Raw genomic sequence first — 72089 nt, forward strand, 5'->3', positions numbered from 1 at the left:
CACACACGGGGTCATATGTCATAGGTGCATGTCTAGGGCAACTAGCTGACCTTGTACAGCCATGTTGCACAGCTGACACGTGGACCACATAGTCTGTGATGCTGACAGGTACTGATCACTAGTAACTGCAGTGTGTGACATCTGCAACTGATGTGTTTGGGGCCCTTTGGCTGTGTGCTCAGTGGGACAGGCATGGCTGGCTCTTTGTCATGGTCACCCTCTTCCATGCATCTATATCCATCTACCTTTGGCGTATTGTGGTGTGTTGTCCCTACATATATGTCTGTATTCCTATCCACTGTGTGTGCAAGGCATGAGTGGTGCATACTGACATGTGTCTGCAGTAACTATTGCAACTGCTGGATATGTCTGGTCCACCAGTATTTACATACATGGCCTTCATGTGTTTAAGTGTGTGAGCATGCCTAGTATGACCTTTCAGTATGTTGATGACTGACATTGCCTTTATTACTCTAAGTGTGTGACCATGCCTAGTAAGGCCATCTGTTATGTATATGGGGAACATGCCTGGTGGTTTGTACTGCACAGCTGGCCTTTGTGTTGTACACTGAAAGGTAGCATGCTGTGTCTGCAGGGTATCCACCGATCATTTGGCATTGACTGTTGCAACATGTCTGCATAGCAGGGAGTACACCTGACTATCTCTATGTTTCTACACAGGAGTGGGGGGTACACCTGACTGTTACTGTATTTCTATGTGAGTTGGGGGGCACACCTGACAGTTGTACACATTTGCTAGGACTGTACTGGTATGTCCTGTAGTCTGATTCTGTCAGTGGTCTTACCCATCATGCTTGCTACACCATACCGGTGTACTTCCATTCTTATTTTTTGATTGCATACACATTCGTTTCTGACTTCCTAGCTGTCACAACTGACATCCCACTACCTGGCCTGCTGTGGTCTGTCCATGTAGGCCTGGGTGAGGGTCAGCTATACCCCTCATTCAGAGGCCATAGTACGGCATTTGTTTGTGTTTGTCTACAGCTGTCCTGCTGGCTGTGACTGTTGTTGGGTATGTGACACCCCCCCTGACTGCCATGTGTGAGTCACTTATCCTGTGGGTGTCCCAGTATTGCGGGTGGTGCTGCACGTCAGATGCACATAGTACACTGCCTTCTCATGGTTAGGCACAGGTAGTGTAATATTTGGCATCCCTTTTACTGTATGTGAGAGTCAGAGAGAGGTGCTATTCCCTGGGTCCCTCCTGTGTTAGTGTATGTGCTATGCGTTGCCTCTTTGCCAGGGCCAGGGCATACTGGGCACACCTCCTTCTTCCTACTGGGGTTGGTTCAGATTGTTCCTTCTCCGAGTCACTCTGAGCCTATGAAGGCCTTGCCATTGGTGGGGGGATATATGGCCCTGCCCCTTGCTGCTCCTGCTGCAGCTGTTTCCACAGGATCATATTGTGTAGCATGGCACATACAAGGATGATTTGGGTACATGTAGTCGGTGAGTACTGCAAGGCTCCACCGGATGTGTCCAGGCACCAGAACCATGACTTGAGCATCCCAAACACATGCTCTATTATGATTCTTGTTTGTGCGTGTGCCTTATTATGGAGTTCTTGTTCATTTGTGTGTGCGTTTCTAGTGGGTGTCATCAGCCACGGCTCTAATGCATATCCGGCATATTCCACTAGGTGACCATGTGGGATGTCCCCATTAGCAAATTTCTGGTACAGCTGCGTCAGATGCCAGATGTGGGAATTGTGATAACTTCAAGGGTAGCCAGCACACACATTCAGTATTATGCCCTGGGCATCGCACATGACCTGGCAGTTGATGGAGGGGAAGCCCTTGCATTTGATGTAGACCCTACCCTGCTCACTGGGTGGTGCTTTGATGCATATGTGTGTGCAGTCTATTGCACTCACTGACTCAGGGTATTCAGCAATTTGGTGGAAGAGATGCATACTGCTAGCCAACACCTCAGAGGTGAGGGGGAAATATACATGCTGACCGACATGTGCTGCCATGGCATCCAGGAACTGGTGGAGTACCCTGGATGCTGATGCCTGTGAGATCCCCATCATATCCCCAGTTGGCCTTTAGAAGGTACTTGTAGCTAGTATTCTTAGGCCTACACATACCTTTGTTTCCACTGCGATGGGTTCCCCTCTGTTAGTTTTGTGTGTCAGGCGTGGCCGGCACAGCTCAACAATCTGCTGTAGGAGGTCCCTGTCCACCCTATAGCGCTCCACTATCTCCAGCTCATGTAGCCCTTGGTAGGTTACCCTGGGTCTGTACACTCTTCTCCATCTCCTCACTGTGGGTTGATCAGCAACAATTCCATCCTCGCCACCCTCAGCCTCTTCCACAAGTTGTATGATAGCTATTGCAGCCCCTAACATTTTGCTGTTGTGAGTGTTAAAATTTCACCGCTTGTTTACACCGGTGGTGTAGGGTGTGGGAAAAACCAGACGGGTAGTTGTTTGCATAGTTTATAGTGGCGTTCTGGGCTGGTCTGCTGCCTGTGTAATTGGCTGGTTCCATTCCGTTTCACCTGGCAGCAAACCTAGTACCCCTTGATTAACTTCCTACTACTGCTTTCCCTTTCCATTGTCCTTCTGATTCATCCCTGGGGTGCACCGCACAATCAGTGTACTGCAATGTGCACACTGCTACTATTTCCTCGGTTCACTTCCTTTATCTTCCTGTAGATCCCATTGCGCGGCACACACACCCGCTTACATTGTGTCGTATGTGCTGGGCAGGTTTAGACACACCTTCTGGCTTTGCTGTGTTAAGCTGAATGCAACCCCGAGACACAGGGCTCCAATCTGCCTGACACTCCCACACATGATGTCTCCTACCTCCTAGTCTTGCACTCAGCTATTCATACTCATACACTGTTGGAACCTGCCTCACATGCTGGGGAAAACTGGGATTCACTGGCCTTCCCCTCATTTGCATAGAATTGCCTGCTAATGCATAGTTACATGTGTCACACTGTGCTTCCCCCCTTAGCAACCACTACTCACTGGCCAGGTTGCTTTTGCCTGCCATTGACTTGCATAGCGGAATACTGATTTTAGTTAGACTGTTGTTTTTAGGTTTATTTTCTTATTTCACCACCAGTCCCGTTTGTGCGCTGCTGCCCTATGCTTCAACTGATGTGATCAGCAGACATATCATAAAAGTTGTATTTTGTACATTTGGCATTGTTTGCAATCCCAATGGCCTTCTACTTGGACATTGGCATGCTTCCTCAATGCTATGCAGCCTTTATTTGGAGCTGTCATAACTGTTTTGCAGTTTGCAGTAGCGTACTTGGTTACTAACCAAGTACATTTTTGCATATTACACTAGTCCTGCACGCCCTGATTCCTGCTTCCTGAATGGCAGATTTACCTCATTTGCATGGGGACGTGCAGCACTAGTGCTACAGCGCTTGCGCATCTCAGACGTGCATGTACGTGCATCGCTCGGCTGCCATACTGGCAAAATTTCATCTAACACTAATCATGCATACCATGCAAGCTTTTGTAAATCCGGGGGTATGTCTTGTCAAGTACAGTATTGTCAATGTGGCATTTCATTTAAAACTGATTCAGAATGGATTTGCAACAATTTCATGCATGTATGTAGGTGAAATTGTATATCCTGATAAAACTATTAAAAAGCAATACAGAATTTCATAAGAAGCTGTCACTATGATAGCAGGTTGAATATTTGATTGTTAGATGCAAAAAAATTTTATGAGGAAACACTTGTCAAATTATCCACAGTAATATCGCTTTGGCAATTTTCACTGACTAGAACAAAGAATTTCAAGAATTGCCATCTGTGGGTCACATTTAATGTATTATTATATTGTCTGTATACAGCTTCATCCTGAATAGTAATATCACAAATATTGTTTAAACCATTGTTTATGTCTGAATTCTTCACAGCCATGAACATAGTACATGAGATGGGGACCCGTTAATAATGTAAATGAAATTTAGTCAGGACAGTCAAAAATAGTTAACCTATAGTTAATTTTTGAAAATAGAATAAAGGAAATGTATTTGCTTATTTATCTCAATGTGTACTTTCATAATATTGGGAAAAGAATATATGTATACAGCTTTGATTCAGTAAAACTGGATTAGCTTTGGACTGAAGAGTAGAGTAAGTGTGTATCATGTAAATATATGAAATGAAAAGAAAGAAAAATGGTATGTCTGTTTTTTTTTTTGCCATCATTATATTTTATAAATGAAGAACTTACACTGAGCAGGAGTGAAAGTGAGAAAATAACAAAAATTGATAAATCCAAGATATAAAATCCACGTATTTATTGCAGACAGAAACAAACGGATAAGCGCTTTCACTGTATTAGCTTCTTCAGATCCATGAAACAAACACCTAATGCAGACTTATATATTGAAAGCACACAGATACAATTAAACAATTAACCTATCAAAAAATGGATTCAATACAGGATTCTATTTAAAGGCATAGCAGATTGCAAAAAACTAAAAATACACACTACAGAAGTATAAATACATAAAATACCTAAAACATATCATACAATATATGTAGAAAATATATATATAAAAAATAATGAATAGTACATGGAGAAAATTCCACATATTAAAAACATAAAAACTCTGAGGCATGAGGGCATAAACATAGGCATACTCATATTAAAAATAAACTACATAGAATCACTTGACATGCCGACGCTGCCTCAGCCTAGGTTTAATGGATGCCCTTTCATTTAAACCTAATCCCCTATCAGCCCTCAATAATGTTATCTAATCACTCTCTTTCCCTTCAGTGTAAGTCCTGATATCACCACCCCTCTGAGTTGGCCCATAAATGTATTGTAAGAACAGAGTGTTTTTTACATTGAGTTTTTTATATTGTCATACAATTATATTTTTATATATTTCTTATATTTTTTGGTTTTATAACCATATAGTTGGTAGAATTCTATAATATTTATTTTGAATGAGTTTTTAAGTATGTAGAAACATGTGATATGACCTGTTTCTGTGATGTCATTTCCTCAGTGGTGGTTATTTATACAGAGCGTGTTTTAAAATGGATGTTTGTCTTATAAACTTTTTCTCTGAAGAAGCCACATCATTTTAGTGGCGAAAACGCTTCACAAAATAATAAAACTGCGTTAAGATTTTACCATCGTTGTCTGCTGTTGTCTGCTGGTGCAAGGAGTCCGGTTGCTTGTTTTATTTGTTCAGTATATTGTATGATATGTTTTAGGTATTTTATGTATTTATACTTCTGTAGTGTGTATTTTTAGTTTTTTGCAATCTGCTATGCCTTTAAATAGAATCCTGTATTGAATCAATTTTTTGATAGGTTAATTGTTTAATTGTATCTGTGTGCTTTCAATATATAAGTCTGCATTAGGTGTTTGTTTCATGGATCTGAAGAAGCTAATACAGTGAAAGCGCTTATCCGTTTGTTTCTGTCTGCAATAAATACGTGGATTTTATATCTTGAATTTATCAATTTTTGTTATTTTCTCACTTTCACTCCTGCTCAGTATAAGTTCTTCGTTTATACTTCTCTTTATTTTTTCTGAGCAGGGGTGTTTACCTGTGAAGCAGCATCTTATATGACTTTTTCATTATTTGTATTTTTGATTTGCTGCTGTCAGGAGTGAGTTTACTGCTGGACTATGGCAAATATCGAGCTGGATTATGTTCCTAGAGGTGAAGACCATAGGATAGAGGCACTTCAGTCGAGATTTCAACAATATTTAAAAGGTACTGTGAATGCTACCTGGTATTTTGAGAGTGTTGCTGTATCTGATGATGTCACAGAGGCGACGGTGAACACTGAGAAGCTGCATAGGCTTCTAGACATTATGGAGAAAGATTTTATGAAACTAAAGCATCTTCAGATGCAAAGATTAAATTTTCAGTTCTGTCTGGACAGGAATATTACTCCTAGAGGGCTTTGTGTGTTCACGATGCCTAGCCAGGGGAGAGAGTATCCAGACCTGCTTGCGCAGTGGCAACGCTTGAACATCGAGGTAAGCAGGAAATATCTGCAGCTCCTCGTTGACTTTTTTCGTCCAGAGGAAGCTAAATTAACTGAAAGTATTAATATGATGCAACAAGTGCTTCTTGGAGAGTTTCCTAGCGAAGTAGTACAACCACTCTTTGAGAATGTTTTGGACAGTGTGTTAGCGTTTGAACGCAAATTGCTTCAACAAAAGCGGCATAAGGCTACTAGAGACATTACCGATTTTAAACTGGGCCATGTGTTCATGTGGCCCAGAAATCCTAACAATACTACTTCTTCTTCTACTGTTTATACAAATAGGAGGCTTGGCTCTGATAGGCTTGAGCATGACCCTGCTATTAATGACAATTATAACGTGAATAGAGATGTTAATACTAGGACCTTGGTTACTAAAGTTGCTGGCACTGTGACTAAATGTGATAATGTTGGTGCTGTAACTATTTGTGATAATGTTGTTAATACAGAGCTTCATAGGTCTGAAACTTGTATAGATAACACGACAGGAATAGATATGGGTGGTCCTCCAATCAGTGGACAGTTACTTGTCAATGAAGCTTTTGTGCATAATTTCAATGATTCCAATGATGTTATACATATCATGCACCCTAGCATGCAGCCAGGCACTAATTTATATCCTGAAGTGCGCATTAACAGGGACAAACCCATATCTGTGGCTAGCAAGTCTGAGGTTGTGGTTAGACCAAAGATTAGGACTGAGCAAGTGGACTTAAGTAGTAATATTAGCCCTGATTTGTCTTTTCCTCTGTCTACACGCCTGGAGAAGGGCCCACGGAGGTCACGCTCCATGAGTCGAGGCAGACAGAAAAGGAAGTTGTCAGGGGAACCTTTGTCTCGTCAGACTTTGAAAAAGATGTGGACCAACAAACATTAGTTCACAATATATCTCAAGTCGTACTTAGCATTGACGATATTAGACTGCTGAGTAAAGGGTTGAATTTTATTCCGAAGACACAGAGTAGGTTGACGGATACTGTCACAGATCTTAAATTGTTCTGTAGAAATGTTATGTTAAAATATTTATTTAAGGGTCCCAGTAATGTACCAGTAGATAATAGGGAGTTTATTTTTAAGAATCTGAGTGAGTTTGTGCCCACCAATCACCCTATGGTAGAAGCTTTCTTAAAGTTAACGGAAGATGAACTATATAGCTTTTATAACAGTAGGACAGATAGGAGATCCATGAGGTCTGATAACCTTACCTATAAGGAGAGGTTGAGCTTAAAGAAATTGCAAGATGATTCCACCATCATTATAAGGCCAGCAGATAAGGGAGGAAGGATCGTTGTCATGGATATTTTGCATAATAATACTACCATGGAAATGATGCTGCGTGATAAGTTTTATGAAGTGATTACAGTAGATGAGGTCAATGATACTATTAGGTATGTTGGCTCTACACTCTTGGATATTTTTAAGAGCAACTTAATAGGGAAGGAACTATATGAGTATCTTTGTATCCGGGTGCCTGTTATCCCCGTGATACATGGGCTACCCAAGATACATAAAGACCCTAAAGATCCACCCATGAGACCAATTGTCTCTGGCCATGGGTGGGTAACAGAGCATCTATCTGTCTTCATAGAGAAGCATTTGAGGCAGGTTCTGAACAACAATATCTTTGTCTTACGAGACTCTAAGCAGTTCTTAATTGACCTCTATGAATGTATTAAACAACAAGGAACGATTGCTGACTGTATATTTGTAACTTTCGATGTGCAGTCACTTTTCACAGTTATACCAAATGGAATAGGACTTACCTATGTTTCAGAACATTTAAGGGAACATAGTGGCTACTTAGATGTTAAGATTGACTTGATAACACATTTTTTAGAATTAGTCCTTGAAAATAATTTATTCTTGTTCAAAGATGTTATTTACAGGCAGTGTGATGGCGTAGCTATGGGCACACCTTGTGCGAACAGCTATGCCAATATATTTTTAGCCCATTGGGAGGAACATGTGTTGTTTAGTAAAACATTGTTTATGGAGCATGTAGTTTTTTATCGGCGATTTGTGGATGACCTCTTTGTTTTATGGAAAGGGACATTAGCACAATTACAATCTATGTTCACAATGATGAACAGTTTAACTACTTTCCTCAAGTTCACAATGCATTTCTCTGAGCATAAAATTGAGTTTTTGGATTTGTTTATTGAAAGGTTACCTAATGACATCATTAATACAGGGGTATTTCGCAAGGCCTGTCACTGTAATTCGTTATTCATGAGAACAAGTATACATTCATATTTAGGAATATTATGAGAGGACAAGCAATTAGGGCCTCCAGGTTAAACCCTATGGATACAGGGTTCGTTGATGAATTAGACAGCTTGACTAGGAGGTTGATAGATAGGGGGTATAATGTGAACGAGGTCAATCAACACCTAGATGAAGTACACAATCTACGTTTAACTGTAGCCAGCCCTTACTTTGGACCTACTTATCCCAGTGCCACTGGGGATAAAAAGATTGATCACTGTGGTAAGTTTTCTACTACTTTTTCGTCTGATCAATTTGAAATTAAGGAGATAGTTAATAAGTTCTGGGGAGTCCTGCAGGTCGATGATGACCTTAGGCAGATTGTAGGTGAAGCTCCACGTTTCCTTTTTAGGAATAAGAACAATTTGAAAAGGATGTTGTGCTATCCCAGACTGGATAAACATCTTATGAAGGCAGGATGTACTAGACCTTGTGGTCACTGCAATTTTTGTTCTTTTATAGACAGCAATGTGGAGTTCTTTCATCCTGATTTGCGAAGAGTTTTCTATACTAAAGTGGAGGCGGATTGTATGACCGTACATGTTGTTTACCTAGCAGTGTGTCAGTTGTGTTCCTCCTTCTACGTTGGTAAGACCAACCGCCCACTTAGAGATAGGATGAGGGAGCACAACTATCACATCAGGAAAGGCACGCTACATAATGCTTTAGCTAAACATGTGGCCGTGCATGGCCATGACCATAAGTTTCTGTTTAGAGTGTTAGAAGTTATCACCCCAACTCAGAGGGGTGGTGATATCAGGACTTACACTGAAGGGAAAGAGAGTGATTGGATAACATTATTGAGGGCTGATAGGGGATTAGGTTTAAATGAAAGGGCATCCATTAAACCTAGGCTGAGGCAGCGTCGGCATGTCAAGTGATTCTATGTAGTTTATTTTTAATATGAGTATGCCTATGTTTATGCCCTCATGCCTCAGAGTTTTTATGTTTTTAGTATGTGGAATTTTCTCCATGTACTTTTCATTATTTTTTATATATATATATTTTCTACATATATTGTATGATATGTTTTAGGTATTTTATGTATTTATACTTCTGTAGTGTGTATTTTTAGTTTTTTGCAATCTGCTATGCCTTTAAATAGAATCCTGTATTGATCAATTTTTTGATAGGTTAATTGTTTAATTGTATCTGTGTGCTTTCAATATATAAGTCTGCATTAGGTGTTTGTTTCATGGATCTGAAGAAGCTAATACAGTGAAAGCGCTTATCCGTTTGTTTCTGTCTGCAATAAATACGTGGATTTTATATCTTGGATTTATCAATTTTTGTTATTTTCTCACTTTCACTCCTGCTCAGTATAAGTTCTTCATTTATACTTCTCTTTATTTTTTCTGAGCAGGGGTGTTTACCTGTGAAGCAGCATCTTATATGACTTTTTCATCTTTATATTTCAGTTGCATAAGGAAATTTGCTACACAATGCTTTTTTCATTTACTGTCTTGTTGATCTATTTAAAATGTTAACTGTTTGTAAATAAATATTTAATGTAAACTAGAAGAATTGATAATTTGAATTGTTAGTGCTGTCATGGACAGGTATCAGATGAAATATCAGAGAAGGGAAGTTAAAACAAGACAAGGTTACTGTTTGAAAACAGATATTCTGATAAACAGGGACGTAATTCATTTTCAAAGAACTTGGATTAGAAAGTATTTATCTAGTAGGCTTGAAGTAAGATATAAATATTGCAATTGCATTATAAAATATAAAACCAGAAAGTGAATAACTTAAATAGCTTGCCATATATGCTTGGTGCTTGGTCCACTCCTTTTTTAGCATTTACTTCTTTGAAGCCCAGGCTACCATCAAGGGCGTTGGACTGATCAAGTTTGTAGATGATTACAAAGAATCTCTGAAAAACAAAAATACACTTCAAGAAGGTCTGACCTAAATTAATGACTGATGCTAGAGACTTGGTCTAAAACTCAATGCAAAGAAATGCATAATAGTATCCTTTGAAAGATGGATGCCACTTTGAAACTGCCATGTTGACAATACACCTTTAAGAGCAGACCCATTGGTCATAGATTTGGGAGCACATGCAGACAGTAATCTGGCTTTTAACCATCATGTGTTGACAGTGGTAACAAAATCATTGTATGTTGCACAACTTATACACAAGGGTATGGCATCTAAGTCCAAGGATGTCATTGTTCTGCTGTACTCAGCCCTTATCAGACCAATCATTGAGTACAATGCCCCTTCAGTATGTACCTGACCAAGCATATGCAGCAAATGGAGCATCTACAGAAGTCCCTTGCAAAAATAATACATACTGTAAACAACATGTCCTATGCAGACTGTCTCAAAGCTCTATCCCCATACCTGGTCTCCTACAAAGCTTCATCTGACCCCATGTTGATGCATCTGCTGCACATATGCAAAACAAGTAGTATAATTACCTGATGCAAGGACCTAATCCTTGTCCCCAATATAAGTAGGCCACATTGGAGGGACTGGTATGTGTCTCAGTGACTACTTCTTCTCTGGAAGAGGTTTTCCATACTTGTGATACAGAGTTCTTCCATAACCCAGTTGAAGTGTAACTTGGAACAGTGGGTGGAGAACCAGAAATGTATCCCTGTTCTGGCAGCTATGTCAATAGAAGGTAGACTCAGCTTGTAAATGCTTGACAGCCCATGCCCAAGCCTATATATACCCTTTAAAATAACTCTAGGATATCTAAATGTGTCAGCTGTATTTGGAAAGTATGGCTAGGCTGAAAAAGATCCCCTGATATCATTATCCCAGTAATCACCTATGAACCTACAAACATACACAACACAAAAATATGTGATACACAGGAACACATTTTAATTTAGCTATTAGCATGTCCATGTGATTTAAGATATATAGAATATTTAGGAGACAAACTCCAAAGTATAGAAAAGCATAATTTAAGTTTTGAAAAGATTCTGTTGTAGAACATCACTGAGAGTTAATACAAGTAAGTAACTGAGCCATGATCCAAACGGTATGAACTGATTTGGTATTTTTAAGGCAAAAAGTTAAACCAAGTCCAATAACTAAAAATGAAATTATGTTAGATGATTGGGACATATGTAGACTTATTTTTTATGTGCAACAGCTGGTTGACTGAATTATAGACATGATTACAAATGAGGTAAGGGTTTATACTGTTACTATTTAGAGAAGATTGTGACTAGAGCAGCCAGAGCACTTCATTGTCTCTCTAATATATTTACTTTGAAAAGGAAGAAATAGAAGTAGTCTCTGATTAGTGAATTTAATATGAGAACATGTAGCCCTAACCTCTGTTGAGTACTTCACACACATTTTGAAAAAAAAAAAAAACTTCTTCATTCATTATTTTACATGGATTTATACAAAAATGGTGACAGACAGTTCACAAATCAACACTGCAAACATATTCATTGAGTAAGAACTTAAATGGTTTCCAGACCATAATAAACATATTAACAGTAGGCCAAAATAGAAAAAAATGGAGTGAACAAGGCATTTGATTTGTATGATAGGATGATAAATTTTTAATTTATAAAAAATAAACTTTATTTATTTAACATTTTGTTGACCGGGAAAGTCTGACTAGGTTCCACAGAGCCTATTGTCAGCGGAGGCCCAGGGAGAAATGCTCCAGATGCATGTCTTTAGAATGCAGGGGAAAACTGGAGTACCCAGACGAAACCCACGTGAACGCAGGGAGAACATGCAAACTCTACACAGAAGGCACCCCAGCCGAGAATCGAACCGGAAAACCTCTTGCTGTGAGGTGACAACGTTACTCGCTGCACCACTGCACTGCCCCATTAACTTATTTCATAACATTTTATCAGTTGAGAATATACTCCAATGAATTTGTTCTACATGATTTTAATAATCAATATACACCTGCAGTTTATAAATGAGATCACAAACTGTAAAAAAATAGATGGCACAAACTTGAAATTGCACGATTTAATACAAAGGACTACTTTGGGAATTAAATAATTTGTGAATATTACATGATTATTAAAAATACAAGGACAATCAGAAAAAAACTAAAAATTTTCTTTATTCTAAAACAGGGAGCATTTAAACAACAAAAGAAAAAGAAAAAAGAAAAGTAAACGGAAACAAAATAAAATCAGCACTAAAATTCACCAGGCGCATGTAAAAATTATTTTAACAACTGGAATACCCTTTTGTATGAGTAAGAACAAGCAGAAATTTCTAAGCTAGAAGAACATTTCACTAAAATCAACAGAAATCACACTTGATAACCCCCAGATTAGGGATTGGCATAATAGTTAAGGTGTTTACACTGTAGGTACAAGGTATGGGTTAGGTTCTCACCTTTGACAGAACTTGGCTAGGCTTAAAATGGCCTAGAAGGGTAGCAAGCCTAGTACTTACCTAAGGACCTATGATAAAATCATATTTGTCATTAAAGTTGGTATGCCAAGCTAAAGGAAGATTGAAAGCAATTCAAAATGATGAGAGATGTTACATTAAGAAAAGTGAGACAGCAAAAACAAAAGAGATGGGGAAGATATAAACACAGATTAAATTAAAATTGTACAGTACAACTTCAAATGAACAATTATATTGATATGTGTTTAAAGTTTATGCATATTAATTTCTCTTTTCATTAAGAGGTTAAATTGATCATTCTGTTAGTAGCTTAAACTGGTTATAGTTTACCTTCTAAACTTTTCAAAGAATTTACAGAAAGTCATCCCATATTTGCAAAATAAAATGAATTCTGGTAAACAAATCCTACATGACCTAGAAAATTGTTGTATGCAGCTGTTGTTGAACTATTCAATGAACAACAATAAAATATATTACTACATCTAGGTGTTATTATTGACAGCAAACTTAACTTTGACCCTATATTCAACAAAACATCAAGAAGGCACATAAAAAAACTAGCACTCCTCTACAGTAACAGAAAATTCCTTACCACTCCAACCAAGACCACCCTGTCTAAAACCTTTCAACTCCTCTCACTGTTCTATGGTTCCTGTATACTAAACAATTACCAAAACTCCACCAGGACTAAAATGAAACATTGCTACAACAAAATAGCAAAGTTTGCAACAAACTTCAAGAACAGTCCACATCACTGTATACCACTAAAGGAGCTAAAGTGGTTGGAATTACCAAACCTAACTACAACTCACAAACTATTCTATAGGCCCTCTGACTGTCCCACCCCAGCTAACCTAATCTAATGCTAAAATCCAAACAGACCACTTAAATCCAAAGGCAAGAACTTACTCAAAACCTACAAACCTTCTAGGAAACCAGGAAAGTCACTATACTCACACTCAGTCACCAGGTTATGGAACACCTTGTCACCCTGCATAAGAAAATTCCCAACCTACCAGTCTTTAAAACATCCCTAAAAGAACACCTAAACAAATCATGGTTATGTTTATGCCTAACTCCAGAATAATCCATTTTCCGATATACCTCCTCTCATTACACTAAACTCCTCCCTCTAAACTAATCTACTAACAAATTCCAGAAAGTTAATGTAACTTTGTACCTCTCTATCTCTTGAATACTGCTCACTCACCACAGGTCCAACACCATAACTGACCCACACGTAACTGTATCATGACTACCAAGCACTCTGTTTCTGGTAATACTTTTACCAGGCCTATATTATATTGTCGAAACGGCATTACAGCGAATGCCATTTTGATGACACATAAAGAGCAAAATTGAAAAACAGCGAAACCCCAGGTCACCGATTTTTTTCCTAGGGAAACAAAATTGGTAGATCAACAATACACAACATACCAGTTAAAACATTTCAAAGTGATATTTCACTCTTTATGTGTCATTGAAACAGCATTCACTGTAATGCTGTTTCGACAATATAATATAGACCCCTTTTACCCTAAAGAATTTGTTTGAAATCTGTTTGTGAATGTAATCTTTAAATGTCTCTACTATAGTACTAAACAAACAACTGCATATGCCTGCCTAGTAACATTACATCTGTGTGTTCTCCTATAAGTAATCTAATGTATAACACTTGTAAGCTATTGTATAAAATGTGTACAGTGTGTAAATGTGGAGCTTTTCTCCCTGGGCCTCAACTCAAAATGGGTTATGTAACCCAGGCGGACTATCCTGGTAAACAAATGTCAAATAAATAAATAAATACATGCAGACAAAATAAATTACTTAACATGAGATGAAATTAAACATTCCATATTAATTTTGATCTGCCAGTATATGCTAACACTAATATTCCATTTAACTAAATACTATGAATGATTTACACCCAGATTCAGTAATTTTCCATGCAGGACTAGTGTAGTCCTGCACGGAAGTGCCCATGTAAGAGGAGGATGGCAACACGCCATGCATATTAATGAAGGCACACTGCCTGACCTCCCAGGCTTACACGGAGCATGTACGAGTGCAGGGGGTGTATCTGAGAGCAGAGCTCTCAGAATAAACATGCCCCTACAATGTTGAACAGCAGAAAGTGGAACTAAATGAGTGAGACCACTCAAAGGTGCCCACATATCCCCACCAACAGTCCTCCATGTGTACAACAGCAACAGGACATAAAAATCAAAAGAAGAAACCCCTATATTGTTTTTTAAAACTCCAAGTACAGCTAACCGTAGGTGTATGGGTGTGCCCACTGCTTAGCTATGGCTAAAGCTGCTTAAAAGGCTGAAAAGTATAACAAGGAAGATATATGCCAGTGAAGCAGCCCAGCAATAGTGTAGTGGGCAGAGCATTTGCCTAATGAGCAGACATTCCCAGTTCGAATCCCACTGCAGCACAGTCGATTTTACATGGCAAAGCATGGTATAACCGATATTTGTATTACAGAAAATCCACCCAAGGATGGTCAATCAACGAAATCCACAAGTGTTCCAATTAAAATGTAGTCCTTTAATACGAATAAAACTTCGACTTGAAAATAAAATGAAAAATAAAAATATATATTTGTATTGCAAAACTCACTAAATAACATACAGTTATGAACTGGAGTACTGCAGGAAATGCACATGTGAAGAGTCAGTATCATAATGAATAAGGCAGTAGTAAGCATATGTAAGCACTAGTAAGCGTGTTTAAGTGCGTTTGCACAGGGGTAAGCACTGCCTACACAGGTTAGGCAAAGGAGACCTAACTGGGTATGAGAAACTGTGACCGGAAGTTAGCAGTGCTTACCTCCATGCAAACCCACTTACAACTGCTTTAAAGTGCCTTAATCACTCTGTATCCAATGGCCGATGTTCTGCCCAGCAACAAAATAAACAGCCTTTGTAAGGCTCAAACGCAGGACCATGCACACCATACACAAGATGATTTACCACTAAGCCATGCCAGATATGGATCAACCGTATGTTTTCAGAAACATAACATCCATCCTAGTCATGCAACAGTACAGAGAATGTATACCTACATCCAGATGTATGTGTGTGTGTAAATATATTACTATCTAAATGGATAGAACACATCTATATATGTAGTTACATATATACATATATATAATATATATAATATATATATATATATATATATATATATATATATATATATATATATATAAATATGCAGAAATATATACATATATATACAAATATATGAACATATATACATGCAAATGCCATCTACACATATATATGTCAACACCTATATGTCCACATATACAGAGCAAGTTACATATATGTACGCAGATGGTTCTAGGTTACTACATCGACAACGTAGAACATCGACATCCACTTCTTCGACACGAAAACACCGACACAGAAATGATCGAAACTGCAAATCACGGACATTTAACAGGTAAGGGGTTTAAATTTCGCTAATCATGCCTACCATGTTTTAGTAAGTGTGGCAGTGTAATGCATGTGTTATGATCATTGTATTACTTAGTCCTTATGGTAGGCATGATTAGCGAAATTTAAACCCCTTACCTGTTAAATGTCCGTGATTTGCAGTTTCGATCATTTCTGTGTTGGTGTTTTCGTGTCGAAGAAGTGGATGTCGGTGTTCTATGTTGTCGATGTAGTAACCTAGAACCACGCAGATATATATCTCCATAGGTATATATGGACATAGTTATAAATATGTAAGCAAATATATATTCCCATATAGGTATATATGGTCAGACATCTGTAGATAGCAATGGTAGATAAACAGAAACATATATGTCCACATGCACCGTTAATGGTGTTGAGAGGCCCCAAACAATATTCATCTTGTACGAATTGGCATACCCCCCCCCAGGCAAACATGTCCACCCTGCAATACACTACCAAGTTCATTTTATTGTATGTGTGTCATTTAAATCAGTATTTAAATTAATCCCCTTTTATGTTTCACATGTTTATATCACATTCCCCTCTCTCCCACCTACTAGGCGGGCCGACCAGTACAGGCCCATCCAACCCAGGCTATCCACGACCTATACATTCATTACCCACAGTTCTGCCCCCCCCGCTGCACACACTCAGCCACCATCCCTTCCCTGGTTACCAGCCCTTAGCTACCATACCACCACCCATTGCCCACCCTCCACTCCCCTCCCAGGACTCATCCTGTACATTATCCCGACTCAAGTATCCTAGGTCTGCCACACGCTGTAGTCCATGCACATAGCCATATGTACCTTTGCAGCCATGGTTTTAGAGGAAAGCATAATACCCAATTTTTGGGTTGTCTCACATGGGATGAATGTTTCCATGGTAATAACAATAGACTTCATGTGTGACTTTGTTTACACCAATGGTTTTATTTGTAGGTATTGCAAAGCATACGTGGCACACAAGGTTGCCCGGTATGCACACAAAACCTAATAGGAACGTCTAAGTCAGGTATACGGGAAACACACATGGGTTTAAGCCTGTTTGCATATGGGTAAGCACTGCCTACACAGGTTAAGCAATTTGGAAGCTGAGTGTAAGTCACTGTAACTGGAATTTAGCAGTGCTTACCTCCAAGCAAAACTGCGCAAACCCACTTACAACTGCTTTAAACTGCCTTAAGCACTCTGTATCCAATGGCTGGTGTTCTGCCCAGCAAAAAAAAAAAAACCCCTGCAAGGCTCAAACCCAAGACCCTGCATACCATAGTCAATGTGATTAGCTACTAAGCCACTGTAGATATACATAACCCAGATGTTTCCACAAACATAGTATCCAGTAATACCAGTCAACATTACAGGACATGTAGCTACATATGTAGATGTATGTGTATGTGTATATATATATCCAGAACTAAATAGATATATACCTCTCCACGTATACATATATAGACATACATATATATATAAATATCCACATATAGATATATACATATGTAGACAACCATACATCCACATGTCGTTAGATATATATACAGCAAAATATATATATATATATATGTATATATATATATATATATATATATATATATATATATATATATATACAGCAAAATATATATATATATATATATATATATATATATATATATATATATATATATATTTATACATATATATATATATATATATATATATATATATATATATATATATACATGTATACATTGTGTGTGTTTATATACACAGATATATATCTATGATATGATACAGCACATAAGAATGACATATGATCACAGGCACCGCCAATGGGGTGAGGGGCCCAATCAACATACGTGTAACACGTACCATTACCCTCCCCAGCCAAACAGGAGAAACATACAAATAAACACACAAAGAATGTAAACAATCCACTGCTCCCCAAATCACAGGCAGGATACAACCAATGGGGGAAACACCGTGGACCCGCTAAGTCTAATCTAGAAACATAGACAGGAATGTCCCTTGCGGGACAACCCAAAAATTACTGGGTGATTGGAGTCCCATCCATACAATGACTTATCAAGGCAGGGTGCATATGTACTCCGATTACAAGGTTGGGAAAGCCAGATGAACCATGGGTTGAGACAACGTACAAGATGGGTCCTGAGAAGTGGAGAGTGGGCAGTGTGTAGTGGTGTGGTTAGACCCGACCTGCACTCAGAGTAAGGATGAGTGCTGTAGAGGAGGGGCGGGGGGGGGACTATGGGTATGCAATTATTGGACGAGGCGTGCAGGTGTTGGCTGGAGTGGTTCTAATCGAACTGCCTAGTGGATGTAAGCAATAGTGTGAATTGGGCAGAGCTGTTGCCTAACGAGCAGCCATTCCCGGTACGAGTCCCACTGCAGCAGTCTATTTTACATGGCAAAGTATGGTATAACCAGATGTGTTGTTGCAAAACCCACTAAATAACACCAAAGAACATGGTCGCAACATCCCACTGTAGGCATGTAAGCCGATCTAATTGGCATCACAATTTATTATTGTTGTCCTCACCCCCACCCAGGGGTGTGAGTATCCAAATCTACCTCCATATTCAGTGTATATGCACAGTTGTTGCTGTAGAAGAAATGGCCAGCTGTGGACCTCACCTTCAGCCTTCCTGCACATCCCTGTTTTTTCCCCTACTATCTTTCCCTCTTTGTGCCCCTTTAACACCACTTACCTATGAACCCCTTTTTCATTTCTATTAATGTTTAAAGTTACACCCTCTTCCCCAACTATTTTGGCAGAATCTGGAACTCCCTACCCACATGTATTACCTCAGCTGTCCCAAAGGACACATGTAAATAACACTTGAAGGAACACCTCAAGCACACTTGGATCAGCACATGCTCACCACCTGGCTAAATCCCCCCACCACCTTACACTCTGTACCCCTACATCAACTAGTGAAACCGACACCTCATGTCCTGCCTTGCATACAAATCCCAACATCCTTCAAACCTTCCGTATTGCTCCCCTACCACTTATTCCAACAGCCTACTATACAGTTTCAATGTCTCCCCCTCTACCTACCTACCTACTCCTTCACTATTCCCTTCTACTCTACCACACAGGTATGTAATAACTAAACCTAACCTGAATACATGAGTGTAACCTATCCAGAGCTGTTAAACTGGAATCTAACTTCACCTTAAACTGACCTTTGTCAACAGTCATACCTGACATGTAAACCTGACCTAAGCAGGAATAATACCGACATGTTAACGTAAACTAAGCATGAAGAATATGTTACATAGCTATGTTAAGTCTGTTACTCTCTATGAATGTGAACACCTCTGTATTATGTGTAATGAGTAGCTGGGGTTTACTGTGGAGCTCTACTCCCTGGGCCACGCTGAAAATGGACAAGCATCCAGTTGAATTGTCCCGGGCAACAAATGTAAAATAAATACAAAAAGTAGTGTGGGGCTAAGCGGGAGTAAGCAGGTTTAAGCCTGTTTGGGTGGCGGTAAGCAATGCCCACACTGGTTAAGCAATGTAGAAGCTAACTCAGTGTAAGATGCCATAACCAGAGGTCAGCAATACTGACCCTCATGCAAACCAGTACATACTCTCTTACATTTGTTCAAAAGTGCCTTAGTTACTCTGTAGCCAACAGCTCTCATCATTCCCAGTAACAAAATAATCTACACTCCCAGGTTGCAACCACCCGACCCTGCACACTATAGCAAAAGTGAGTTACCACTAAGCCATGGCAGATACACATACAGCTGCTGTTATCACAAACATATCATCCAGCACAGTCATTCAACAGTATAGGAAATGTATGCAAGTATGTAGATTAATACCAGCAAACATGTGTACATTGCTCAATCACAGTATTTAGAGCAGTATATGTGTATCAAAGAACAGTGTCTGTCCAATCATACTGTGAGGACAGTAGTCTTGCATAATACTGAAGAGAATAATAAAAAAGGGTGCACGCTGTGGGGGTGTGTGGGCGTGCTTCATGCACAGAATGTCACACCTGGGGCGTCGGTTCTGCAGAACCAGGAGATGAGGCTGGCCAGGTGTGTGAGCAGACCGCTGCTTCTCAAACCCCAGGCAGGATGCTACCAGTGGGAGAAACAGTGTAGACCAGCTAAGTCTAATCTTGACACAACAACAGGTCCGTCCGTGGTGGGACGAACCACAAATTGTGAGTAAAACCAATATCTGCACCAGTATCAGAGTACTGTCACGGCAAGGCTCATACGTACATGGACTAAATGGATTAAGAGCCTGCAGAAGCTTGGGTGAAGACAGTATACTGGAAGAGTACTGAGACGTGTAGAGAGGGCAATGTGTGGAGGTGTGGTATGGCTCGGCTAGCAACTGGAGAATGGATGGATGCTGTGTAAGTGGAGCTTGGGGGCTGGGGGAAGGAACCATGGGTATGACATTATGGTAGAAATATGCAAATGAAGCAGAACAGTAATAGTGTAGTGGGCAGAGCATCTGCCCAATGAGCAGCCATTCCTGGTTCGGTCCCAGTTTAGCACAGTCTATTTTACGTGGCAAAGCACATTATAACCAATAGTTTTGTTGCAAAACCCACTAAATAGCATATATTTATGAACTGGAGTACCGCAAGAAATGCACATGTGAAGTAACAGTGTCAGACTGAATAAGGCACTAGTAAGCAGGTGTAAGCACAAACAAGCAATAGTAAGCATATGTTCGCACTAGTAAGCGGGCTTAAGGCCTTACAACTGCTTTAAAGTGCCTTAATCACTCTGTATCCAATGGGCCTTTGTCAGCCCCAACAAAATAAACAGCCACACAACTCACATACCCTACACACCATAGTCCCAGTAGAGACCCAACAAGCCATCACAGAAGTAGAGAAGAATGAGGTAGTAGTAAACATGTCCTCACCATAGTGTAACCAAACTGAACCTGTGAAAGGCATCAGTATACAGTCATATGTGCCATAACTGACTACATAACATACATATGTGAACTGGAGTACTGCAGGAAGTCCAGATGTGAGGTGTTATTGTAATGAAGTGTAGAAGTTACCAGGACCTTATACAGTATATGTACACATGACTCAAGGATACAAGACACATATATAACATGTAATGAAGGGACATCAATGCCAAAAGGCAAATAACATGCAAATCAAATAATAAGCACCGCTAAGCATAGCACAGCACTGCTTCCCAGACTACTGCCAGGATACTACCTGTGGGAGAAACAGTGGCAACCTGCTAAGTCTAATCTTGAAACAAACATGTTCATCCCTGGTGGGTTGACCCCAAAAATTCTGCTAAAAAGAGTCTTCGGAGTAACATACCATGCCTCAAAGGTAAGCAAAGAAGAGTAAGTTCGCGGGCTAAATTTTCAGTAAGCCTGAAGATCCATGGGTCGAGACAACTTACGTGATGTGTCCCGAGAAGCGGAGAGTGAGCAATGTGTAGTGGTGTGCTTAGATTCAGTTGGAACCTGTAGAATGGAGGACTGATGTGGATGAGGAGTGTGGGGGTGGAGTGAGGGAACCATGAGTATGAAATTATGAGTCTAGGCAGTGGGTGTTGGATGTATGCAGTATGTATATGCCTATATGTAGATATGTATAGATATGTGTATGTATATATATATATATATATATATATATATATATATATATATATATATATATATATATGTAATATAGAGAGGGAGAGGTACATATCTATTTAGTTATACATATACACATACATATATCTACATATATCAATACATTTCCCATACTGATGAATGGTATTGCTGGATGCTATGTTTGTGAAAACATCAGGTTTATGTACATCTGTGATGGCTTACTAGTAAATCACATTGATTATGGTGTGCAGGGTCATGGGTTCGAGCCTTGCATAGGCCGTTTATGTTGCTGCGAGGCAGAACAAGGGCAGTCAGATACAGGGTGATTAAGGCTCTTTTCTGCAGCTGTAAGCAGGTTTGTGTGAGTTTCAACAATGTTAAGCAATGCTACCTGCTGGTAAAATCTGGTTACACCAGGTTAGCCTCAAAATTACTTACTTTGTGTATGCAGTGCTTACCATCTTGCAAACCTGTGCAAAGCCACTTACTAACACTTAAAAGTGCTTACTCCCACTTACCCCTGCACTAATTTCCTTTAAAGAAAAGAAAAAAGGTTTATAGGACAGTGGTGAAAAAGGGGCACAAAGAGGGAAAGACAGCAGGGGAAAATAGCTAATGATGTGCAGGAAGGGTGTAGGGAAGATCCATAGCTGCCCATTTCTTCTACAGCAAAAGCTGTGCATATGCACTGAAGTTGGAGGTAGGTTTGGACACTCAAACCCTTGAGAGAGGGGTGAGGACAATAATAATATGTTGTGATGCCAATTAGACTACATTACATGTGCCCAGTGGACACGTGTGTGGAATGGATAGCTATGTATGGGGCGAGATATTATTTGGGAACAGATTGCCCTTGTTTGAAGGTGTGAGCGGTATGTTGGGGAAGGAGAGTAGGTATGCCTGGGGAGGATAGGTTGGGCAGGATGACAGACAAGGAAGCATACAGGGGTGGTATATGACACAAGTGAGGAGGAGCACCTTGGACAGGGAGGGGTGTTTTGAAGTTGCAATCCCTTCAGCCCCCAAATAGAAACAGTGGGACTGAGGTCCACACCCATGGGCAGTCACCACTGCACCTTCTAGGCCCCAAAGGTGGCTGTGCTGGGGGCTGGGCAAGAGGTGCAAGCTCACCCTCTGAGTGCACCATTCAGCCCTCAAGCTGGTGTAGGTGGTCTTGAAACTCTTTGCCAAGCTCCCTACACACCATGGACTGGACCTTATGGCGGGTGACAGGTTCCTGTCACCCCCGCTCCTAGGGGTGGGGGGCAAGCACCATCACCTGCAGCAGTTCTACCCAAAGGTCTTACATGGACAATGGAGGAGGTGGTCCCAGGCTGGGACCCAGACCTGCTGGTGCATGGTGCCATGGCCAGCTGAGTTGGGACAGGTGGGTTGACTGACATCAGCATTCCCATATGGGCTATGGTGTTGCTGTTTTACAACAGATAAGGGCCTGTAATAATCAGCAGCAGTCAGGATTACTTATAACAGCATGCATAGATATTCCCATTATCACAAGACACCATATCTATAACAGTTGCAGAGCAAGGGGAACACATGCACATATCCTGCATGACATATGTACCAAGGGTGACAGAGGTGTGACTAGTGCTATGAACACTGACACAATATTGGCATGGTGCTGTGGTAACCTCAGACATATACTGTCATACCACTGTGTTTTGTAAAGTATGTCCAATAAGGAATATGAAGTCAGTAACTCTCATGGCTGTCACCATGTACTGACTGCAATCCTCACACTATGCTTCTGCCATTCTCAGATAGGTGTTCTGTGAGTAACACAAGGAACAAAAGGTTCAACACACTAACCAGTCTCCAGATGACCCTACAGATGGGAGTTTCCTCACAAACATCGCTGTCATGACAGATCTTAAAACAGGCAGACTAGCCATAACCACACACACCCTGTTAAACTGACATTAATCTAAATTAAGAACAGCAACACTTACATTCTGAAGTCATGTCTGGCACATCCCCTCCTGTCTGTTGGCCGTTTTCCACAGTGTATGTTGTTGGAGGTAAATCCCAAACCCATCTGTGATTATGTTTGCCAAACACCAGATATAGGTTCCACTCACAGTGATTTTCATGGGCCCAACACCAACATGATGTTCCTAGATATTGTAGTGTGTTTCCATGCAATTGGCGATGGGAATGTTACCACAGCTGTGTCACATTCAATCAGCTAGAGGAGGACTGCAATTGGTGCAGAGGCCATCAGCTGATCATGACCAACACTTACAAAACACTAGCTGCCTCCTAAGCAGAGCAGGTGTACATATCCACATCCACCAGGGAGGGTGTGGGAGGAACAGACAGAGACAAAGTATGTCAGGGAAGGTGTGGGAAATTAAAAATAAAGCATGTTTGTGTGACACACATACCAGTACATGGATTCAAACCCCTGACTGACAATGCATTCCTATCAAATGTGCATGCAGTTATTGCATGCACCACATAGCTTGCATGGTGGAGAGCTGTCCACAAATATATGTGCTGGTGAGTGACATCTGCAACAGTGATATTGTACAGATATGGTAGGTGTAGCACAAGTGCCTGTCCACATTGACTGGTGTCAGCGGCAACACAGCCACACTCTCTAAGGGACTCATACACATTGCTGCACTTGTCAGGGTCTGGAATACACTCCCTACCTAGTTATTTTACCACAATACAGTACTGCACCATTATCACATGCACCACAGGAGTTATTGTGCTGTACTATGGGCAAAGGGCATATGAAGGTCTCTGATATCAGTCAGAATACTTCAGTATGCCAATAGGAGTTGTACCAGGTGTGAATGTGGTTGGAAGCATCATACACCACACACAGGGACACAGGGTGTCAGTCCTGACGTGCATGTGGGCATTGCTTCATTGGTGTGTAGTGGTTGGCTGTGCCAGAAGGCTGTACAAAGCTAGGTGAGGGGTATACCTTGGCATCAGGCCACATGACAATGGTCTGCAGTGTGGATCAGGTGTGTAGTGTTGGAATGTCCAACACAAGTGGGTATTGTATTCACCATCCTGTCACCTGGGTTAGTATTGTGTGTGGTCAGTGCTGTGCAATGCTTGCCATGTATGTGTTCTATAGTCCATGACATGGACAGTGTGTGGGATGTGCACACATCCCACATTCATGACATGTGGAAGTGCACCTGGATTGCCAGGCCCATGTTATGTACACAGATTATCATCACATGTGCCACTCCTGACCTCTTGTGGCAAGGCATGCTCATGGACAGTCCTTTGTGGACCACATGTGATGGCACCACAGATGTTGTAGGCATCCATTGGGGAAAATAGTGAAGGTGCACTGTCTTCAGTTATGTACCTATTGTACTGATGGACAGGGTGCCATGCCCTCTGTAGCCCACTGCAATCACACCATGCTTGCTATCTGTGAACAGTATGCAGGGTACTACTAACATAGTGGTAGCTGTCTAGGCAAGTGTGTTTGTGTATTAGACACAGGTTCATACTGTACTCTGTGTAATACTATGGTTGCTTGCTTTGTTCACCAGGCCTTGTATCACATGTAGGGGTGTGAACTGTCACCCCAGCATCTCTGTTGATTGGCATCTGTCATTCTTGTATGGTGGACATTGTGACATATAATATGGCTACCATATAGGAAAATTACACAACCAGTGCCTCAATGGATCCAGGTGTTACACAGTCACAGCCACCTTCACAGAGGTTACGTATTACAAACACACACAACACACCGACAATGCTTGGGGATAGAACCCCTACCTAACTAGTTTATCACACTACAGCATTACATGGTTAAAGAATGTGCCACACAGATTACTGGGATACCTTTCCACAAAGGTGTATTTCACAGTCGATGATGTCAGCAGACTTGCCAAAGTAGGGCAATGGAGGTTGTAGTGCCTGTAAATGGCCTCATGCTTGGGTATAGAACCCCTACCTAACTAGTTTATCACACTACAGCATTACACGGTTAAATAATGTGCCACACAGATTACTGGGATACCTTTCCACAAAGGTGTATTTCACAGTCGATGATGTCAGCAGACTTGCCAAAGTAGGGCAATGGAGGTTGTAGTGCCTGTAAATGGCCTCAAAAATATTGCTCCCCACTCTGACAAAGGGACTCCCACAAACATTCACACTTACCATGTTTGGGTATTGAACGCTGACCTAACTAGTTGATCATACTACAGCATTATGCAGTTACAGTACTCATCACAGAGATTACTGGGATTTGATTTCGCCAAAGGTGTATTTCACATGGAGTGACATCAGCAGGCTTGTCAAAGAAGGGCAATGACAGGTGTACTGACTGCCCACAAAAGCACTGGGCCCTACACATACAGCTGCCACAAGTGGGATTAGAACACCTGCCTAACTACTACAGCACGTTAGAGCATTACACAGTTACAGAACACTCCACAGAGACTACTAAGATGCTTCTTCACCAAAGGTGTATTTCACAGGGAATGACATCAGCAGGCTTGTCAAAGAAGGCCAATGACAGGTGCACTAACTGTCCACAAAAGCATTGGGCCCTACACATATGCATAGACACAGTTTCCATGAACAGGATTAGAGCACCTACCTGACTACAGCAACACATTAGAGCATCACACAGTTACAGAACACATCACAGAGATTACTGGGATACCACTTCACCAAAGGTGTATTTCACAGGGAATGACATCAGCAAGCTTGTCAAAGAAGGCCAATGACAGGTGTACTGACTGTCCACAAAAGCATTGGGCCCTACACATATGCACAGACACAATGAATGGGATTAGAACACCTATCTAACTACTGCAGCACATTAGGGCATCACACAGTTACAGTCCATGCCACAGGGATTACTGGGGTACTTCTTCCCCAAAGGTGTATTTCACAGGGAATGACATCACCAGGCTTGTCAAAGAAGGGCAATGACTGGTGTGCTGACTGTCCACAAAAGCATTGGGCTTTACACATACGCACACACAATTGTCATGAATGGGATTAGAGCACCTACCTAACTACTACAGCACATTTGAGCATTATAAAGTTACAGAACATGCCACAGAGATTACTGGGATACTTCTTCACCAAAGGTGTATTTCACAGGGAATGACATCAGCAGGCTTGTCAAAGAAAGGCAATGAAAGGTGTACTGACTGGAAGGCTACCAGGGGCAATTGTGTACAGTGATGGACATTTGCACATCATATGTTTTTGCAAAATGGGAGTGTGCTGTGTGGGACAGGCCTCATGAGAGGGGAGCTGTTTGTCACTCTCTTCCCACATCTATTATGTGTATGTCTGAGCTGTCATAGTGTGCTGTCCTTGGATTTATGTGCATATTCTCATCTGTTGTGTGTGCAGAGCTTGACTGGTGTGTAATGTGGAGTGATTGCACAGACATCTGTGACTGACTGCTGTGTATAGTCCACAGTTGTTTCCAAACATGGCCTTCATTTCTTTAAGTGTGTGAGCATGCCCAGTATGACCCTTCTGTAATTTGTTTGCTGGCATGGCCTTCACTTCTCTAAGTGTGTGAACATGCCCAGTATGAGTGTCTCTATTGCATGTGTGACTCCATTCCAGGTAGGCTGTACTTCAGTGTAGGTATTTGTGCTCTACACCTACAGCTAGTGACCTGCTTCTGCAGGATCTCTTTAGATTGGTTGACAATGGAGCTCGACATTGGGAAAAGGCTAGTGAGATTGTTGCTAATTGTGTCTGTAGTGCTTCTGCTACATGGTTTTGGTGTTGGCAGGGATTCTCAGTGGTATGTGGTGTTTTACCCTCTGATGTGTTATGTCATTAACTACTGACAGGTATACATCTTTGCTGGCAGTAGGTTCCTGGGGATTACAAGTTGAATGCAGCTTTGTCCAGTAATGTGGTGCGCAACCTACATATTCTTGCACACTCATGTCATTCTGTCGTGGAAACTGCAGAAACTTGCTGATGGGTCTGTGTATATGGTCCAGTACCTTGGTGCTGTTGTGGCTGTGGGTCCTATGCCTGTACAATTATCACCATGACAGGATGGTCATATCATTCTGCGGCCATACCTCCCAGGTATTCAGACTCATTAAGGTTATCCAAAGGCATGGCTCATTATTCTATTCATTAACCTTTCGCAATTTGGTTTGCAAGCATGTTTGTGGCCACCCATCCCAGTGTTTGCAGCCATGATAAGTATGTGCACACATCAGGGATTTACCCTTCACCTACTCCATGGTGGCGATGCTACCCCCCCCCCAATATTCTGTCCTCTTCCTACCATTATGCACACAATATCTGATAGGTATGCCTATAGTTGCCACTCCATCCCAGCAGTATGCACAGGTTGGTCCACAGTTCATGCATTAAAACATGCTGGACATACTACTGGGATATGTGAACATGTCCTTGCATTTGAGTTCTGTGGACTGTGTTTTGTCATTATGTGGGAGTCCATGGGGTAACATACAGTGGCAGTATGGGCGTGACACAGACATGTGACAGAGGACAGTGGGGCATTGGGTAATGATGCAGCCTATTTGTAGCAGGCCAGTGCATTCTGTCAGTTGTACCAACCCAGGCTGCAAGGTAATGTATTCCCCTGGGTTGCCAGGATAGGTGTGCAGGGTGGTGATGGCAATTGTTTCTGTCCTTATCTATCCATTGGTGTGGATGCTGGCAGGGTGCATCTTACAGCTATGGACACACCTGCATGGGACACCTCTTCAGCATGCTGCATTCTGTGAGTATTCACAAAGTAATATGGGGATCATATTGTACTCATTCACAGCAGCAGGGAGGTGGCCTGTGTTACCTGAGGCTGATGTTGGGCCAGACTGGCTGCATGTCTACTAGGGTAGCTACTTACAACTGCCTCACAGGTATACATGGCCCTTTTTCCTGCTGGTTGCTAGTGGGTGGACACCAGCAGCATCTACATACATCATGCCTCTGCCTTTTGTGATCTGCCAGTGTTTGCCCACAGTACAGCTTAGTTCCCCATACTACACAACCAACTGATGTGCTGTGAACCTGTATGTACAAACAAAGGGTGTCTCCATTTCACTGTGAAATTTTAAACAGTCTCTCTCTACAGTACTTCCACCTGTGTACTGTGTGTACACCTGGGCAAACACTCATGCCATGTCCATCTTCCAGATGGTCACAGTTGTGACATCTGTACTAATCATATGGTCTACTGCTGCAACATGTCTTGCTGGGATACCAGTCTGTTTGGCACTGCAGTTGTGTGGACTTGGCCCAGTCATCAGCAGTACTGACCATTGGACACCAGGACACACCATCCATGGCTATTTTCTGAACACTTTTAGACAGTATACCACTCAGAACTACCTAACACACAGAGCTCTGCCTATTGTAGACATGCAACTATACATCTTGCTGATTTGACCAGCGCAGGTATTCGGTGCTCACTGTTATTACACCCACACATGGCTGGTAATACATTTCTTCTACATAGGGTTGGTGGGGGCACACATCACAACTGTGGACATGTCCTACAACCACCTGATATGTCAGGTACTCTATTGGCTTCCACACAATAACTTGACGCTCAGATCTCTGCATATTGTACACATGTAACATTCCATTGTTATAATTGGGGCAGCTCAGATACTCTGTGCTCTGCTGCTGTGATGGCAACACATAGATCCTACTGCTATACTGCGTAGGGTTGGGGAGCACACCTGATAATTGCAGACATTTCTGCTATACCCACCTGCTATTTCATGTACCCTGTTGGCATCCACACATAAACCTGACACTCAGAGCTCTGCATATTGTACACATGACACAATCCATCCTTCTATGTTGGCAGGCACAGGTACTCTGTGCTCACTGTTATTACTCCTACATATAGATGCGAATACATTTCTACATAGGGTTTGGGGGGGCACACCTGCCAACTGTGGACATTTGCTTTGACCACACTGGTATTTCTGGTAGTCTGTTGGCTTCCTTTTAAATCTGTATTCTGACCTATCCTGCAGAGTACAGGTATATCAGTGTAGTACAGTTTATAGGTTTTATTGACCTACATTGCCATTTCAGACTTCCTACCCTTCATGACTGACATCCCACTTCCCGACCTGTTATACTCAGTGTAGGTCTGGAGGGGGGTTGATCTCCATTGCTATACCTTGAGGACCTTAGCACAGCCTTTCCTTGTGTTCATCTATACCTGTCCTGCTGGCTGGGTGGGACTGTTGTTGGGTATGTGAACCTCCATGGCATGCATGTGTGTGCCCTATGGACACACATTTGGGTCAGCACATGTCCTGCAGTGGGTTTTTTCACCTTGTCTGTTACTGCCTACTTTGTTGACACCAGTATTTGTTATGGTTTCATGCTGCCCATATAGCTGTCCACTATCTGCTGCCATCCCAGTCAGCCACCCAATTCCCTTCCTTGCATGTTTACATCCATACCATTAATATAACTAGCAGACCATACCACTGCATTCAGTGACAGGAAGGAAGAGTGACTTACCTTGCAGCTCTACCAGTATTGAGTATGGTGCTGGAGGGCTGCCTATGTCAGATGCACATAGTACACTCCCTATACATGGTAAAGCACAGGTAGTGTCATTTTTGGCATCTCTTTTACTGTATGTGCGAGTCAGAGAGAGAGTTTCCATTCCCTGGGTTCCTACTGTGTCAGTGTGTGTGCTATGCATTGTCTCTTTGCCAAAGCCAAAGCAAACTGTGCACACCTCCTTCTGCCTACAGGTGCAGGCACAGGTTGTTCCTCCTTGTAGTCACTCTGTGCCTGCACTGGCCTTGGCAATTGTGGGGGGCTGTGTGGCCCTGCCCCATGCTGTTCCTGCTGCAGCTGCTTCTGCAGGATCATGTTATGTATCATGTCACATACTATGAAAATTTGGGTACATGTAGCTGGAGAGTACTGCAGGCCTCCACTGGATGTATCCAGGCACTGGAACCGTGACTTGAGCATCCCAAACACATGCTCTATTATGATCCTTGTTTGTGTGTGTGTCTCATTATGGAGCTCTTGTTCAGGTGTGTGTGCATTTCTGATGGGTGTCATCGGCCACGGCTCCAGTGCATACCCAGCATCCCCCACTAGGTGGATGTATGGGATGTCCCCACTGGCAAATCTCTGGTACAGCTGCGTCAGATGCCAGATGTGGGAATCCTGATAGCTCCAAGGGCTTCCAGCACACACATTCATTATAATGCCCTGGGCATCATACATGACCTGGCAGTTGATGGAGGGTAAGCCCTTGCAGTTTATGTAGACCCTGCCCTGCTCATGGGTTGGTGCTTTTATGTGCATGTGCGTGCAGTCTCTAGCACCCACTACTTCAGGGTATTCTGCTATTTTTTGGAAGAGACGCATATTGCTGACCAACGCCTCATGGGTGTTGAGGAAATATATGTGCTCATCGGCATGTGCTGACATGGCATCCAGGAAATGGAGGGGTACTCTGGATGCTGATGCCTGTGAGATCCCCATGATATCCCCAGTTGGCCTTTGGAAGGTACCTGTGGCTAGTATTCTTAAGCCTACACATACCTTGGTTTCCACTGGGATGGGTTACCCTCTGTTGGTTCTGTGTCTGAGGTGTGGCCGGCACAGCTCAACGATATGCTGTAGGAGTTCCCTGTCCACCCTATAGTGCTGCACTATCTCCAGCTCATGTATCCCCTGGTAGGTTTTCCTGGGTCTGTACACTCTTCTCCTCCTCCTCACTGTGTGTTGGTCGTCAGCATTGACATCCTCACCACCCTCAGCCTCTTGCAAATGCTAGTTTATGATAGCAAAAGCAGCCCCTAACATTTCTTCTCTTGCTTTCATTTTGTAAAATTTCCCCATTTGTATACACTGGTGGTGCAGAGTTTTTGGGATAAAACAAGGGGGAAAGGTGTTTGCATAGTTTATAGTGGTGTGCTGGGCTGGGCTGGTCTGCTGCCTATGTAACTGGCTGATTCTGATACATTTCACCTGTTAGCTAAGCTAGTTCTTCTTGATTACCGTCCTACTGCTGATTTCCCTTCCCATTGCCTCCCTGTTTAAGCCTGTGTGCGCGCCGTGCAAACAGACTGCTTATATGTGCACATTGCTGCTATTTCCTGGTTTAACTTCTTTGTTCTTCCTGTAAAACCCAGTGCGCAGTGCACACACCCGCTTATGCTTTGTAAAGAGTGCTAGGCAGGTTTAGACACACCCCCTACCCTAGCTGTGCTAAGCTAGGAGCAAACCCAAGCTACAGGCCTCCAATCCGCTTACAGGATGCCTGACACACAACCCCATGATGTCACCTACCTCCTAGTCTTGCACCCAGCTATTCATAGTCTTACACTGTTGGGACCTGCCTCACATGCTGGGGAAAACTGGGATTCACTACCCTTCCCCTCATTTGCATAGGATTGCCTGCTAATGCATAGTTACATATCTCACACTGAGCCTCCCCCCTTAGCAACCACTACTCACTGACCAGGTTGTCTTCTGCCTGCCATTGACTTGCATGGCAGAATAGTGATTTTAGTTAGAATGCTTATTTTAGGTTTATTTTCTTATTTTCCCCCCGATCCCATTTGCGGCGTGCCCTATGCTTAAACAGCCAAGATCAGCAAAAAAAAAATAAAAGTTGATTTTTTTTTTATTTTTTGTATTGCTTGCAATGCCAATGGCCTTATACTTGGCCATTGGCATGCTTCCTCAATGATATGCAGCCTTTATTTGGAGCTGTCATAGCTCCGTTTTGGATTTTGCAGGAATGTACTTGGTTACTAACCGAGTACATTTCTGCAGATAGCACTAGTCTTGCACGGACTGTTGCAAGCTTCCTGGATTGCAAAATCAACTCATTTGCATGGATTTCACCTGCAAATGGGGTGATTTGCATACCAGGACTTAGCCCATGCAGGATTCGTGCAGGAGCGCTCGTGCACGCCCCTGCACGCTGTTCCTGGATCGCACGGCAGACATATTGCCTGCGTGGGCTCCTGCACCAATCTTGCACTCCGTGCAAGCTTTTGTGAATCCAGGGATTTGTGTATTCTATGAAACTGGTTGTAATTAAAGAGAAAATACAAAATGGAAATGGAAATAAACCAAATAAAATACAATAATGAACTTAAAAAAGTTAAATGGAATACTGCAAATAACATAAGCTGGTAACTTGGTCATTGCAAATAAAGGACAGGTATGTAATAATATATTATGTTGCTCAATGTGTATCAAACATAAAAAACTACAAGGAAATTCTTAGACACAAATAAGCACATATTACAAACATGATTAATGGAAGTCATTCAATTTATCATATCAATTAAAATATAATTTGTAAAGTAATAGTGTAGTTTCACATATAGTTTATAGATGAGAGATAGATTTATATATCAGTTCTTTATATTTTTCTTTTTTGTGGCTTTATGAATACTCAAGATTATGTCAGGGGATATGAAAGGGTCATCATAAACTTGAAGTACAGAAGAGAGAAAGGGACACTATTAGCAAATACAGGGACTAACTGTTCTCTGGATTTGAAATTGAATGTTAAATGCACTAGAGGTCAAACTAGTTAGCATTGTCTCATTCCACCATTAAGGAAATGCAATGTGATTTAATATGCTATGTTAGATATGATAGCTTCATTTGCATTGCTGCAATTTATGCAAAATATGCCACATGTAATGGATACTAACACTTCAGCTTAGGGTTAACAGGGACTTCAGCAGCCTAAAGGTAGTATTTGAATAAATCACAGCCAGAAGTCGTGACATTTTATATACTCTATAAAAAATGACATAACGAGTACAACTAACCCGGAGTATAAACAACTATAGAAAAATGGCTCAGTTAACTGAAAATAATTTAGGTCTTCCTTGCCTACTCTGTTGCTATTAAAAAATGACTACTTATCTGATGAATTCCAAATATGTCTGGAATCAATTTCTGCTCAACATTAACAATTAATGAATATTTTGAAGAACCAAATAAAACATTTTTCTAGATCGTTTCAATAATTAATGCATCATAATGTATGTGAAGGGTACAAGAACATAAAACAGAACCTTATGAATCTCCTGAACTGAAAATGGAAATATATATATGAATTTTCTTTCCACATGGGAGTGCCAGACATGTCATATCTCACAAAACCAAATATGATTTAATGCTTTCAGTATTTAGATGTGAGAAAAACACAATGGAGCAGTAATCTCAGCAAAAATGTCACTGAAAATCTGACAAACTAACTGTGGAGAATTACTAAAGCCAATCCTTAATTTTTTTTTCACATGGTTGAACCTACTGACAGTGGCTCTATGCTTGTGATTAGAAACACATCTAAAAACAAAAATTAAAATATATATCTATATCAATATATATGTATCTATATCTATATATCTATATCTGTATCTCTATATCTATCTATCTATATATCTCTGTATGGGGGTGATTATAGTCATATGAGGTTCTAATTCTCTATATTACTCTCAGTAGGTAACATTTTATAATTTGTTCTGCTATAACACATTTTGTTTCAGGCAAGTATATCTATGTGTGTGTGTGTGTGTGTGTGTGTGTGTGTGTGTGTGTGTGTGTGTGTGTGTGTGTATATATATATATATATATAGATATAGATATATATGTATATATAGATATATATATATAGATATATATGTGTGTATATATATATATATATATATATATATATATATATATATGTGTGTGTGTGTGTGTGTGTGTGTGTATATGTAAAACACCAAGATTTCTTCTGAAAATGTGTCCATTCTCCTCCCAGTATGTCAATAATTCTGCATTTCCTTTTCCTTCATTCTATTCTCTCCATAGAAGTGAAATGGCACTTTGATGAATTAAAACGTTTCTCTGAGCATCTCAGCAATCCATGGTAGCAGAATGTTAAGTGATCCTTGGAACATTTTATTTATGTAACAAGCTCCTATACTTTTTATTATGATCTTATAGGTGTCTTAATAGAAAGCATTTACCACATTGGTTGCTCTTGGAAATGCTTTTCATGTCTTCATTATAGACATCCCTAGTCCCAATGACTCACAGTCTTAGCATCTGTTATGTTTTCCACTATGCATGCCTTTGCTGTATGTTCATCTGAAAATACATAATGACTCAGTGTCACAACTTGCTACAATGACCGATATGAACAACCACTAACTGCTATGACACATCCAGAAAAAGAATGTGATAAAGACAAAATAATGTCATTCTACTTCAAATATGCATTATAAAATAATTTAATAGAAAAAATACAACATGTGGTTCTGATAGTGACAAAAATGCTATTCACAGCATTATCTGAAATCAGAAGTGTACAATACTAGTCAATCTAGCTGTCAGACTAAACTGATAACTGGTCAGTATTAACTCTCAGCAAACATTTGCATTGCTAGTTCCATCTTCTTTATATTAACCTGTCTCTGATGCTCTGTCTTCTCATTTCATATATATATATATATATATTACATAGATATAGATATATCTGCAGGGCTGCTTGCACCACCCTAACCCTAACCTCTGAAGTTATACTGTGCATGTCTTTTCACCTCATATAGCACACAATTCTCAGCAGCAATATTTTAAGGTTTATTAACAGAAATGTGCTTTCAGATTTGATCTCGTTCCTTTTAGCAAGTATAAAATGTTTCAGAAAAAAGGCAAATTATAGACTCCAAAACAGTTTTTCCAGCCAGTTTTCCCATCTTCTGGTATTTCCACAGTATTACATCTGCCTTTTTTACATAATAGGGCACATTTAGATTGGAATGGTTTCTGGGAATGAAGCTTCTTTTGCCTGTGTTGATGCCACTAAATATTTGGCACATTGCAGAATAACCTTTAATTAGGACTTAAGTAGTAATTAACATTTACTGCTCTTGTATTTTGAGTTCCATCCTTAACCAGTGAAACTAAAACTTCTTTCTCATCCTAAACAGGGTTAGCAAAGTCCAGATCACCAACTGGCAGTTCATTGCTTTCATCTGCAAAAGTGTTTTCCTTAACATATGCTAGATTCAAATGGCATTCCTATATCCTCACAGCAAATACTGTTATGTGTGTGGATGATATGTGTCAAGCATCATAAAAGTTCTATTTCTACTGCAAATACCACTAAAGAAGGTAAACATTTCTGCCAAGTAGTGTTCTCTATTTGAAATTACTTGAATATCCAAGGCCCAATATTAAGACATGAGAGGATAGGTTTAATAGTCTGCAAAAAGGAATCTTGGTATCTCAGTGTTTATAGTACTTAAGAGATGGAACAATACACCATTGATATAACTTTCTACACAACAAAATCTGAGAATCTAATCTTTTGAACCACTTCACACCATTACTTCTAAACAAGACTGCCACATATTTTAGTATGTAGCTTAAGAAAATGGGCTGGATTACTGTTTTATTTAATTTTATTTAGTATAAAAATGCAAAAAAAATAGTGCCAGATTTGTAAACACATTTTGAATCCACCATATTCAGAATGAATTAATTTAGGAAGAAAATGCATCTGGTCTTTTATTATCAGTCAATCTATACACTTTGTAGTCTGCAATGATTACATTGTTCAACTAGAAAATTTTCATGTATTGACTACTATTTAATAACACTCTGGCAAGAGAGATTTTCATCATACAGTTGCGGGTGAAAGGTGAATCTTTGCCACTTTATTGCAGGCCTGCAGAGTAATTCCTCAAATAACCATGTCTGACAGACTGGCAGTTGTTGCAAAGGATTGAAGTTATGAGGAGTTAATGAGTGACTTCCTGTGATACAGTTTGATTTCCTCAGCTTTCATTTGCCTATTCTGTGACCTTATTTATTTATTTATTTTCATTTACAAAACTGATGACAAGGCAAGTACACTGATCCAGTGATACTTTTCATGCAGACACCTGACCTTGAGGGTACATTTACATTTTGAAGTTAAGTAAAACATTACATTTTGAAGTTTAGCTCAATATTACATTGATTATCTTGATATGAAGTACAGAACATTATAGTCACTCCATGTAGTTGTCGACGGTACAGAAATTACATGCATACAAGCATGTTAGACAGCACACAAAGTAGTTCTGAAGCCTCAAAACATTTTATATGTTGTAGTATTGTGAATAAGAGAAAGATACTAAGATAGGGTAGTTGAAGTCGCAATACCAAAACAAAGGTAGGATGCAACAAGAGGTCAGGGTGAGGAATATAGAGGAGAGAAAAGGTAAATCTAGAATTAAATAGGTAAGCGAAGGCAGGTATAGCTGAAAGGAGAAGGTAGTAAAAAGGATCCAATTGTGTGGAGGACATCTGTGATCAGGATCTACAGTACTGAATGAGTACTTCTTATGATTGTCAAAACTATGATATTGGATTTCTTTCTTCATGTGCTTCTTTAATACTTGATCTTTCTTCTTTAATACTTGACCATGTTCCATAATGGTCCCCAAGACTGCATGACTAGTAACTATCTAATAACCACCTCTATAAGTACACATAAATACATGAAAGCACTCATACTTTGCATTCTGATAGATTTACAGGTTTATGCTTGCTCCTCAGTAATAAAAGGCCTAGCAAGCTGTTGTTTTTGATCTAAGATCAGTTTACTAAGCAACTGAAATTGTCGGTAATGGACTGAAATTAAAGCACAATTATGTGATCAATTTTTTATCTGTATCAGTGAGATATGTCTGGTTCAGAATAGTCTTGTACATTCCTTGTTTACATTTCACTATTTGTTGATCCAGGTTTTCTGGGAAGTCTCCTTAAGTATTTCTTTTTTTTTTCAAAACAGGTTTATTGTTTTAACATACAAGAGAAATATCATAACAATTTTATACAAGTAATTAAAAATAGATATGATTATAACATTCAACAAAACAACTAAAGTATTTACAAAGACATCCACTACAATCAGATCAATTAATTAAACTAAAATACCATGCTATTGAAATTAGGATTTTTTTAACAAATTTTGTAAATTATCCCATACAATATAATAAGATGTTTTTCAAGACGTCTTACTTCAATAGTGATAATAGAAAATGGACACCCAAATGGGTGCTCTTAACGTACAAGCATATAAATGAAGTGGGAGTCAACGCTAAAGCATTACCCTTTTTAAATAATTGGACAATGAGTAAATATAAGCTAATGGAGCACATCAAAAGTTATGTAACGGAAATTCAAACTCTTTTCGCTTCCTTAAATTTACTAAAATATATGATGGTTTTCCAACCGTTTCATAGGAACCCAAATTTAACAATTGGTGGTCAATTGATTGATCTAAAGAAATTCCCTTTAATCATGGAGTTAACTGTACTCGATTTATATCCTTTTCTAGGAGTACCAGTACAGGATATTTTAAAAGAAATAGAACTCCCTATTTCCTATTTAATTATAGTAAGACAGCTAAAAGACTTGGTTATAAACTATTTTAACAACTTTGAAATGAAAGGGAAGATTTAATCATTTCTGTAATCTATGGGAAGCGCTGTTGCAGGATAGAAAATATATAACCGCAGCATATAAATTGATAAAAGAGAGGAAGTATAATAATTATATTCTTTTATCGAGTTACTGGAGAGAGAAATTGATATTCCCAGACGACAATAAGATATTGGAGGCATTTAAATTAACATTAAAGTCAGTATCCCTTCAGAAATTGGTATTTACGCAGCTGATGATATTTAACAATGCATACTATACTCGTCTCACTTTGCACAAATTTGATGCAAAGAATTCACCCATATGCCCACATTGTTTTGATCAGACAGCAGATTTGCTTCACATGTTCTGGAGTTGTAAGTGCATTTATAAATTGTGGAATTCATTAAAATTGCAGTTACAAAAAATGGGTTACCAAAATTCAACACTCTCTTGGGAGTTTATGATTCTTCATATTCCCCCAGAGAATCTAAATAAATCAAAAACGATTGTAATTATGAATATTTGCCTATTAATGAAATTATATATAGCCACAAATTGGTTGAACCCAGCCCAGACATCGTGGGACAATTTCAGATTGTTGGCAATAAAACACATCTTAGCGCATAAACTGTTAATTAGTGATCACAAGAAAAATATCAACAACATAAAAATCTGGGAGCAAATTTTTAATATTACTTTGGCTTAAGAGGTTACTATTCACTTTTTCTCGGGAACCAGAATATAGTCTAAATCAACCTTAGATTAGATAGAAAATGTACAGAAAAGACAGATTGTTGGCTTGGATTTGTTAATGTTGGATTTTTTTTTTTTTTTTTTTTTATTATTTTCCTTTTGATTGTGAGTGCTGTACCTTTGATCAATACATGAGGTTGATATATATGTGAAATTAACCAATGGAAGCATTTTGTATATATTGTATATAATGTGTGAATTTGTAATATGGTTGTGAAAAATAATAAAAAATGATTATTGAAAAAAAAAATAATAAGATGTTTTTCTAGTTGTTCTTGACCTAATTGTGTTTATTTCCATATGGCACACTATATTCATAACATTTTTAAATTCATTGAACGAAGGAGGTGTATCTGAAATCCATTTTCTGGTTATTATTTTCCTAGCCACTGCTAGAATATACCATAACAAGGGAAGCTTAACCTTTTTAACACTTTGAGGTACTGGTGTGTTGAATAATATAAGAAATTTAGAAATAATGAAATTATCTGTAAAAAGAGCCTGCAAAAATTCATTAATTGACTTCCAGTATTCTTTCAATTTTATACAGTCATAAAACATATGAGCCCAGTCAGCATTAATTTCTAGATTACATCTCTTACATAGATTATCATTATTATTTATTTTATTCATCATCAAAGGTGTATAAAAAGATCTATGTAAAAATTTCCATGTATAAAGTCTCCAGACAATGGAATACGTAGTTCTATAGGCAGATTCCAATATATATTGTTTATCTTGTTGATTTGGTGGGTCCCCATTAATAGAAGTGAAATAATTCCAGTATGAATCTACACTGTAAAAAGTTTCTTGTCTGATAATTTTATGTATGTATGAAAGTTTACCTTTATCAGAAACTTTATGTTGTAAATTTAATATCAAGTAATCAATCAGTGTTGGAATAGATTCTTTAACTGTTACAGACATTAGATCTATTTTATTAAAGAGATGTTGTCTAAAGGTCTGAACCTCTAACCAGCAAGTTTCTCTTAGATCAAATTCTTGTTTTAAGAAATCTAGATTTTTAACTTTATTATCAGATATCAACTGATACCAGTACTTTAGATCATTATCTATAGCTAAATGAGTTCCTTCAGAAGTAGATGACAAAAGCATACCCTGAGTATACAATATAGGGAATATAATAAAATTCCATTCCCTATACTTAGGGTGCATAAATATAAAGTTCCGATAGCTAATAATAATATTTAATGGGTAACAAACCATATGTTTAGGTGTAATAGGTGAAGTACAAAATTTCTTTAGTAACCATAACATGGAGTTATTTACAATCATATTTTTATGTGTTAAGGAGATTTTCATGAAGTGCATACTAATTAGCTCCCAATAATCTTTCCATTTTGTGACATATGACTGATCTATTAATAAAGTAATAACTTTTACAATAGAAGAGATAGTATATAAAGTCTGGAAAAGAAATGCCCCCTTGAGACCAGCTATTAGTATGTTTCTTTTATGCAATCCTAGGTCTATTAGGTGCCCATAGGAAATTTAACATTAGTGTATTCAGTTTCTTGATAATTATTTTTGTAGGTGGAAGTATTATTGATTGTATTAAGTATAAAATCTTGGGGAATATTATCATTTTAATAATTGTAAGTCTCTCCTCCATAGTAAAAAACATATTATTCCAGGTATTAAAAAGATTTTGTATATTAAGAAAACAGGTATTTTAATTATTATATATAATAGATTTAATATCTTTAGATAGTATTATACCTAAATAAGTTATCTGACCTGAATTGGGTACATATTTAGTAAAATCACTAATGAGAATATTTTTTCGTGTATATATAGGTAGTATTTTAGTTTTTTCTTCATTGAATATTAAACCAGAAATACTTTTAAAATTCATCATTTTATCAAATAGAGACTACATAGAAGAATTAGATCCTGCTGATGTAATTAGAACATCATCTGCAAAAAGTTGAATTTTGGATGTTGTATTTTCATCTATTTCAAAACCCTCTATGTCAGTACTGTTTCTGATCAAATTAGCCCAAGGCTCCATTACTAAAGTGAATAATAGTGGAGAAAGTGGACATCCTTGTTTTGTACCTTTAAAAATGGGTATTTTTTGTGAAAACATATGTTCCTACCTTAATATAAGCCAAACTTAATTTTGTATAAATGCTCAATTAGATTTACAAATGCATCTGAGAAGTTTGTGCACTTCAGTAAGATAAACAGATAGTCCCAACTTACTGAATCAAATGCTGAACTTATATCAAGACTAATAAGTGTTAAATCTTTCTTTTTCCTATTTGCAAAATCAATTAATGTTAAAGTTCTTCTTATATTATCAAAAGTATTTCTATTTACAATGAAGCCTGTCTGATCTATATCTATAATGCCGGGGATGATTGTCTTCAATCTATCAGCAAAAATACTCATAAACATTTTATAATCAACATTAAGTAATGAGATGGGCCGATATGAAGTACATCTAGTTGGATCTTTATTAGGTTTTAAAATTGGCGAAATAAATGTATATTGCCAAGATGAGGGGGTTATTAACTCAGTTTGGGCCAAAATAAAAACCTTATGTATTAATGAATATGTACTTTTAGAAAGGATTTTATATATCTCTGGTATAATACCATCATTACCTGGTGCTTTGTTTGATTTAAGCTTATTTATTTGTGTAATAACCTCTGTATATGAAATACTTTTGTCCAATAGTTTAATCTGTAGTTTATTAAGCTTTTTATTCATGTTTGTGGTTATAAACTCCTTTATTTTATCTTTAGGTTCCATGTTAATGTTATTATGGTTAATTTTGTGAAAGTGATTTCTAAATTCATCTAGTATTTCTGGTATACTAGAAACATTCTTCTTTTTCCTTAGAGAAAAGATTTATTTGATATGGTTTTGTTTATTCAACCTTTTGTTTTATTTTTAAGTCTATGTAAGTATTTGGGGCTTATTGAATAAGACAAAACTTGTATTTCTCTAAAGTTATTTTAACTTTATGAGTTAAAATTTCTTTGTATTTCTCATTTAGTTTGTTTATTTCTTCAATAACTTTCTTGTCCATAATATTTTCTTTATTATTATGTTTATAAGAGTCTAATTTACTTTGAATATCTAACAATTCCTTATCCCAAGATTTCCTTTTATTATTATACCATCTGATACTCTGTCCATATAGATATGATTTTAAGGCATCCCAAACATAGACAATGGAGACTTCAGGAGTATTATTTATGTCTAAAAAATGTTTTACTTCTGAAAGTATATATTCTTTATAGTCTTTTAGTTGAATTAAGTATGCTGGTATCCTTTTGATCTGAACATTATGAGTATTTTTTATCATGAATTCAAAAACAATTGAATTATGATCAGATATAGGACATGAAATGATTTTGGAATTAATTAAATCTGTTACCATCTGGTTAGAAATAAAGACCCTATCAATTTTTGAATAAGTTTTGTATCTGTTAGAAAAAAAGGTGTATGGTAATGATTTTGAATCTATCTGATTATTAATATCATTCAAATGATAAGAATTAGCAAAATCATTTAAATGTTTTGCATTAGATGTAATTCTTCTTTTTCCTGTAGTGGTAGTATTACTTTCATGTAGTATACAATTAAAGTCACCAGCTAAAATAATATCTCCTATAGAGAATGATATGATCTTATCAAGATGATGTTTCACTGTATTAATACCAATTCCAGGTATCCAATATACATTAATTAAAGTGTAAGTCTTCCCATTAATTTGTATTGTAACCATACAAAACATTCCTTTGTCATCCTGATAAGACTTAATGGTTTTAGGAATGGGCATACTTTTATTCCATAAAATAGCCACTCCTCTTTTTTCTGAGTGTGCTCTGAACTAACCAATACTGTATATTTGTTTGTGGCTAGTTTATCAATATCTTTTTTCAAGAGATGGGTTTCTTGCAGGAAGACTAAGTTGGCCTTATGTAAATGAATGTATCTTATTAGGCTTGCCCTTTTACACGGATTATTCAATCCATTAATGTTTAAAGAAATTCCTTTTAAAGATGTCATTTGGCATTTTTAAAACTTAAGAATCTTATGATCAAAATAACAAATAACAACATAAGTAATGTTACATCTCCTCCTTTAGGTGTACCTTTAAATATAGCTGTATTTATTGAATCTCTTATGGGATTTTGTATAGGATTCAATTTTGTTTGTAGTGACAATGAGTGTACAAAATATATTGTGGATGTCAAAACTATATACATATAACAATGAACAAGTGAAAATAATGTAAGGATTAAACCTTGCATCCAGCCTGAGTTAAAAACTCCAACTTAGAGTAGTATTTACCACTCAAGTTAACCCCTACCCTAAGCAGCAGTACCTCAGCTACCACCTTATCAATTTAATACTGGTTATATTTAACTTAAATTAACAGCTTTCAATTCAATTATCTAGCAAGACAAGACTACACATTTGATAAAACAGCATCATATAAACTAAAATAAACTTTTTTTTTTTTTTTTTTTAAATTATTCATACTACTATATACATCTATGTAATATAATACACTTGTATTCAAATAGCATTCAAATAATCTTGATATTAGGAACCAAGAGGAGAGAGAGAAATAAAAGACGTGAAAGAGGGAGAGAGAGTGAAAGAAAGAGAGAGAGAGAGAAAAAAAAAGGAAGGCATATTTATATATTAATTTATTCAAAGTATGTAAAAATAAGTTCTAACATTCATTTAAATCAAAAACTTTGGCTAATATGGTTCAGACATTACATATATTAAGATGCATCTATTTTCTGTCATGTAAATGCAGTCAACAGCTTCCAAAAAAAAACCTTGAATTGCTTGTATATGAGCATTTTACTCATATTCATTATTGTCAATAGAATAAAATATTATATTTATAGAAATTGTTATAAATCATACTGCGTAGTTATGCAAATTCTCAGAAACACTTGCATTATTGTAAAAAAAAAGCCATCTGTATTTTGTATGTCTATACCACTGCTTTAAAATATATCACATGACAATTTCTTCCAGAATAGAGTTATAAAGTTATTTATGCTTGTCAATCAGATGAATTAAATGAGTTATAGTAATGTATATGTTTGGAACATAAGTTTTTAACACAGATTAGTATGCTGCAGTCAAGTAGATTTTCAAAAACACTTGAATAAATGTTTCATTTTCTATGCCTTCTAAAATACTACAAGAAACTGCATCATTTAAAATCATTATAACTGACATATTTTATGAATTATAACATAGATATTTAAGTAATTATATAAAATAACTCACATTTAGATGTTAAAGAGTTCATTTTCCTTCACATAGTCGCATTTGCATCAGTTCTACTTCCTGGTAGAGTGTTCTTCCTGAATCTGCGATGTGTCAGTGTGATATCTGGGTCAAAGGTCAAACTGACTGCTTTCAGCTTCTCTGTGAGAATTCTGAGAGTTGAAGCTTTATACAACTCGAGGACACTGTTCATGAGGTAGCCCACATCCCAGATTGTCTCCCTTAACATTTTGGCGGGAAACTTGTTAAAAACTAGTGACAAACATTCATTTAGCAGTGTAAATGCATCTAAACATGACAAAACCTTCGTGATGCATTTTACAGGTTATTACAACCTCTATGTAAGTGAAATTAAGCTCAAAGTTATTAATAAGTAATAAAACTCAATATTTATGTCCCAACTCAATTTTTATGCAAATCTTATTATTTACTGTGTCTATATGATCAAAAGCATTTCTATATATTAATATGAAAAAAAATAAAGAGAAAGAATAAAGAAAAGAAAAAGAGAGTAGAAAATAAAAGAGTGTAAAGCAGAAATAAAAAAAATGTAAGAGAAAGCTATAAGATGCATATACAGTGGAATATTACTTACTGTTTATATTAATAGAGTTAAAAATAAAACATATCATTTACTATTATTTACTTTTAATTATTATTAGTTAAAGCATGACAGATTATTTACAAACAAGCATAAGCAGTATAATCAAGAAAGTATAATTAAGAATAGCATTTGAAGAACATATAAACTTTTTACAAGGAATAAATATGTTATTATTCTATTAATCATATTTTCATTACTCTTCTCTCCCTGCCCTCCCCACCCTTTACCCACTACATAATCTAAATAGAATGTCATTGTTTAAACAAAGAAAAGAAGAAAAGGAGAAAAAAAGAAAAAAAATGTATCAAATTACTGACCTTACTTCTCTTTTTCAGAAAGAGAAACAAATTGAATAATAGCTTGTTATTAGTTCCTCAGATATTTTGACTGGTTATGAAACAAAACATTTCTTTGCACACAGAGAATAACTTTGATTAAATCTTTTTCAGAATATGTGTGGCTTTCTGGAAATGCAGGAACTATATTTAAAAAGATTAATAATGAAGTAAAATGATGAGAGAAAAAAAAAAAAAAAACATAGAACAAATCATTTGTTTTTTAGTCTCTTCTTCTTCTCTGAAGTCTTCCACGAAGTTTCAGTTGCCAGTCTCTTTAATGAAGGACTAGCCCATTCCATTTCCTCTGTTTTATCCAAAATCTTATTTTTTTTGATAAACAGTAAAGCAGAGTCTAAGTCATCAAAAATTTTAGGACCATCAGGAAGGAAGATTTTAGCTTGGCAGGAAACAGAAGGTATGTTTTAAACTGTGCTTTTCTAAGCTCCCTTATTAGTGGCAGAAAAACTTTTCTTTTAGCTATTACCAAGGAAGAATAGTCATTGTCAAAACGCACAGTTGTCTCATTAATCTTAACAGGAGCTTTAGCCCAAGCAGATTTAAGAACCATCTCTTTATCAAAAGATGATAGAAATCTAACTATAACTGATCTAGGATAGTTTTTGTTAGAGTTAGTATTAGCTATAGATCTATGTGCTCTTTCAATACCAAAAGAGAATGCTTCTGGTAAGTCTAAAGTTTTAGGGAGCCATGTTGTTAAAAAAGAAGTAATATTGTTACCTTCAATATTTTCTGGCAGTCCAAAAATCCTAATGTTATTGCGCCTAGATCTATTTTCCAGGTCATCCAGCTTTGTTTGTAAATGTGTATTTTGTTTCAGCAGAAACTCAATGTTGATTTCCTCTTCTTGGATTCCATTTTCCATGTCATTCACAGCTTCTTCTATGCCTGTCATTTGGATCTTCTGTTGTTGCAGATCTATATGTAACAAGTCTATTTGTTTTGTAGTTTTTTCTATGAAGGTATCTATTTTAGTATCCATTTTATCCATCTTAGCAGTAAGTTGCTGGATTATAGTTATCAGAGACTGAAGTTCTTTCTTGATGCTGGAGTCTTGAGAATTTGTCTTACTGGAACTCATTTCAGACTGATAAACTGACAGGAAAATTTCCAAAGTGATTTCTGACAGGAATATTGTTAAAATTTCCTTTCTTTTTTAGATATAGTTCAAAAACTATATAAAACAAACATATTTAGAAAGAAAATTACTTCAAAAATTATTTTTTTAAGTAATTCATTCCTGTCAGTGTAATGAAATTGGTGGAGCTGAAGAAATCTGCTGCTATCCTGTGTTCATCCTTGGCCACGCCCCTCCTTAAGTATTTCTGAGGACTAGGAATAATTTGTCCAGGAAACTGCATATTCCCCTTTTACCTGATAGTGGATGTTATTGCAGCTGTTGATCATAGATGAAGAAGACAAGTTCATGATGACTGAGAAGAAGATACTTTTCTATAGTCTCAATTGTGTTGAAAAAAATGGATGATAAAGATTTCAGTGGATAGGTCAATATATGCTGTTAAAAGTGATTTCAAGACTGATGCAGAGGACAAATTAGGCAGTGAAGTTGCCTGTTGTATACCTAGTGAAAACATCTATGTAAATAATTGGAGAGTGGTTTCATTGATTATGCTGTTATTGTAATCTGTGTGAGCCCCTCAGTGAGGAGTGAATAAACTGACAGTCTTATTGTTACAGGAAAATAGTCATTAATGTTCGTGTACAGAGGAGTAGCTGGTAAGCAAATAATCTGTGTAGTAATCCTGTACCAATTCAGTAAGGCCAATACTCAACAGGGCTTAACCGCATATGTGATCTTGCTCCACTGTGTAAATATAGTACACGATGCACAAAGTACACATACAAATTGTCACCCTTCTGTGTGCAAACAGTTCCTATAGCTAGCACCATCAGAGTATCAACTGGCCCTGGCAGGGTAGCCTACTAGATAACAACCAAAGAGGCTGTCCTAGTGAGTACAACAATCCCTCTCAAATGGTAGTATGTTGCTCATCACAGTAAAAAAAAAAAAAAAAAAAAAAAAACTTATTGACTATGTTAAATTGCAGGAAAATACATTCCATTAAAGGAATTCCCCGTGGTGCAAACATACCTACTACAAAAATTATTTTGGTTCCTGGACAGTGATGAGGGATTTTGCACAGCATCAGATCTCTTCATCATCATAATATGGCAGTAACCTTTCTTCCACTCACATGCCATGGTGGTTGAAGGCACTTATGCATGATACAGTATGCCTTACAAAAGTGCACAAAGCTGCTTTTTAAAGTAGGCTGTGTTATACCTAACTGCTATGTGTCACTGTGCTATGAAGTGCTGTCATGCTGTATGGTACTACCTGAATGACCAAGCACAGGAACACATAGTACACATTGTGGTATTAGACACTTCAGTGTGTCATTTGCTAACCCTTTGAAATATCGGGTCCCAAAATGCAGAAACTAAATGGACAAAAGATCAGACTTGAATATATGAAGTCCAAGATGCCACTTCTCAGAATATTTCCTTTTCTCCAAGTTACAGTGATCTGGGACTTGGTATATATAAGCTTGAGGGTGATGTGGGGGGGTTGTTCCCCACATGGGTGGTGCAGGGGTGGCTTGCCCTCTGCAAAGAAAGTTTAAGAAGAAGAGCAATTTTCAAGATTTGTTCTTCTCCTGTGTTTTCGGTCTCCCCGAGTGCTGACATTTAAATAGGGAGCAGTGTCATTCTGGAAAATAAGAAGTTTGTTGTATCTGCATGGGTCTACTATCATTCATGTCTGTAAATCACGGTAGACTTCAGCAGCACAGTAAATGCAGTGCCCATAATGCTGGTACTCATCTGGACACTATGTCTGTGAATGCCAGGGATCACATCTAACCTACAAACCAACGAAGAGAAAAATATCAAAAATATCTGCACACTCAAATAATGACTGATGTTAGCAACTAATCCAAAATAATTAAACCACTTAGTGAGTGGCAAAAAAATGAAACACAAGACAATAAGCTACTTCTACCAGTTTAGACCATACTCAGGCAGACAGAAAACATAAAGAAAGCTGGTGGAGTTGCAATACTCTAAAAAATACTCTACAGCTCACCCTATAAGCCTTAACACCTTAACAATTCAACAAAGTGAAATCCTCATATCTACTCTCAAAATAAATCAGCACAGATACTTGTACATAATAAGAGCTTATACCCCACCTGGAAACGATCATAGCAAAGGACAAGATCTCTCTGTAACATGATCTTCTATAACAACAGCCATAAATAAAAAAATGTGGTGTAATATAATTTATATAGCTTTAACTTCAGCTTTGATAGTCATGCACAAAACACTGATCAGAAAATTAGAACAACTAGGTATTGATGTACTTTTGATAAGACAGACAGCTTACAAGCAGGACATTGCAAGCATAGCGGGATCATGGTCAAATTGGGCCCTAGGCAGCTTAATGAATCAGGCCCCCCCCCCGCTACTCCCACTGCAGCCATTCCAGTGTCTCCTTACTTTGGTATTCCTCCCCACTTACCATAAACACTGTTCAAACCTGTCATTGCACATACTATTTTCTTCTTTACTTCTACAATAAATACAGATATTTGGATTTAATTTAAAACTTTCATTTCAAAGTTTATAGCACAAACACTGATAGACATTGGCTAAACAAAACAATACAGTCTCACAATGAAAATGGACTTAGCATTAACAGTAAACTTCTCTGCCCTTAAACTTGACATTCATTGAAACAGTGTTGATACCCACATTCAAAGAAAATGCATACGGTCGGTGGCAGATTAAGTTTACCTTTGGACTATTTTTAAACCATAGACCACTTGCACACATTTTTAGGACCATGGATACATGCATGTATTCTTTGATTCACCTGTTTGATTGTATTAAATTATATTCCTTGTATAATACAGCACCACTTGTACAGTGTGTTTTAAATGTCTAGTTTTGAACATTCTTCCAGTAAGCAAAGAAACAAAACACATGCCCCAATAATGACAAAATCGCCCCTTTCAGAACATTTCACCATAAAAGGCTCATCGACCTTCTCTCATTACAATACACCAAGATCAAGCAAACAACTTAATATTTCACTGTTTCATCTACAAATCAAATCCCTGCTGCTCTTGAAGAATAAATTATCTATGTTACATTAAAAAAATAATTGATAAGCCACTAATATTGCAGTAGCGAATGGATGGCAAACTGACAACTGTTCATTGTTTCAAGGCCTCTTATCCAAAGGTGGACACAATCAGGACTGCAGCACCCCACCCTCCCACCCCCTAAAGTATAACACAGTGTCAGAAATCCATCTACATTGTGTGGAAGTGGAACTCATAGCCTTCTGCATCAAAAACAAGTATGCCACCTGTTGTGCTACTAATGCTGCTTTCAAATTCCACAGCACAAGCAGTAACGGACATTTGCTAAACAAAACAGTTGCACATTGAAAACAAACTTAGCATGAGTTGCAGAAAACTGCTCTTCCCCTTATGCTCAAAATTTCATGAAAATGTACTGATGCTCAGAATTCCTTGAAAATGCACTGAAGCTCACAATTCTTTACAAATGTACTGAAGCACACAATTCATTGAAAATGCAATGAAACTCATAGTCTGGTAGTTGGTGTAGAGGATTCAGGCTGTCTCTTGTAACAAAGGTACAGGGTTTGAGCCTAGTTAAATTAACTAACCTATCAGCTCTAACTATGCACTTCACACACACACACACACACACACACACACACACACACACACACACACACACACACACACACACAAGTGTTCAACAGTATAACAAGAAATCCACTAACTTAACCATTTGTCTAGAAAATCCATGCTCATTTCATAAAAACACACTTGCTCCATTCCAGTTTAAATTTGCGTGTATCATACTAAAGATGCATGGACAGACACTACTGGGCTTCAATGTTACCAGCCCTCTCCATTGTAGATGTAGGGGTGAGAAACAACCATTATGCATACCTGTCTATCACATATGCAGGCTACAATCTGGTACACTATATCTGTGATACTTACAACCTGCTGGAGCATGGTTGTCCTGCGAATCTTGGATCCATTGGGCCAAGAGCACCCCCTTCCTCTGATTTAGGTTGGCATAGTGATGCCATACCTGCTCACCAGTTCGGGGGACACCAGTGACACTGGTGAGGTCATGTGCCAGACAACCCCATGCCTCCGCTTTATAGTGTGAGCCCTGGTACTGGCCCTGCAGCAGTCTGTTGTCATGGTTTGATATGAGGAGCCCAGCCATGACCCTGGACTCCAAAATACCCCAGTGCTGCGCCTGAAAGTGTGAGTCATCTCCAACTCCTGACATGGTTCCTGCAGAGATCAGACTCCAACAGGTTCTGGCTGTATTCCCTCCTGTGCAGTTTAAATAAGGCCAGATTCTTGCCCTTTGCTGTCACTGGACCATTTTGAAAATGCTAAGCTCAGCTAAGCAGTGTGCAAATCCACTAAGCTGAGTTGAGCAGTGCTTAAAGGGGTAATTGCTGAGCACTGCTTAAGAGTGTGCAAATCTGCTTGGCTGAGCTGACCGCTGCTTAGTATTTAAGTCTAAGCAATGCTGAAACTGGCTAAGCACAGATGACCACTGCTAACCATTGCTCACTTTTCATTTAAAAAATATCAGAATTCTGACTTAATTTATCATTACTGACATATTATTAAGTGTATATGATTTACTGCACATGACATCTGTCTATGTACTTTTATTACATTACTTTGGGGTGTCACTATACTGTATGGGACACTTGTGTATACATGGGTGCTTTCACATGTTATTTGCACTCACATTTAAATTTTGAACCAGCTACACTACCCCAGTTAACAAATATCAATTACTACATAATTTAAAAAAATAGGATAATTTTAACAATGCTTTCCCATGTAAAAATAAAGTGTATATCTTGGTATTTGAGCTGTGAATGCCTGGATGTAAAGCCAGGACTCTAACCACTATGCTATCTCATTAGGATTTTAGCTGTAGATTTGTATTTATCTCCTATGTGATGTTAAAGCAATGCTGAGCAGAGGGCCATAACCCGCAAACCCACTCAGCTATGCTTAAACATACCTCAGAATGAAAAAAAAAGGAATTCCAGAACATCACTTTAATGACATGTACTTGTAAGTCACACTAAGGGCAATTGTAAGGGGACAAATAGGGAGAGATTTTAAATATTGCTCTTACAAACTTAGAAAAACTAATAGGTTTGGCATTAGCATGACTTTAATGGAGGATGTGGAGTCTTCAACTAAAATGTTTGTCATTATTTAATGGCTGCAATCCTCTTCTATTTGCCAGGTGGGTTGAGATATTTGGAGGAACACACCAAAAACATGAGGCAGCATACCTCTAAACTGTACAGATTTTTGCAGAATCTCCAACTTATTGTCTCATATTTTTGGTCCATTTCAAATATGACTGTGGTTTTCTAGCAAATCTCTGGCGAATCACTCAGGGTTTATGTCAGAACATTATGACAGACATTTGAGTTTCAGACTTCATACCCGCCAGAAAATCCATGCTAATGCCATACCTGTTATTCTATCAACTTTCTAGGTTTGTATGAGCAATATTTACAAAGTGTCCCTATTTTTTGGACCTTTGTCGCCCCATTATTTATGGCTTTGTACAGATTTCTTGCTCTAGGAGGTTGAGTGTTATGTGAGGCAGGCATCTGGGCATTCTGTGGAAACCTGTACAGTTGAGGGGTATGGCCGTATGGCTCTTTCACAATGCAGTGGGTGTGTGACATTACCTGTCACACACCCCCTGCATTGCTTCCTATTGGAATGACTGCTTTCAGTATCCACGGACACTGAAAGCACTTGCAAAGTGCTGCATGGCACATTGACAATGCAGGGGGTGTGACAGTATCTGTCATAAGTTCCCTTTGTAATCTTGAAATTCAGAAATGTCAAATTTCAGTATTTCAAGACCAAAGTGTCAAATCTGAATTTGTGCGAAATTGCAGAATGTCGAACCCGGAAATGCTGAACTCATGGTAGTGGTGGCACGTTAGGTAAGTGTTATGCTTTTTAAGGGTTTTTGGGAGGGTTTGTGAGTGTTTTGGGGAGTTTTAGGTGTGGGTTAGGGTAGGTAGGTTAGAGTGTGAGTGTGTAAGTGTGGAAAGTGGTGGTGTTTGTATGTATGTGATATGTGTTTGTGCAAGAGGGGTGTGGAATGTCTGGCAGTGGGTTTTCAGTCTTTCTGTATTTAGTAGGACCTCAGAGTTAGTATATATAAGTAGGGAGGTGGGGGAGCAGGGGGGCTTGCCTGCTTATGGGAAGGGTAGGTGTTTATAGTGTTGGGAAGTAGGTGCATTTGTGTTTGTGTGATGTAGTGTTTTGTTTACATTCGCAGTTTTGAATTTCATGGTTTCCGGGTTTTGGGTTTGTGAGTTTTCAGCTTTATAGTCTTAAGATACTGAAATTTGATATTTCAGTATTTCAAGATTATAAAGTGAATCCCCTGTCACAGCCCCCCCCCCCCTGCATTGCTTCCTATCCAGACTTCCTGGTTTCAGTGTCCAAGGACAAAGTGCCATACGGCACTTTGACAATGTAGAGGGTGTGTGACAGAACCTGTCACACACCCCCTGCATTACTTTCTTGATCCCCTATCTATTTCAGTGTCCGCGGACACTGTTTTACTATTTTATTTCATTTCAGTGTCTGCAAACACTGAAAAGCTTTTAAAAAGTGCCGTACAGCCATTTTTGAGTGTAGGGGGTGTGTTCGTAGTCCGTGCACTACTTAAACATGCCCCCTGCACTCAGTAGTGTTCATGTCCTTTAGCCTTAGCAGTTGTGTGCCTTCATTAATATGCAAGGTGCGATGCTGTTAAAGCTAAGAGGAAATGGACACGATTCACTATGTGCAGGAATAGCACTATTTCTGCATGGAGTTTATTGAATCCCAGGGAGTCTTTTTTTGTAATCTTGCCTATTCTAGTTGTTGATTGAATGACCTTGGAGAAACTATGAAGGTTAATATAGTTAGTGGGGTTGTCTGAATCATAGGAGTACCATTCAGTATTAAAGTCACCTATTATGATGGTTTCTTGTGGGAATGTTATTGATATCCAGTGTATAAAATCCTTGATTAAATTGGGGTTATTACCAGGAGGAATATATTTATTATGGTTAAATATTTTGGGGATTTATTTCGAGTTTAGTACATAGTACCTCAATGTTACTGAAATCAGGCATGTTTGGTTCTCTGAGTTCTACTTTCATGTTTTGTTTATACAGCAAGACTATACTGCCACTATGTTTGTTTTTTCTCTCACAGCTATGCATGTTATAGACTGGGTGAAGAATTTGATTGTTGGTGATCTCATGTTTTAGCCAGGTTTCTGTCAGAATTACAATATCAGGGGAGTAAACAGGCATGCAGTTTGTGAATTTTATTTAGTATGCTCCTGACATTCATGTTAATGAGTAGGAGGTTAGAGCTGTTTTGACAGGGTATGATGTCATTGTTAGATGGTAAAGTATTGTGATTGGAGGAGTTTTGCTGAGCAGTTTTTGTACCTGGGTTAAGGTGTATATCCCCACAGAGCTTTATATTTTTGAAGTATGAAAGAGGTTTGGAGAGTTTATTTATAAGTCTGGTATAGTAGACGAAAGTTTTACATTTTGGATTAAGTGTGAGAAATTTATTTTGACACTATCCCATGTAAGGTGTGCTGTACAGGTTGGGAGTAATTATTGGGTTAGGAGGTAATAAGTGGTGTGGCTGGCTAGTTGTTTTTGTAGAACAGGAGAATATGTTATGAGATGTGTATGCACAAATGTTGTTACCTAACACTACTTATAGTGGAGAAAAACTGGAATTTGTGTCTAAAGTGTGTAATTTTCAGTAATTGTTATAGTAAGCTGATGTTGAAGGACCAAGTGTTAGCTACCATCAAATCTTATTTCCATTTTAGGAGCACTGTCCTTATTAAGCACCTTATACCACATGCTGGCCTCCTGGTGCAAGTGCATGCTCTAGTTTCCTAATGTTTTGGCAGCTGCAATCCACTGAACCTTTATTTCCTGGACTTACAACTTGACTGCTTGCAATTGTCTCAAACCTTTGCAGTCAATCTATTGCTGATAACTAGAGAGCAGTATGCTAGTTCTACCCAGTCTGCACTTAATCCCATTCTCTGCAGCCAATCTATTGCTGAAAACTAGAGAGTAGTAAACCAATTCTTCCCAGTCTGCGCTAGATCCCAGTATTCAAAATAATATTTGCTATAGTCCTGGGTTTTGGTTCTGTGCCATTTAAAGTCCCTGAGGCTGTTAGTAATTTCAAATTTATTGTCACAAACATCTGAGAATTGCATCATTTTTATCAGAGGCTGCACCCAGTGTTGGAGTATGGGCCTCATCGGCCTAAAGCTGATAATTATAACGACCCCATTTATTTAGTATGGCACTAGCAGAGAAAAAGCAGTGGAGTCTATTTCTGACATTTAGGTCTAGAGCTGCAGCTGCATCAGCCCCCTTGTTAAACCAGCCATTGCTGTACTAGAAAGTATTTAGAGTCTGACTGATTGAGTTGCAGTAGTTTAGTGGTTCCATTCAAGCCTATAACTCTTTTTTGTATACTTCCGGTACACATCTGCAGCTCCTTATGGGTTCCTGACTTTTTTGGTCTGGTTTCCTTAGTTAAGTGACTTACCAGATGATGATAATACAGGTCTATATCACATAGTTGAAGTTTTATAACTTCAAACACGGAATGTTCGAACCATTCTGTTCGAAGTTACAAAACTTCGACTAGTGATAAAAAAAAAAAGAAGCAAAAGCAAAATAAACTGTTGTAAGCAGGGGGGCAAGCCCCCCTGTGCCCCCACACCCCCTGATACTTAAATATACCAACTCTGAGATCGCACCACATTGAAATGAATGGAAACCTCCCCTTATGGAGATTTCCATTTGAATGCTCAAACTTGTACAAGTTTGAACTTATGGTCTCGACTATATGGAGTTCGAACTTGTGCAAGTTCGACTATGTGATAGGAACCCTGATAATACTAATAATAAGCAGTATTAGAAAAATGAGTTACTAACACTAGGTTTGTTAATCTATGTTGCTCTACAGTAAATAAATTAAAAAATGCTCACCACTTATTACTCATATTTTCATATTTTTTGTTCATATTTTCGTAACTGAGATACCTATATGTAATTGAAGGGTATGGTGTCAAATGCCATGGTGGGAGACCAGAAAATTTATTGTCATTGTCTGTTTACATCACATTATACTGAATTACACTATACTGAAAATATTACTAGTTGTTTGTCAGTTATTATGGAAATAAGCAATAATATATGTATATACATAATAGTTCCAAAATAAATGAGTTATAAACTTACACACTATTGCTTGGCATCAGATAAAACCTTAGATGTTATTAAATTAAAGTATCAGTGATATTTCCATTGTTTAGATGTACAGTTTTATTTATATAGAAAATTATACAATTAAGCCTGTGTTTTCATATTTCTATAAATATCTCAATAAACATAAACTCAGAAAGGAATTTCTTGCTGTCATGTGAAGCCTTATGTCTGTTTAACAAAAGTGTTCTAACAATATATGTATATGTGTGTGTGTGTATATATATATATATATATATATATATATATATATATATATATATATATATATATATATGTTGTATAGTTTCCAAGATATGAAAATTTGTCCGCGAATGTTTAGCAAAAAATATAATTTTGCTTTTGTGTGGATATAACATACTATAGTATTTATGGAAAGTCTATGAATGCACTATTATCACTGTAAAGAATACTTCATACTGGTACCATTGTTATTTATATAGCTTTAATATCTTTTAGTGTCCACAGAATATTTAATATTTACATTTGATAATCTTATGCTGTTAAGCTGATTTTTTCAAAAAATGCTCTGGAATGCAAATATGTGCGTACGCTACAAAAGGTGTGATTTCACACATCACATAGGTGTTAGCAGTCCCTCAAGCTCAATATATCTGAGCTGGTGTGCAGAGATTTGTTTAGCTTATTTGCATGCGTTATTATTAAGTTTCACTGTTTTTGTTTTTTTCATATTAGTTGTTGTTGTTGTTTTTCTTTCTGCTTTTCCCCGTTAGGGGCCACCACAGCGGAACTCCGGTCCACTAATGATTGGCAGTCGATTTTTATGGTGCCAAGGTGCCAGCCTGACACCCAACCTTCAACGAAGGCATACCCATTCACACATGTCTTTCGAATGCCACTCGACTGCGGGGAGAATATGCAGACTCCACACAGAAGGTGCTCCAGCCGAGAATTGAATGGGAGAACCTCTTGCTGTGAGGCGACAACGCTACCGCTGCACCACCGCGGCTTTCTTGTATTTTTCATATTAGTATAATTTAGTGTAATTTATTAATTTATATATTAGTATAATTTATTAATTTATATATTACTTATTTGCAAAGGGCCTAAAGGCACTTGAACTTGTTATCATTCCTTGTTCTCTGCTTCTCATTAACTTACATTGTTCATAGTTGATTTCCCTTTCTTATGTAAAGAGCTGCTTCTGTTCCATACCCACCTACTATGTCCTTCTTTTATGTAGCCTGGGCTTGCCAATGTCTTACTCCCTCTTCTATCACAGATATCGATATTCTATACAGTGTCCACTTTTTCATTTATTGCAGTTTACCCTTTTGCTGTCCAGACTCCTGGCACTGCATAACAAAGCCATCCATTTTCCTAATTCTCTGCCTGACACATTTTTTCACTTCTTGTCTCTTCCCTGTTCAACAAGAAATCAATGTGTAGGAAGCTGTGTTAAGTTTTAAACTGCTCATTATATTTTTTTCTGAATTCTTAGTTGTGTATGATAACATTATTGAAACTGTTAAAAGTTTATTGTTGGAACTTATCAGTAAATATGGTGAATATTTCAAACATGTCTATATTTATGGAGACATGATTTTTGTTTTGTTTTTGCTAGATTGTAATTAATTGCTGATTTGCTGCTGAAAGATAGATTGGATTCATATTTACATTGTTGTTCTACTCAAGAATACTTACATGATTACTCAGAAAGACTACACATCGGTACTTATGTTGTTAACTTCAATGTACAACGTGAATTTTTCTCATATATGAACAATCAATTGATTATTTTTCTGTCTTACTGTTGCCATGCTTGGCCCAGGTTATGACTCAAAGGGAACTCAAACCAGTTCCTCTGGTATGTAAAATAAAATGTAAAGCAAAACAAAATAAATGAATCAATATGATAATTAAATAAACCAATTTTATAAGGTGCAGCTAAAAACATTTTATAAGAAAGAATACCTAAATATTCTTAATCTATGCCTTAAGAATATGACTGCATGGTTGATAAGACAACACAGATGATGGAAAATTGATCTTGGTACTTGTCACTGTTAAAATTTGTATTAATCACCCCCTCTACTACTTAACGTATGAATTATTTCCAAGGCAGTGGTAAACATTTGGATAGCTTTGGGTTGTATATAAGGTATATGGGATAACAGCAGGTTACATATTCTTTGGCCAGTGGAAATGACCATGTTATTTAATCTCAGAAGTTTGCACCATAGATGACACACTGCCATTTAAGGGTCTGTGTCAAGTTTTAAATAGTTTTGGGTGGTGTTAAATCCTCTGTGAAATAGAATAAGAAGGATATAATGTATTAGGGTTTATTACTAGAAACTTCCACAAACTTGTCAACTATTTAGTGGTACATATATTTTTTGTAAAAATATGATTATCAAATAAATATGCTTTAAGTGAGACATCCAGTACCATTCACTGTTCTTTGGGAATTATTTTGTTATGGCCTGGAAATGTTCCACCTTTTTGTCATTCTTATTTAACAATGGGAGTAATTACTGTAAGTGTTAGGATCACAGTTATGCCAATCCTTCAACAATTATCTTTCTAGAAATATTTGGATTCTGTCCCCCTCTCCGTTTCTTCCAGTAAACAGGAAAGCACATGGCCATCAAAACTCCCTCAACTCTCTTTTTATATGTATCTTCCATTATCAGTTATCTTATTTGGCTTGTCTCAGTGATTTTTGATGAAACTTGGACTTGCCTATTGCTATCTAAGTTGAGCTTCACTTTAGTTTTTAAACTGTGTCTTTTCATGTGGGAAACATAAGAAAATTGTTTATTTATTACACTGGAGCATTGCAGTCTCCAGTGGCTTTTAGGCCTGCTCTTACATATACAATTAAAATATGTATTGATATGTGTAGCTATCAAAACTGGGAAGTTCTGCCATAACTTTCTATCAGAGTTCAAGGACAGTGCTTAGGAAACTGTTGAGCTAATCGAGAAGAATACTGATTCTTCATCAAGCAGAGCAGCTGAGTACAAGTTATAAAATACCAAGTACATTACCTTTCTGTTTTTAAAAAAGTCATTGTCAAGAGCACTGGAAAGCTGTTTTCCAGACCTTTTTTGGTACTATCCTCTGCTTCTCACTGCCTGTATAATTCACACTGCCACACAACTTCCCCATTATTAAGATTAAATATCCCATTGCAAAGTATATTTGATTAGTTTCCTAACATAGTTGTTTTTCAGTTATTTTATTTTATCTAGCATTTGTTGTATCACCATATGACATTTAGATTACAGCTTCATATCCATGCACACCCAGTTTAACATCTGTTGTTAATATTTTAAAGTTTAGATTTCTTATTAAAATTGTTAAATCAGTCAATATTCTGGACTTTCATGTTCACGTTATAACCCTCTCACAATTACCCATTTTATCCTCCGTGCCTCATAGGGATGGTCATAATTTCTCCCCATGAGAAGGCTTGTGTGGCCCCAGTTTTAGAAGTAAATGTTTTCAGGCACATTGAGACACATATCTGTAGGTCTTGTGCCAAAATGAAGATGGGGAACATTGGCTGCTCTCCTGCTCTGTTAAAACTGCAGTTCATTTATATCTGAAGTGATCTATTAGCTTATTTGTTGAGTATCTTAAATTGTTTTTGTGTAAATACGTAACACATTTAATCTTTACTTTTTAATGGTAAAATAATTGTAATTCCTTATTTTTATGCCTGTGCAATCTCAAAAGCTAATATATTAACTGAATTCATGCAGAATATTTTGCCTTACCATTTATTGATGGCAGTATGTGATCATTTCTGAACCTGGTGAAACACACATTTTGTATATTATATGCATTATTTGGCTATTTGGCTGATTTAGCCTATGTTAAGACTGGATTACCAGAAATAAACTTAGGGCCGGATTCACGATGGCTTGCACGGAGTCTAAGAGTAGAGTAAGACTCTATGCAGCCATCATGTCCGACAAGTGATCCAGAAACAGCCTGTAGGGGCGTGTAAGAGAGCTCCTAAAACGTCTCCTACATGGACAGGGCTGGAATATGCAAATTACCTCACTTGCAGCCGAAAGGCATGCACATGAGGTAAATTTGTGATCCAGGAAGCACAAACCTGTCCGAGTAGGAGACGTGTTAGCTGCAGAAATGTACTCAGTTGACAACTGAGTACCGTTCTGCAAATAGCACAATGGAGCCTTGTCAGCTCCAAATAAAGGTTGCATTTGGTTGAGGAAGCATGCCAATGGCCAAATATATGGCCATTGGAAAGTTTCCCAGATGCAAAATTAAAATAAAAAGATTTTTTTTCCGGCGATTTCCGATGTTTAAGAGTAGTGCAGCACCGCGCAAACGGGGTGTGCTATAAAAATCAGAAAATTAGACAATAAAAGCCACAAACATGGAATTTATGAAAATTGTTAAATGACAATGTAAGGGAATAGCAGGCTGAAGACAACATGGCCACCGAGTAGGGGTTGCTAAGGGGAGAAGCCCAGTCTAAGACATGTAACCAAGCATTAGTAGGCAATCCTATGTAAATGAGTGTTAGGATAGTGAATCACAGTTTTACATAGCAAATGAGCACAGTCAGTGGAGTGTAGGAGTAGGATATGCGGAGGAACAGAGTAGGAGATAGGTGACATCACAAGGGGGGTATGTATGAAAGTAGTGAAGCTCATTGGAGCACAATGGCATGTGTTAGCTGTCAGTTAGACATGATGGAAAGAGGTGTGTCAACAGGTAGGCCAGGTAAAGCCAAGAAATGGAAGGTATATATTGTAGATAACACCAAAGTTTCTTGCTGAGTGGGGTATGCGTGTGTGTGCACGCCTGTAAATTCGAGTAAGACAGAGTGCGAGCGTGGAAGCGTGAGTGCCCGCGTTTAAGCTGGAGTAAGCATGTATCAGGTTGTTGCAAGACCTGTAAGCGTGTTTGCGCTGGTGTGCACGCGGTTTAACCCGAATAAGCAAATTTTAGTCCGTGTAAGCATGTGTGCGCACATGTTAGCTGCTGTGAGCGTGGTTCCGCTTGTATGCGCATCCCTCCCCCGAGGAAACAGAAAGGAAAAAGGAAGCACAACAAATAGTAGGAAGCTACCAGGGAATACTAGTAGAGCTAGCAGGTGCAAACAATCAGATTAAGGCAATTACACAGGCAGAACACTAGCCCAGCCCAGCACTTAAAACTCTGCAAACAACAGTGTAGTTTGTTTCTCTCAAGAGACACTGCAACACTGGAGTAAGCTACTAGAAGTGAAAACTAAAAAAGCTACACTCAGACAAAAAATGCTAGGGGTTGCCATTGCTGTTATAAGGTGACATATGCAACATGCTGAGGGTGGTGACAATGCAAATGCTGCCGGACAACCCACAGTGAGGAGACGGAGAAGAGTGTACAGGCCCAGGGTCACCTACCAGGAGTTACATGAGCTAGAGATAGTGGAGTGCTATAGAGTGGACAGAGACCTACTGCAGCAAATTGTTGAGCTGTACAGGCCACGCCTCACACACAGAACCAACAGAGGGGAACCCATCCCAGTGGAAACCAATGTATGTGTTGGCCTAAGAATACTAGCAACAGGTACCTTTCAGAGACCAACTGGTGATATGATGGGGATATCACAGGTATCAGCATCCAGGGTACTGCACTAGTTCCTGGATGCCATGTCAGCACATGTCGGTGATCATGTATATTTCCCCAATTCCCATGAGGTATTGACCAGCAATATGCGTCGATTCCAGCAAATAGCAGAATACCCTGAGGTAGTGGGTGCAATAGACTGCACGCATATATGCATCAAACTACCAGCCAGTGAGCAGGGTAGGGCCTACATTAACCGCAAGGGCTTCCCCTCCATCAACTGCCCGGTCGTGTGTGATGCCCAGGGCATAATAATGAATGTGTGTGCTGGCTGCCCTGGAAGCTACCATGATTCCCATATCTGGCATCTGACGCAGCTGTACCAGACATTTGCCAATGGGGACATCCCACATGGTCACTTAGTGGGGGATGCTGGCTATGCACTGAAGCCGTGGCTGATGACACCCATCAGAAACGCACACACACCTGAACAGGAACGCCATAATGAGGCACACGCACAAACACGAAATGTAATTGAGCGTGTGTTTGGGTTGCTCAAGTCATGGTTCCGGTGCCTGGACACATCTGGTGGAACCTTGCAATACTCACCAACTACATGTACCCAAATTGTCATGGTATGTGCTATGCTACATAATATGATTCTGCGAAAACAGCTGCAGCAGGACCAGCATAGGCCTGGGACAAACAGCCCCCCACCAGTGCCAAGGCCATCACAGGCAGAGCATGACTCGGAGGAGGAACAACCTGAGCCTGCCCCAGTAGGCAGAAGGAGGCATGCCCAGTATGCCTTGGCCTTGGCAAAGAGGCAACGCATAGCATATACACTGCCTCAGTAGGAACCCTGGAAATTATACCTCTCTCTGACTTGCACATATAGTAAAAGGGATGCCTAACTTGACACTACCTGTTTCCAAACATGTATAGGGAGTGCAGTATGTGCATCTGACATAGGCAGCCCTGCAGCACCACCTGAGGCATGATTGCCATGTATTAAGCAATGTAAGGTAGTGCTAAACAGCATTTACCACCACGTAGTATATGCAAACTTGATGACCTTGAGTATCATCCTACCCTCACCAAATATGAGGCCACAATATGAAGACAAGATGATCAATTACAACAATTGGCTTAGGTATTGGTGTCAGTGAAAGGGGATACAATGCCTGTCAGCCTGGGATGACATGCTCGACAAGACATGATGGTTCACTAGGGATGGATTTCACCTATCACCTGTGGCCTTTTGGATATTGCCAAAGGCTCTTGTCACCCCCATAGTGCCTTTGTTAGGTAAGGCTCAAAACACAAACCCACCTCCATAGATATCACAAGGGATAAGAAACTATAAGTAATGCTACTCAATGCCAGAAGTCTAAACTGCAAGATGCATGCACTCCAAACTCTCCTCAGCATGGAGAATGTTGATATCTGTGCAGTAACAGAAACCTGGTTCAAGGCTCCCAAGAGCATCCTAGCATTAACAGGTTACACCTCACACCATGCTTTACAGCTGCAAAACATGGAACAAACTACAAAAGGAGGGTGAGTATCAATATTTGTCAAAGATACCCACACCCCCAGGTTGGTGGCACAGCATGAAGCATCGGAGACTATCCATGTGCAACTAACAGTGGCTAAAACCACCTTCCAGTTCACAGCCTGCTACAGACCACCCTCCTAAACCCAGGAATCACACTTGGCTGACTGGAGAACACATGAAAATATGAAGGTTTCCCCAAACACCATTATATTGGGTGACTTCAACTACCCAAACATAGACTGGGAGCATTACCCTAGCCTCAACACCCTAGCCCAAAGGTTCTCAGAATTTGTAAACCAAAATGCTATGGAACAACTTGCTACCACTCCCACAACAGGGGAAAAATACTGGACCTGATCATCACCAACATGGGGACTCTATGCCCAAGACCAGAAGTGTATCCCTCACTGGTAAGATCAGACCAGAGAGTAATCTCACTGGATATTCACATCCTGATCCCAGTCCATGGCCAGAAAAACACAGTGAAAATTATTCACTAAAGCAAATGTCACACTCCTCAAAACTGAGGTGGAATCCTTCACAGCCCCTGTGCCTGTGGACAATATGGCCCAGACCTCATAACCCTTTATAAACGCATTCTATGAACACCGTCAAGAATGCATGGATCATGCAATCCCAAATAAAACCAAGACCCAATCCTCCAAAGCCAGGCATCCTGTTCGGTGGACCCCAGCCATAAAAAAACCATACAATACAAGGAGGAAGCTACTATATGATAGATCAAAATCCCAAAAAGGGAAGGCATTTCTGATCAGTATTATTGAAAAACTATTGCCACACATAAGATCGTCTAAGGCCATCTTTGAGATAAAAATTGTACAGGACACCAAGGATAATCGCAAGGCATTATTTACTTATGGTGGGAACCTGTGTGGGAATCCCCAGATATGCTCAGAAGTAGTCCAAAATGACAAACAATACACCAACCCACGGACATTGCCAACATCTGAGCTGACAGGTTCAGTGCAAACCCCCCCCTCCCCACCAAAAGGGCAAATATCTATCCCAGCAGAGTGCTGGCCCCCTGACATCACAGATGCTCAGGTAACAGCCAGCCTCTCCGAAGCAAAACACACAGCATCAATGGGACCAGACAGTGTCCTGGGCTGTGTCCAACATGAACCCCAAGAAGAATTGAAGACAAACATAAAACCACTGTCCAATCTCAGCCTTACCACAGGATATGTACCCAAAGAGCAGTGTACAGCAACAGTGGTCCCTCTCCACAAAGGTGGTGCCTCAATGGATACTGCAAACTATTGCCCCAGAAGCCTGACTACCTTGGTCTGCAAAACTATGGAAAGATCATCATGGACCTCAGAAATAAACATATTGGGGACCTACAGACACTGGATCCTACCCAATTTGGCTTTGTCAAGGGCAGACCCTGCCTCTTAAACCTGGTTGAGTAATTAGAAACAGTCACCAAGGCCATTGACGAGGGGAATGTGGTCCACACACCCTACCTGGACCTCGCAAAAGCCTTCCATACAGTACCCCACTTGGTTATCATAGATAAGATCACCAGCTTCAATATAAACCCCTATGTTACTAGATGGGTTGCAAACTGGCTCAAGGACAGAGCCCACATGGTCAGAAATGCTGGAGCCATGTCAGACCCCAAACCAGCTACAAGTGGCATCCCACAAGGCTCAGTCCTGGGACCTCCCTTGTTTGGTATATCTTTCTCAGAGGTACAGCCCAACACAGAAGGACTGTTGGTGAACAAGTTTGCAGATGACTGCAAACTGGGCACCATAATCGACCCTCCAGCTGACACAAGCATCCTACAAAAGGGCCTCATAGAAACAGACAACTGGTGCCAGAGCCATGTCCTCAAGCGAAACACAAAACAGTGTATAGTCCTCCCCTTTGTCAAAAACTAAGTGCCCACAAATTACCACATAGGTGGTAACCCATTAAGTATGAAAGAAGTGATAAGGGACCTGGGGACCCAAGCTGATAGCAATCTCACATTCGATAAACACGTGGCCAAAGTGTTTAGAAAAACATTTCATATAGCCCACCTAATCATGAAGGTATTCACATCTACATCAGGGGAGGTCATCGTGCCTCTTAACTCATCCCTCATCAGGCCCATGATTGAGTACAATGCCCCTTGTGGGATGTACCTTATCAGACACCTGCAGCAGCTGGAAAGACCACAAACGTACCTCACCAGGAGGATCAAAGGGCTCAAACACATGCCATTCGCTGCCCAGTTAAAGAAACTGCAGCTCCACTCAGTGGCATACCGCCTGCCCAGAGGCAATCTGTGTCTGATGTATAAAGCCATGTCCAACCTGGAATCAATGGACATGCTGCACCTCGGAAACTCAGAATCCCATCAAGCTATGCGCTCAAGAGACCTGAACCTCAGGACTGAAATAAATACAACATGCTGGAGTGACAGATTCATAACCCAGAGGGTCCCCCCACTCTTGAGTAAACCCCCACTCCAGGTTAGCCAGAGTCCCTCATTGACTTTCTTCAAGAGGAATCTTGATGAGTGTATGGAAGATTGTAGGTTTACCCTGGGTATCACTTCTATGTCACTGTTAGACAGAGGCACAGTATACCAACCTTGAAAAATGTCATGGCAAACTCCACTTAAAATGTGTGTTGAAAGCCAAATACACTCTGGCTAGGATTATAAATGCCCTAGGGCAGATAGCCTAGTATGAACCTATGAACAGAATCACACACACCAACTAGTACAACTGTGGTCAATGTGGAGTAATGTTTGGCAATGTCCACCCAAGTTGGTGAATACACAGCAATGTCGGACAAGCCTGGTTTAAGTAGGCCATAGCTGAACAAAATGCAACCTGCTCATAGTTGCCCAACTGGCCCTTAACCAGTCTGGTCAGTACGAGCATTTAAAGCAGTGATGGGACTCAAACCCATAACACTATGCACCATAGTGAAAGCACTGAACCACTACACCATGAAAGTATTGCAGTGTTCAGCCAGTAAGAGAGAATGCTGCCAAGTCTTTGCAAACTATCACATGGAAACCCTGCAGGCACAGCATAATCCCTGTTGAGTTATGACACAAAGGAGTCTGGCAGTAAGAACACAACAATACTTCCAACACACACAGTATAAATGTCAATATTGGTCATGTTCACACACAACCAGAAATGTAGTGGACTCCAGATCACAACATATGGAAAGGTCACACTGGGCATGCTCACACACTTGGATAAATGAGACATATGTCAGGCAACAAACCATGGAAAGGCTGAACTGGGCATGCTCACACACTTAGGCCATGTCTGAGTATAGCAGTCAGTCACACATATCTGGCAGTTGTATGTGTTAAGCCAGGAACCTCCCACGATCCAGCAATCTGCCCTGTGTACACAGTTAAATGACAACAGACACATATATTACTATACTGGAACCCTGTCATGATTAAACATGTTACGCAGATACACAAGTTGATCATAGAAACTGGGAAAGCTACGGCAATAAAGAACTGCAAACAGTAGTAGCAACAAAGATTGTGCATCCCGAACATAAACATAGGTGCAGAGGTCAATACTATGCTGTCTGCCCTAGGGAATTCATAAGCCTAGGCAGAGTGTATTTGGTGTCCACCTCCCCAGTAGAGTAGCCTACTGTGCCTCTGTAAAGTAGGTCACAGAAGGCACCCTTTAAGGCTAGTTTGCTGTGCCTCTGTCAAGCAGGGACACAGTGGAGATCCCAGGGGTGAAATTGCAATTTCCCATCCATGTGGCTGTATTTCACTGGAAGAGGGTTGGCGAGGGGCTATGTCTAACTTTAATTGGGATTCAATTCCAGAGTGAGGGGAGCCTCTGGGTAATGAATCTGTCCCTGCAGCATGTCCTATTTATTTTTGTGCTGAGGTTTAAGTCCCTGGAGTGTGTAGCTCTAAGGGTCTTGGATGTTATGAGGTGGAGCATGTCCATTACTTCTGGGTTTGAAATGGCTGCGTACATCAGGCATAGATCACCTCTGAGTAGGCATTAAGCAACCAAGTAGAGCTGGAGATCCTTTAGTTGAGCTGCATAGGACATCTGTGTGTAGCCCATGATCCTCTTGGGGAGGTACTGTTGTGTTCACTGTAGTTGCCGCAGGTGTTGGGTAAGGTACACCCCAAAAGGGGCATTGTAGTCAAACATGAGCCTGATGAGTGACTAGAAGAGGGCCACAATGACCTCCCATGATCTACCCATGTGATAAGGAGGGCTATATAAAGGTCTTTGCAATGACTCTGTCAATGTGATTAGCAAAGGAGAGGTTATGATCTATGTGGGTCTGTGGGATATTGCTCTGTTATTTAGTAGCTTCCTCCTTCTGTTGTACAGCTTATATATGGCTGTGGTCAACCAGACAGGTCTCCTGTTTTGGAGGAGTCATGATTTTATTTGGGATAGCATGATCAATGCATACCTGCAGGTGCTCATACAATGCGTTTGTAAAGGATTCTGCAGCTTGGGCTGTGTTATCCTCCAGCATGGGGTCTTTGAAGTTTTCCACCCCAGTCTTCACAAGTGCAAAGTCTGCTTTTGAGAAATTCTTTACAATGATTTCCTTGGCTGGGGGTGGGGACGGGATATGGATGTCTAGGGAAAGTTGTTTATGGTCTGATCTTAACAATGATGGTTCTACCTCTGGTGTGGAACATAGAGTCTCCATGTTGGTGATACTCAGGTCCAAGATGTATTCCCCCTTGTGGGTGTGGTGACTGGTTGTGCCATAGCACATGGATCCACAAATTGTAGTGGCTGTAGGGTGATGTTGTTGAGGGCCTGAGTAGTATCCCCAGTCAATATTTGTGTACCTGAAGACAACCACTATAATGGTGTGTGTGAAGACCCGCATATCCTACACTGTTCCCAGGAAAGCCAAGTGTGGTTACTGGGTATGGGGGGGGGGTCTGAACTACACATCAAACCAAAAGGCAGTTTTGCACAATGGTAGTTGTATATGTATGGCTTGTCATGCTTAGTGCAGTGGTACCAACCCAGAGGTGTGTGTATCTGTGATGTATATGGATACACCCCCTACTTGTGTTGTGTGTTACAAGTCCTGTGGTCACAAAGCATGCTATGGAACATAACCTGGCAGGGCCAGTGTGCATATGTGACCCTGAACTAGGCGTCTGTTAATGTACAGATATTGTTAACCCCCATACTGAGGGATAGTTAAAGATGTACATTCTTCTTTGGAAAGACTGATGATGTCAGCACCCTATAAATACACCAGGAGAAGAGAGCTCATCCAATAATGCAAATAGCACACTGCGCTAATGCGTCTATCTCAAGTATCATAACATAGTTAGATAGGGGTTTGAATCCTTCAAACGCTGTGTGTGTGTGGGGAGGGGGTATGTGTATGTATGCAATTCTCTGTGAAAGGCATGGCCTTTTTGAAGACTGGGATAACACACTAAAAAATGTACATTCCTCTTTGGAAAGACTGATGATGTCAGCACCCTATAAATACACCAGGAGAGGGGAAATCATCCAATAATGCGAATAGCGCGCTGCGCTAATGCATCTCTCTCAAGTATCATGACATAGTTTGGTAGGGATGTTAATCCCACAAATGCCATGTGTGCGTTTGTCACACAGTTTGTCAATGTGTTGTGTGTTTTGTTTTTATTATTGTATGACATATTATTATAACAGTAATTTCAATGCACACATCAGGTATGTCTGTGCCACATACAGATATGTACCTGTCACCTTTAAAAGTTCCTATGTGTGAAGGCTGCCCCATATGAATACAGTTGTTACCGTTGCCAGCATGTGCCGCAGCTTACCAGACCTTAGGCCATACATGTACATTGGTGACAATGCAGGCTACTGCAGTGATCTGTGTCCTAGGCCAACTATGTGACACACACCCATGAAAGCTTTGATAGATTAATGTGGGTGAGGGTTCATGTCTGGAGTATATGTCAGACATGTTAAAACACGGCAAAGTCTGTGAGTGATGGGCACCCAGTGTAGGTGTATGGCAACTGTTGCCGATATGCATACAGACACCTTCTTGCTTAGGCGATGCACCGAGGGACAGCAGAATACCTTTGGAAATGTGAATATCACAGGAAAGACAAGATAACACATGTCCACATGTACACACCATTACCCGTTCTACATGATGGGTGCTACCACCTACATGGTACTGTTGGAATACTATGTTAACTACATGCCGATGCCAATGCCACAGTTGTGTTACAGCAATACATCATGGCTTGGAAAGCAGGTATCTGTCCATATGATACCCTTGTGGTGGTTAGGTGTGTCATGTGTAGAATGCATTGTAGGCCACTGTATGTATTTGCAGTTTTGGATGGACATATCCATAGTGTGTTGGCATGTACATGAGACTGCTATATGCCAAAGAGTATTGTTCCCAGGGATGTGTGTGGCTCAGTAAGAATATAGTGTAGTACTGCAGGGATATCACTGACACCAGGTTCCTACATATGTGTATCAGTTGAGGAGACACCATGCCATGACCACTGAATGTCAGCCTATGTAAGCTGTGTATACTACCAGAATGCAGACCATTGACATTTGGAAACCGTATCACCCACAGCATACTGCCAAACCATGTCATGTTCCATGCTAACCATGTTCACAAATGTACACCTGCAACTCAGTGCTGCAAACATCACACATGTACTGTCCACACCCCAACACATGCAGGCACAGGTACACACAACAGCCATGTGGCACATGTTCAGACAGTACACTTTGGGAATTAACACTGGTGTATACAAAACTGCAATGACAAACATAGGTAATGCATCATGCATGCTCGAATATACCCACAACAATATCATTACACTGTACTGTTAACAACATGATAATATTATTACAGTGCTATGTTGTCACCCTGTGCATCAGCACCATGCTACCCTGTTCCTGCATCAATGTTACAGATGGCAGGAGGTGACACAGTTTCATCATATGCACAGGGTGTGTACTTGGTTTGCCAGAGTCTGCCATTGACACATCCAATTGACATATATGTGTGTGTGTGTGTGTGTGTGTGTTAGTGAAAGACAACAGTACATGAGGCAATGTTGCTGCAATGTGTGTGTGTATGTGTTAGCCCTAGGTGTTAGCATTATGTGTGTGTGTATGCATGCACACAGTTCCACCATGTGGCTGCCATATACGGGTGTTTGTGGACAGCCACAGACTGTACCTGCCAGGTCATACAGATCACTGTCTCTGGCCATGGACATGGTACCTGTGCCTGGCAGGGGTACTACGGACAGTATCAGGTACTATGCCAGACTGGGTACTGTCATCAGAAGCAGTGGGTTGTTGACTGGACATATGTCCCTGCTGGGACTGTCCAGAGCCACATGCACATGGTCTTCTCGGACAGTCTAATGACAGCACAGACCCAGCATTGCTGGGGCTGGTACTGGCACTATGGGAGCGGCTGCGGGTTTGTTGTCATCCGCGACGACTGCAAGCTGATAATGTTGCTGGCATACGTCCATGTCGATGCCTCAACCATCCTGCACTGTCCTGGCACCTGGACATGTGGTTGTGGAAGAGATCTATTGTGTCCCCCCAATGTCTATCAATGACCTCGCTGATGTTACAGATGGCAGACACAATGTCACGCATAGTGTCATTCATAGCGGTGCAATGTGCTCTGTCTGGTGTACCGTTCCATATGTGCCTGTGCCTGCATTACAGCCCGGAACATAGCTGAGGTTGAAAGACCTCTGTGGGCACATCTGACAGGGGCAGTACGACCATGGATGCTCCCACAAGAACTCCTGGACATCTGCCTGTGTGGTACCATGTCAGGAATCTGGCCATGGCTGCTGTGAGGGGATGCATGTGACAATGATACCACACTACCCTGGTCAATGCCCACTGTATGCTGTCCCTCAGCTAAGGACATTGGTGACAATGGATGTATAGGCAGGATGACTGTGCGCATTGATGGGGTTGACTGCTGTGTAGTGTCAATTGGCTGACCAACGACAGACCCTGTCACACCTCCCTGTGCCATTACACATGTATCATCATAATCACTATCCCCAGCAGTGGTTTCAGGTTCCCTGCTGAACTCCACCACAGCAACATCAGAACCTGTGAGAGGAAGATAGGAAACACAGTTTACAAATGTGTACACGATATTACCACACAGGTGCACAGGCACACATGCACACATGCACACATGCACACAGGCACACATGTACACATGTGCACAGGCACACATGCACACATGCGCACAGGCACACATGCTCACAGGCACACATGCACACATGCATACATGCGCACAGGCACACAGGCACACAGGCACAGATGCACAGATGCACACATGCACACATGCACACATGCGCACAGGCACACATGCACACATGCACACATGCGCACAGGCACACATGCACACAGGCACACATGCACACATGCGCACAGGCACACATGCACACAGGTACACATGCACACATGCACAGATGCACACATGCACACAGGCACACAGGCACACATGCGGACATGCACACATGTGCACAGGCACACATGCACACATGCACAGCATACTCCTCAGTACAGCAGATACAAACACAGACACACCTGCAATCCAACACATACACAATACTGTTTTAGGGTGGGTGACAGTATCACAAGGAAAAACATCACTGCACACGTGTCAGCATGCAGATTATGTGTTGCACAGGACCATGCAGTGCAAGTGTGGACAGCCCTTGTTAATAACAGTATACGTGTACTTAATGCTTGTGTGTAGTTGTTCAGTGATTGTCTCCACCCTGGGACACAATGTGTACAAGGACATAACAATGTTGTGCAAGTGTTACAAGCTGTGGGTGCATATATTTTCACACACACACACACACACAAACACACACACACACACACACACACACACACATACACACACACAAAACACATGACGGTGTTACGCAATGACTGCTATGTGCACATTTGTGGTCGGCGGAACTGGATGTGGTGTAGTAAAGTGAGCCATGATCAACATGCTTCTTGTGGTCAGTCAACCATAATAATGTGTGCCAGACAGGCAGCTAGCATGCTGTACCTGATGTGCAGTAACATGACTACATCCACAATTACACAGCCACTTGTTACATGGGTTTGTAAGGTGGCCAATAGTGAGCATTGCCTAACATGAATGTATTATTTGTTCAAGACTGTCGCACAAAGACATGATAGGCCTCTACCTGTCAGGTATATTATTTGTGCTGCGTAGATGAGAAGTGGGATACTGAAGGGTGGCCATAAGCAGGTGTCATAATTGGACATGTGTAGCAGGCTAAGGTGTAGTGTGTATGCCAAACATATGTG

This window comes from Protopterus annectens, chromosome 8.part1 (genome assembly GCF_019279795.1).
Source record: "Protopterus annectens isolate FY-2018-M chromosome 8.part1, PAN1.0, whole genome shotgun sequence".
NCBI classification, from domain to species: Eukaryota; Metazoa; Chordata; order Ceratodontiformes; family Protopteridae; genus Protopterus; species Protopterus annectens.